The following is a 72,089-nucleotide window of genomic DNA, read 5'->3' as shown; positions in this document are numbered from 1 at the left end:
TGACTGCGGTGGGGTGTCATACGATGAAGAGTAAGGTGACTGCGGTGGAGCTTGTGCTATGAGAGCAAGTGGTCCCCCGAAGTCAGCACAGTCTTTAAGTATAGTGGATTCTTGTGCTTGAAGTTCTCCATAAAGTTTGTAGAGTGATAAAGAGTGAATCTTTCTGTCACCTTGGACTATCATTTTGGCCGTAGTCCAATGTCTTCCTAGACCATTAAGGAACTGGAGATTGGTTTCATGGTTGTTGCGGATGGTACTAGCATTTGATAACTTTGTGACTATTAGGTTGAATCTTTTGAAGGAGTCTTCCAAAGTTTCACCAGCATGAGCTTTGAAGTTGTTGAAGTCGTTGAGTGCGGTCATGAGATTCTTATCTTGTGCTTGTTCTGAGCCTTCCAACAAGTTTTTGAGTACATCCCAGATCTCTTTGGCTGAATTGCAGTTTATGATAATATCAAAGTTGTCAGGAGCAACACCACATGAAATTTCATAAAAAGCAACAACATCATTTTCCATTTTATCGATATCATCTTTGGTAGGATGGCTCACAGTTGGTTGACCTCCTCCTAGTCTGGTTGCAGCACCGTTAGTTTGGATTGGTGTGAGAACTGGAACATGTGGTCCTTCTTCCACGGATCTCCATACATCTCTACCCAATCTTCTTAAGTACCTCTCCATTATTTGTGACCAGTGATGATATTCATTTGCTACTAGTATTGGGGCTCGGTTAGAACCACCAACACTATTAGAGACATTCAGAGATAACGATTGTGCCATTTTTGTTTTTTTTTTTTGAGAAATGAGCTTTAGTGGTATAGAAAGCTTAATGAGAAAATCAGAGTTCCGATATCCAAGAAGCAACCACTTTGTCTCTGATACCAATTGTTGAGAGAAAAACTTGGAGACACACTTGAACAAACGTTAGAACAAGCTAATTGCAGAATAGTTAATCACTAAGGATCATAAAGCTCAACAATAATAAAGTTAGATAGTTAGATAGTTAGATAGTTTGTTGCGGAAAGTAAAGAAAGATTAATGACAAAAGTTATATCTAGAATACACTTAAACTGATTCATAACAAGGAATGCAGTCACTCCAAGTTAGTAAGCGAGATCAAGTTTAGTGATTAAGTCTAGAAGACTTGCTTCGAAGAGAGGTTATGTTCCGGTAGCAGTTTGAGTGTGATAAAGATAAGAGAGATAGCTGATGAAGATAAGAAAGATGAGAAATCTTGTGTATTAAGAAGTTAAGAGTTTTCACACTCACATATATCACAAGTACACAAGTATCACACGTACATAATACATAAGAAAGAGTCTCTATTTATAGATTTTGAAAAGAACAACTCTATGAGCAGTCGTGCAAGACATGCTGGACAATAGAGCGAATTACATAGTAAAAGAAATAATTAAGACTATGGATAAATAAGACTTGAATACTCCGGATGCTGCTGATCTGAATGGTTGCAGTCTCACTTGTTGAATTTGACTCCGGTGCTAAATTGGCTGCGTGTACTGTACCGTTGCAGTAGATAAGTTCAAAAGGGTCACTTTCATGTTTCAACAAAGGAACTTTTTAGTTTTTCACACAAGGTTATCTACGGATCCTAAAATACCCCTATGGTATTTTAATTTCTTGTTTGATTCTTAACTTCTGAGTATGATTATGGGATTAATGTGAGTCTTTTAGGATTCCAAAATACTCCCATAGTATTTTAAACTTTATGTTTGGCTCTAGCATTCCTAGTGGTAAGTTTCAGACCTGTTACAATACCACCATCACTCCCAAGCACACGTTCATTGCATCTCGAATAAATGTAGTTGATCAGGTTACATTTATTCCAACTTACGATTACATAACTGCCCAGGTTTGACGGTAATGTTCAACATCTGAAGACTTTTATTTTTGTTCTTCTTGTGATACTTTTGTTCGGATATTTAGATTCTGGATGTTCTTATACTTTGGTAAAATATGGTTATATTTTAAAGTATACTTCTTGGTCAGAGTGTTTTATCCCAATGCATTTATAGGCTGTATATCTTTTATGAATTGATATACTAAGCTCACTATAAACAATGCTCTGATACCAATCTGTCACACCCCAAAACCGGAATGGCGGAAACGTTCTGGGGTCAATGGCGTCATATCAAGTATCACAACAGATGTAGTATAGTAATCAAAGTACAAAAACCATTGCATTAATAGTAATAGTTTTACATAAGTTACAATTCATAGAGACAACAAAGTAATACAGAAACTAGTATAGATGCAGCTCGGTTCTAGGCTGACTTCGCAAAAGCTCCCGGGTGTACCTGTCTATCACTGATCTGAGAATACAAGTTATTTTGAAAGCGAGTATCATCATTTTTATAAATGCTGGTGAGTTCATAAGTATTTAGTGTCATTTGTGTAAGTAAGCATTTTTTTTTCGAAAATAACTTTATGAAAGGTAGTAGTTTAGAATCTACGGTGTATTAGCGTCCTTTCCAGAAAATCCTATATTTTCTAAATAAAAGCAGTCTTCTACCAAGACCTGACAGACTTCTCTTAGAAGGAGTTATTTTGCCCAAAATACTATCATTATCAGAAAACAGTATTTACTTCAATGGAATAATGAGAAAGTCACAAGTAAAAATACCTGGGGAAAAATAACATATGCTTCAGCAGTAATGCTGCTGACTAAGGCAAAAGAAATTATACACTTCAGGAGAGTATCAAACGAATGATACGCCTGGCTCAGTCTAACAAAAGGAAGCACAGACTCCAGACAGTATCGAATGAATGACACAGCTAGCAAAGTCTAAAACAGGAAAATACAGTGATAAATCTTATTACCTTAAGGCCATGAATTATAAGGTAAACATGAAGATACTCGTAACCATACTTAATGATAGTAGAGAACTTGACGCCCTGCAAGCGTCCGAATGAATATGACATTTGTCTCCCCTTGGCTTGGTCGGTCGAGGACTGTACCTAGCAGTCAGGGTGTGGGAGTGTCAGTCCCGTATAGATCTATACACACAATGCCCGCTCTCCCTACAGGAGACTCTGGTTACCAACTTGACAACGGGGAAATCCGTGTCCAGATGATGCATCTCGTATTCTGAATTCTAATATAAGTACTGGACTAATGATAGAGACTCACGAATGAATTGACTCCTTTGGAATTTTCGTACTAGAAAGAGTAAATAGTACCTCCAAACTATTCCTGTAATAGTTACTAGTGTCTCTGGTTTATGAACGGTGACCGGAAGAATGCCCTTGTTATCCAAGGGAAGTGAATTGGTCGATGGAAGCCATTATGTCTATACGTGTATACATGATATATAACTAATGTTTACACGACCATCGGATGGATAACCGATACCCACCAGACCGCATCCCAACGAGTAAAAGGAAATAGGGCGAACTAGCCTTCCTATGTCTGTCAATTATTATTTATATAACTATACAAATGCAGGCATGCATCTAACAAAAGGTCTATGAATGATGAATGGAAGGATGCCCTTGCTATCTAAGGGAAGTGAATTGGTCGATGAAAACCTTTATGTCTATACGTGTATACATGATATATAACTAATGTTTAAATGACCTTCGGACGGATAACTGATACCCACCAGACCACATCCCAACAAGGAAAAGGAAATAGGGCGAACTAGCCTTCCTAAGTCTTTTAAACATTATTTATACAGCTATACCAATAAAGACATGCAATTTAATGGAATAAAAGCATACAAGAAAACTATGATAAAAACTTTGGAAATACTTTACACATAAGAAATTACAACTTGATGTCAGTTTGTAAAATAAGTTTTGAAAATCTTTGGAATCCTTTGAAAAACCTTTCATACTTTATCAAGAGTTGAAAACATAATTTGGAAACCTTTAAGCTGGATAAACATTTTAATACGCAAAAATCTATTTTGCTATACAGTTATTAATCACATGGGATATATCTAACAACTGTACAGTTCAACTTGTATTCCCCCCTATAAAAGCAGTAAAATCATTTAAAAGGTCAATTTAGAGGTATGAACTCACCTATCGTGGGCGATTCGGATGAATGGGCGGTATAGGATGCTAAGTGTTAAGTGAGGACTTGACCACACACGCGAATCCAATTTAACATGTAATGATACATTTAGGTATCCAATTAGTCATTTAATAACTAATTAAGCAAGTAAAGGTGTCCTCCTTCATGAAAACACTTTGCTACAAGTGCTAGGAGTACCAAGGGTTGCATATAGGGAGTGTACGGACTCACATTGGAGTTTACTCTTCAAATGATGGTCCTTATCGGTGTTTACGGTTTCAAGACCACTTCTCCCATGAGTTCACGGCCGTAAACTCATGGTAGTGGTGTCATGGGATGTTTAAAGGTCTTATCTCACTCATAGAAACATGCTAGAGTCGAATCAAGGGCTAAGGAAGTGATTTGGGGCTCAAAATGGACACAATAGGGAGTTTACGTTCCTTGGACCACTCCATGGGAGTTTACGGCCGTAAACACATGAGTTTATGGTCGTAAATTCATGGTAGTCCATTTCTTTTGTGCTCTGGTGATTCTAGGCTATATAGGCATGGTTCTACTCACTTTTATGAGCATACAAAGGTGTTAAAGGCACTTAAACACCTTGGAAAGGTGTTTACGGTTTTGGGGAACCTTCCCAAACCATAAACTCAAGTGTTGCTCATTTGGGCATGTTTTGGTGCATCACATGAAGGAATACCAGGTTCTAGGCACTCATGAAAGCTTTTGGAGGTGTTTAAGGGGTAATTTAACACTCAAAAAGGTGTTTATGGACCTTGAAGGTGGGTTTACGGTCCAACAATGTTCTTGGGCTGTAAACTCATGTTTACTCCCCAAAAATCGAGATTTTGGTGTTCTAATTCCTTTCATGTAAGCCCCTAAGTGATAACTAAGCATTAGAAGTGGTTTGGAAGGGTTTTAGGGCATCAAAACCCTCTTTTCAAGGTGTTTACAATTTTGGAATATTCACAAACCATAAACTCTTGTTCTTGGTGTTTTTGGATGTTTAAGCCACAAATTTGCAAGTGTGATAAGCTAAACAACAAGCTAGGAAGGTTAGCTTACCGTTTTGAAGCTCGAAGGGGTGATTTGTGACCAAAACCCGACTTTTAGAGGGAGAAAGTAGAGAGAGGAAGTGTCTAAGGTGTGAAAAAGGTTGGGATGCAACCCACTCAACCCTTATATAGGGTTGAGTTTACAGTCTGGGTCGGGGTCCACCCAACACCAACCGCAAACGGGGTTTTTCGCGACTTCCGTTAAACACGACAAATTTTAAATTATACCTCTTTATTTCTGGTTCGCTTGACGAATATTATTTAAAATATTCCAACGGGATTAAATCCCGCCAAAAATATTTTTGGGATAAATTTGGCTAATTTTTGACATGCTTAATTACGTCGCTAAAACTAACAGAAATTTTGGGTGGTCACATCGTATCTGCCAATAACTTCCACCAGCTCAAGACTCCGGTCTTCAATTGTCTGACCGCAAAGACAGTTTTCTGCTTGTCGCTACAGTTGCAACTTTCAAATACCATCTCCATCTCGGAGATCCAGTTCATAATCTCTACTAGCTTTGGGCTTCCGGAAAGACTTGGTGGCTTGGAACCCAAGAAGTTCTTATACATATGTCCATCTCTGTCGATTCCTCTCTCCTGGTCATTCCTTATTGCCACTATGGTTTCAACTTGGCTCACAGTGCGACTGTAATTTCCTTCTTCTGACTGTTCAGCGATCAGCTCAGGTTGCACAGTGAGCACAGTAGGTTCATCCCTATTTTCATGCAACATTTTCCTCATCTCTTCCCTTTTTTCAACCATCATAGCCCGAATCATGGCTTGTACTCCAACCATTGTTATTGGATCAGGTGCAGCTGCTACTACAGGTACTTGCTCAATCATTTGGGGTTGAGGCAACTGATTGCCATTTGCATTGGCATTTCCGACTCCACTTCGGGTTCTTGCCATTTCGATCTATACACAAAATTAGGGGAATTTAGATCTTTATTTACGAAAGACGTTTTAAATCCTCCTTATCACTCCTAAATGTTACATGCTAGTTCAAATATTGTAGTCGAATGTTTGGAATCCTGAACACATTAGATTTCCAGATCCGGCCGGCAATAGGCCATGATTCCGGAAAAATAATAGCATTTTAAGTTTAAGTGTCTAAATCCTAAAAATTCCTAGTTCACTTAAACTAATGCCCTGATACCAACTATAACATACCCAATTTCTCAGCCAGAAAAGACCGATTTGTTTATGCTTTATTTGAAAATCAGAGTACATTTTTAAAGAAATATATTGCAAAATTTGTTCCCAAAAATATGATAAATAATTTTCAAAGCATTTCCGTAGAAATGTATTATATTAAAAACCTCGGGATATCATTGTTAATACAAATCAAAAGCATAAACATAAACAACATAAGCCTTATAATATTTGTTTATTCTAGTGGCCTATAATCCATTGATCTCCATCAGAACATCACTCCTGTGCTCTCTTGCCACTACCTGTATACGAGAAAACCGAGTGGGTCGGGATTGGGAGCCTGGTGAGCACATAGGGCTTTCAACTTACAATAATTAAATTCATTAATTTATCAAACCCATCAACCCGATTACTCGTTCCCGTTATCCTCACTTTACGTCCCTAAAGCATCTATTATAAGCGACATAGACTAAGGACTTTCATCGGGGTGGACAACACTGCTCAGGGGATTCCATAGAAATTTATGTCAAATAAGGCAACCATGAAGGGGATGGAGTACACCTGGTGAACACGTAGTTCAAATAAACACCTACAGTGTAACATGCTAAAATTCAATTTTTTTTGTTTAATTTAAACCACTTAGTAACTTTGCACAAACCATTGAAAATCATTCTAAATAAAACAATTACTAAAGTTTAATCCCCAGATACCACATACCATACATATTAATTGATTGATACATACCATACATACCCATGAGCCATACATATATCATAACCAAATAAGGTGCTATGTGCCGCACATAGTCTTGCCATTATGCCAAGGGCCGCCACGTGGTCTTTCTTGCCACGTCGAGGGCCATCCCCTAGGTCTTACAGACAAGTACCAAGAGCCACCTCCTTGTCTTCCAAGCAAGCATCACAAAGACAACTAGCATACATATTACTCTACTTGGCTAATCAACATACAATGTGCTAGGAGCCACCTCCTGGTCTTTCATACAAAATAGCATAGAGCATGTCAGGAGCCACCTCCTAGTCTTTCCAACATATTGCCTAGGGCTAAGCCCTAGGTCTTCCTATCATACGTAATAGCATATTGTGTGCCAGGATCCACCTCAAGGTCTTTCATACATAATGCCTAGGGCTAACCCCTGGGTCTTCCTATCATTCATAAACTAAATGGGTCGGCATTGTGGTCGTAGACCCACACACGCGCTGAGGAGACTCACCTCACACTCCTGAAGTCCTACTGATACTCCTCTGGCTTCTTGTCACACCTCCAAACCGAAATAGCGGAAACGTTCGGGGGGTGGAGGACGGCATGTAAGTATGACAACACATGCATTATTGTAATCAAAGTACAGACAACCATTGCATTAATAAGTATAAGTTTTACATACGTATTTTAAACATTTTAAATTCATACATCAAAGTAGACACAAAAGACGACAGGAGATGTAGTACGGTACTAGGTAGTCTTCTCGAAAGCTTCGGGGGGTGTACATATCTACTAGAACCCTGAGAATATAAGTAAGTTTTGAAAGAGCATCACCATAAAACTGGTGAGTTCATAAGCATTTTGTTTTGGAAAGACGGTTCTCAGTTCATTTGAAAATTTTGATATCTTTCTCCAGAAAACCTTATATTATCTGGTGTATAAATGTATAAACCTTAAGTAAAAATGATTCTTATCAATTCCTTAGATACTTACAAAGTTAACTGTATTGATCCTTTGATATCTGTAGAGTCTATTTGTGTATCATCATGGTCTTTTTGTATTATATCCGGATTGGGCCTGTCCATCCGTGATTATTTTTAGGGTTATATGTGACAACCCGAAGTTTGTTTCCAAAATTGCAACCCTTTCCATTAATAAATTCGTCGTTTTCAAATTCATTTCCGTTTACGCTATTAAATTAAGTCATTTAATTTGAGGATTGCTATTATGACTTAATGGGTGTCCAAACACATTTAGAACTCATATTAACACCCCATATTAGTAATCAGAAAATTTTTAGAATCGACCATATCGAATTACGACAACTTAATCGGGTACGACCAAAAGCCACGTCTAATGTCGGTATTGGGTAAATTTCTGTTAGGTCCAGTATTGTGTTGCGTCTATTGGGCTCGTTAGCTAGTCCATGTTTTGTCTCCAGTATGGGCCTGTCCATCCGTGAGTTTAGTAGGGTTTATTTTAAATAGATGCTTGCATGCATCCTAGAACAATATGATCAGAAACGGTTAGATAAGTATTTTCAAGCATATTCATCGTTCTTGTTTTGTAACCCTAGAATCCTCTACAGCGGAAGTTCTTAGTCGAGCTTTGCTGAGGATTGAGTAATCGAATCATTCGAATCGTTGAGATCTATACTTGTGTTTTATTTCATTGTTTTTACATTCTTTATTTACCTATTACAAAGATCTAATCGATCAAAGAGATTTTATAACTCATCAAATTCCACCATGTCCCAAACTTGAATCCTATTTAAAGCTCAAAAGACTTCAATTTGAAGCTTTTGCTCTCTCTCACTTAAGCTCAATCAAAACTTAAGGTCCAAAATCATCAAATTAAGGCTCCAATTCATCAAGGTAACCTCCCTAACTCATAGATTAGCATCCTTAGCCTTCAAATTCATGTTTAATCTATGGAAAAGGAGTAGGTTCGTGTGTTTACGGCCCTGTAACATGCTTGGGCCGTAAACACACATAAAAGGGGTTTTTGAGCCTTAAAACCCTTCTAATCCACCTTTGGAGCTTAGATATGGCTAAATGACTTAATGATTCAGACTTAGAACACCTTGAATCCAAATTTTGAGGAGTAAACATGAGTTTACTACCCAAGAACATGCTTGGGCCGTAAACTCATATTCATGGGGAGTAAACTTAAATTCAAGTGTTTAAATGCCACTTAAACACACCAACAACCTTGGATTAAATTCTAGAACCAACCACAATCGATTTAGGGGCCTTAAACATGATGAAAACCATCCCTTTGATAGTTCACGGCTGTAAACCCCCCATGAATGGGTTCCTGGGCCGTAAACTCACATACACAAGTCAAATGATGCTCTAAATTCATTCTAAGGCTTGTAAAATTGGTTTGAATCACATATGATTGATCTAGGGCTATAAAAATCCATAGGAGCTTATGGCCATAAACTCCTAGTTTATAGCTGAAAACTTCATTTGGTAATGTTCTTGATGATTAGATCCATTCCTAAGCCTTAGATTAAATCATAGCAACTTTTCCCAACTGTTATTTGACCATTTGGAACCATAAAACCCTTCATCCATGAGTTCACGGCCATGAACTAATGTGGAGTTGGTCTTAGAGCCGTAAACTCCTTAAGGAGTTTACTCTTGAAGAGCAAACACATGATCCAAGCCCTATACGTCCGCAGATGCCACCCGGGTCACTCCAAACACTTGATGTGAAGTGTTTTCTTGTATTGGAGTGTATAATCATATCTATTTAGTGATTTAAAGCCTAATTAGATACATTTGTATACCATTTCATATTACATAGGAACCTCGTGCGTTATCAAGCCCCGGACCGATGCTTAGCATTCAAACTGTCACGTTTTCTCGCTTGGTGAGTTCATACCCCTACCTTTTTCAATGTTTTTCACGGTTTTTCAGGGGGGGATACAAACAAAGTACAACGAATAAATGTAATCAAAAACTTGTTTTACATGTGTTGTGTTTCATATTTCATATGCTTTTAACGTTGACAATCATAACAGATAACCGATTGAACTTGCAAAACACATTACCGTATTATTTGTGAAAAACGTTATAAAATGTTGTATTTTATATATTCACAAATGGTTTTCCACATTTTCTCAGTTAAAAGCATAATGTTTGATCTTTGAACATGAAACTTAGTACACTGTTTCTTCCTCGGTAACACTCCACATAGATACGCGAGTGGAGGATCATTGTTTGTAACAGTAACTATATGTATTATTACTAGTAAATTTGTTATTCCTATAAATTGGAGACACGTCCTCGGAGAACACTCCATAGAAATACGCGAGTGAAGGACCGCACCCGTAACCAGAATCTCTTAGATAGGGAGCGTGACTTGAGTGTATAGATCTATACGAGGCTGACTACCCCACACCTGGCTGCTAGCTATAGCCGAACCAAAAGGTTCAAGGGTGACGAAAGTCATAAGGTGATGTGGACTACTTCCATATCTAGTCTATCGTATGGTTATGGAACTTGCAATTTGGATAACAGAGATTTACTTGATAGTAATAATGAATAAAGTAACTAGTTTACTTGAACATATTAGTTTTATATACGTGTTAAAACTAATACATTTCACAAGGACACTCAGTTATTCGGTATACATCTTTCACATTACAGATTGGTAACCAACTTTCAGGAAAATATGGGATTTTCCTGGTATAACATTTATACATAACCAGATTCGAATAACAAACCAAATATCTAAACCGTAAAATTCACAAAAGTAACCATGTTTTTCAGTGTACATATTTTACATTACATTTCGGATTAGTAACCAACTTTTAAGAAAATATGGGATTTTCTTGGTGCGTAACTTTTTCAGAAACCGAAACGGAACTTGTACATTTTCAGAAAACAAAACTGCTTATGAACTCACCAGCTTTATGCTGATTTTCAAACTGCTTGTATTCTCAGGTCCGCATTAGACAGGTACCCGATGATCCTTTTGACGAAGACGGAGTGTGTTGAAGACACGTCTTACTTTTGTCTATATATTTACATATGTATCACACTTATAATACTTTTTACTTTAAAACAAATGTAAAATCTTTATATTTAATGTAATGGTTGTTTACTTTGCTTACTATGTACATTGGATTTGATACTCAACGTGGAGTCCGCCCCGGAAACGTTTCCGCCTTGGGTTTTCGGGGTGTGATAGATTGGTATCATAGCCCTTGTTTATAGTGAACTAAGTATACCAAACCTTACATAGTATATGACTATAAAAACTAAGGGGCCTAAGTGCTCTGAACTAAAAGTATACTCTAAAATATAAGTATTTTAAAAAAGTATATAAATATGCCCAACCATCGAAATCTGTAACTACAAGTAGAACAAAACATAAGTAAATGGGTGTTGTACGCTGTGGTTACACCTGAGCAGTTATGTAGTCGTGTCTAGGATCAATATAGCCTGGGCAACTATATTCATTCGAGACACGGCCAACATGTGCTTGGGAGTGACTATAGTGTTCGGCATGCCTAAAACTTACCCAATACCCAAACAATGAGCCGTCGTCATAGCGAATCGTGAAATACTATGGGAGTATTTCTCGAGCCAATCCTTAGTAGAAATCCTCATTCCAACGTTGCTCCTCGATCATTCCTTTAGCGATAATTTATCTGCTTTGATAACTCATTCCTACTTTATCGCTTATTAGAATTCAATATCTGTGATATCTCTTGATTCAGTTCAGAGGACTTACCATCCTCTCATTCCTGATCTTTATAGATCATGATGCCTCCAAGAAAGAGACCCAGTTCAAAGAACAACAATCCTCCTCCTCCGCCACCACCTCCTCCTCAATTTTACCCTGTGATGTTCCAGGCAGCTGTTACTGCCGCGGTGGCAGCTGCTGTCAGACCCCAAAACCAGAACGGCGGAAACATTTTGGGGTGGATGACGTCATGTCAAGTATCACAACATGTGTAGTATAGTAATCAAATTACAACAACTATTGAATTAATAGTAATAGTTTTACATAGTTTACATTACATAGAAACACCAAAGTAATACAAGTAATAAGGTAGGTGCAGCTTGGTACTAGACTATCTTCACCAAAATCTCATGGGTTGTACCTGTCTATTGTTGACTTGAGAATACAAGTTATTTGAAAGCGAGTATCAGCATCTTTATAAATGCTGGTGAGTTCATAAGTATTTAGTGTCATTTTATTCAAATAAATTTATAAAAAGTAGTAGTTTAGAATCAACGATGTATTAGAGTCCTTTCCAGAAAATCCTATATTTTCTAAATAAAAGCAGTCTTCTACCAAGACCCGATAGTGTTATGTTTTAAAGAGAATTTTCCCTGAAATATTATCATTACCAAAATACGGTATTTGATTTTAAAGGAAGTAGAAGGATATCACAAGTAGAAGCAGTAGGGAAATAACATATGCCTCAGCAGCAAATACTGTTGACTAAGGAAAAAGATATCATAGACTCCAAGAGAGTATCGAGTGAACGACACGCCTGGATCAGTCTAACAAAAGAAGACATAGACCCAAGACGGTATCAAATGAAAGATACAGCTAGCAAGGTCTAAAACATTGAGCACAGACCTTAGACAGTATCAAAAGAATGATACATCTAGCAAGGTCTAAAAACAGTGAACATAGAACCCAGACAATATCAAATGAATGATACATCAAGAAATGTCTAAAACAGTGGACACAGACCCCAGACAATATCAAATGAATGAAATGTCTAGCAAGGTCTAAAAACAGTGAACACGGACCCCAGACAATATCAATTGAATGATACGTCTAGCAAGGTCTAAAACAAAGAGTGATATTAAGAGTGTTGTTTCAGAAATACAATGTTAATTCCCGTTACCCTAAGGCCATGAATTATAAGGTCACCCCGAGATACTCGTAACCATACTGATAGACACTAGAGAACTTGACGCCCTGCAAGCGTTGGAAAGAATGTGACATTTGTCACCCCTTGGCTTGGTAGGTTGTGGACTGTAGCTTGTAGTCAGGGTGTGGGGGTGTCAATCCCATATAAATCTATACACACAATGCCCACTCTCCCTACAGGAGATTCTGGTTACCAACTTGACAACGGAGAAGGCCGTGTCCTGAAGATGCATCTCGTGTAGTGAGTTCTGATGTAAATACTGGGCTAATGATAGAGACTCAGAAATAAACTGACCGATGTAAACCTTCATGTCCATACATGTATACATGATATATAATTAATGATTAAACGACCTTCGGACGGATATCCGATCCCACCAGACCACATCCAAACGAGGAAAAGGAAATAGGGCGAACTAGCGTTCCTAAGTCCTTCAAACATTATTTATATAACTATACAAGTACAGACATACGTTTTACTAAGTAGAAACATTTAACGAAGTTGAAGTGTTTAACGAAGTAGAAGCGTTTCACATGTAGAAGCGTATTACGAAGTAAAAGCGTATCACGAAGTAAAAGCGTTAACAAGTAGGAGCGTATCACTAAGTAGAAGCGTTAACAAAGTAGTAGCATCTAACTAAGTGGGAGCATTATCTAAGTAGAATTATAACGAAGCAGTAGTATCTAACGAAGTAGGAGTATAAAAACATGGGAGAAAACTTTGATGAAAACTTTAGAAAACCTTTACACTTAAGAAAATCATGACATGGTATTCTTTTGTAAAATAAGTTTGAAAACCTTAACAAATTCTTTGAAAACCTTTTACAAACAAGTTTTGAATGAAACTTTGATAAAACATTGCAGGTAAAGAAATCCTTTGTTTAAAATACTGCTGTAACTGAATCTGAAGTAAAACATACAGCGTGAGAGACAATTTGAGAAAAGCTTTGAACAAGTAAAGACGTTTTGGAAAAACAATTACAGTATCATACTTTGTAAAACAGTTGACATTGTAATAAATCCTTGTGCATGCGGGTTATCAATCACATGTGATTGATATGATAACTGGCATGTCTTAACTTGTATTGCCCCCCCCCCCTCATAAAAACATGTAAAAACATTTAAAAGGTTAACTCAGGGGTATGAACTCACCTGTTGTAAGCTGATCGAACAAAACTGCTGGTTGGGTGCTCGGTGTCAAGTAAAGACTTAAACACACTTAGTGACCTATTAACATATGATGAAATATGTTTACATACAATTGATAAATATGATACTAATTAAACACATATACGAATCCTAAAATGTGGAAAACACTTTGGTCAAGTTAGGGACTGTCCCGGGTAACATCTAAGGGTGTGTATGGCCTAGTTACAGAGTTTACTCTTCAAGAGTACACTCTTTATAGATTTTACGGCCCTAAGACCTTGTCCCCATGAGTTTACGGCCGTAAACTCATGGATGGTGTGTTCTTTGATGCATTAAGGTCTTATAACACTTGTGGAATTAGTCTAGGTTCAATTCTAGGGCTTATGAAGGGTTTAAGGCTTCAAAATGGACCATTTAAGGAGTTTACGACCTATGACTACTCCTTGAGGAGTTTACGACCGTAAATACATGATTTTACGGTAGGAAACTCATGTTGGTCCATTTCTTTTGTTGTTTGGTGGTTCTAACTCATGCATGTAAGGTTCTAGTCACTTTTCGGAGCATAGGAAGGTGTTTAGGGCACTTAAACACCTTGGGAAGGTGTTTACGGTATAAGGAGATGTTGTTGGGGAGTTTACTACCTTAAACACATGAGTTTATGGTAGTAAACTCATTTTTTCCATGAATCCTATGTTTTGGTGGTTATAGGTTAAGCATACGAAGTTCTAGGTCCAATTCCAAGCCATACAAAGTGTTAAGGGCACTTTAGCACCCTTTGGGGGTATTTATGGTCTAAGAATAGGTTTTTACGGTCCAAGAACCTTCTTGGGCCATAAACTCAAGTGTGACACATATTTGTATGCTTTGGTGCATATAACGAAGGAAAATAAGGTTCTATGCACTCAAGAAAGTTCATGGAAGCCCTTGGAGGTGTTTGAGGAGTAGTTTAACACTTAAACAAGTGTTTATGGTCCATGAAGATGGGTTTATGGTCTAAGGATGTTCCTAGACCGTAAACTAATGTTTACTCCCCATTTGGTCCGATTTTGGTTTTCTAAGTCCTTTCGGGTAAGCCTCTAAGCCATTGCTAAGCATGAGAAGTGTTTGGGAGGGTTTTCGGGCATCAAACCCACTTCCAAAGGGGTTTACAGTTTTAGGAGGCTCCCAAGACCGTAAACCCATGTCCTTGGGGTTCTTGGATGATTAAGTCACGAATTTGCAAGCTAGATAAGTTAGATAACAAGCTAGGAAGGTTTACATACCGATTTGAGGCTCGGAGGGGTGATTTTTGACCAAAACCCGTTTGTAGAGAGAGAAACTAGAGAGAGAGAGAGTCTAAGGTGGGAAAAGGCTTCTAAGGAGTGTCCACCCACCCTTATATAGGGCTTGGGTGTTGTACCCGGTATACGACTACCCGATACTCATGTTTAACGAGGTTTAAAATTTTACTCGGTTAAATGGCCGAAAATAAAAATAAACTTTTTCCAAATAAATGGAAAGATAATTTACGTGTTTTTATTTTCGCTTGATGTATATTAATTAAAATATTCCAACGGGTTTAAATCCGTTCAAAAATATTTTCGGGATAAATTTGGCTAATTTTTGACGTAATTAATTTCGACGTTAAAACTAACGGAAATTTTTGGGTTGTCACATCATCCCCCTATTAGACGGAATTTCGTCCTGAAATTCAGGTTTAGGCAACGAAGTAGGTATGAATGACCGAGTAATGAAATGAGGGTAATTTCCTATTTGGTTGGTCCATGCACTCCCAAGTGAACTCCCGTCTTCGCTTGGCATTCTAACAAAACTTCACTTACGGGATGCGGATTTCGTCTCGTGCCGATAGCGATTCCTATAGGTTCGTCTAGGAAGTTAGGATTCCGAATGGTTTCTATCAAGATGAGTGGGATACAAAGAGTGACTTGGGGCAACACTTATCAATGTCTAAGAAGTGGATTGATCTGTGGTGAAACTTGTGGAATTTTCGAAAGTAGTGGTGCTCTGACGAGGGTTGGACCAATCTTCGTAAAGAATCTCGGATGGTCCTATGCTCTTGGAAGGGTAGAGCTTTTCAGTGCCTAGAGCATAGAGTACTTCTATGGCGAGATCATCACTGGCGTGATCGCCATTCCGAAGTTCCAACTGTTCTCTCATACTGGAAGTGTAGTCCTTCGGGTTGGTTCTTAAAAGTTAGAGTTTTCCTTGGATTTGTGTTCCTGTTTATTGGCTCACCGAGGTTTTCTAGATCATCGGATGGATTGTGTGTCTATGGGTATCTCTTTGCTACAGAGTGTCTATCTCAATCTTGTGCAAAATGAAGCTGCACATCTGATTCTTGAGATATTTCTAATGGAAACCCTCAAGGTCGGGGAGATAGGGTTTAACCAGACGAGTGTTGGACTATCTCGGGAGGTGGTTCTACTATTTCTGTGCGAGATAGTATTCGTGGAACACCTAGTAGTCCAATGAATCTCTAAGACATGTCCTATTCTCCAATGCATTGGTTTATTTTAGTGCGGAAAGCGCATGCTCTTGTATAACCCATCGACTAACAGTTAGATTATTGTCAAGTCTATAATCTCTTCGGGATCTAGGTTATAAGGATTAATGCAACCTACTATCGCACTTTATTCAAGTATTCATGGCTGCGGAGGTTATCCTGCGGTTCTTGGTATTCTAGTGTTCGCTTCGGAGAATGCTGTCTATCGTCTACAGAGTGACGGTGACTTCTTCCACGCGAGGGGGAGGCGGAGTGTCCTAGGCACTACTTGTCGGTAATGGGGTGGACAAAGTGCCTGAGTAGTGTGAACATCTTCTGCAACTACTCTTCCGATGGTTCTGAGTTTTCTCGATCTGGGTCAAATCTAGTGAGTATAGGGTTCCATCACTCGGAACTTTAATCTCCTCATCCACTCTTCTTAAAGTTTAATTTATCGCAGCTTCTGGATTTCCGGGATATCCGCTGAGATGCTTCATTCGTGGGATTAAGCGTGAGTGGATGGTCGTAGTCAATGTCCTTGACTCTTATGACTTAGATTTTCTTACCAACCGAGGGTGTTAGCTACTATGTTGGCTTAACCGGGATGACAACAAATTTCGGATTTGTGGTCATTATAGTAGCTCAACCCACCGTGCTTCTCCTGACTCTAGCTCCTATTCTATGGAATATGATGAAGGGTTTTACTATGAGGTTCGTGGTAGAGCTCATACTTGGCTTAACCACTAATACTTGGAGTATGCAAGCCGTATATAATTGAGGTCGGCAGGATGTTTAGTTGTGTGACTCCACCCCAGACCCACAACCCAACGAGGAATAGGGAGTAGGGAGGAAGCACACATATTAAATCTTTTTGATCTCAATTATATACCACTCTTATGCATATACTCAGTTATAGTAGTCAGTCCCATGAGTTCTATCCTCTCGGTTCACGGACCTGATTTGTGAGGTGCAAAGGGTCTTTCTGGGTTTCTAAGGTGTCTGTTTCGGGTGGTTATCGTCTTCTGGAATGCCTGCAGTGCCTTTCGCTTCGGTTCCAATCTGTCTAAGAGGGGTTGGTTAACAGCGCGTGGTACCCTCTCCTGGGTACTTCATAAGGTTTGAAATAAGAGTGACGACTGACGGATCGGATTAGGTTTTATTATTCTTATTTTGTTTAGGTTCGGACGAACCGTTATCTGCCGAGATGGCTACGGTGAAAGTTCTTTTTACACAGCACTAAGGATTTACACATGGTTGCATGAAGTCAAACCATGATTGATAGAGGCATCGAAGTTGGCATACTTCGACATGATACAGAATGAGGGTCGATAGAGTCATGTGCTGAACGGGCACACAAGTTCTAGGCATCTCGGGTTTCGTCCCGTGTATCACTGTCGCGGATAATTGGACCGATGGAGTCGACGCGGAACTATAGAGGGTCCTGAGTGTTTCTGAGTAGAGTACCTTTCATGAATGGATTCTCACGAGGCATTTCTATAATCACCTAACATATACTAGTCATGTATAATTAAGGTGGGGAGGACTGTTGACTGAGCGACTCCACCCTAAATCCACAACCAAACGAGAAACAGGAAATGAGACGACATTCGCTCACTCTAGGTCTATCCATCTCAATTATACATGGTCGTAACGTACATATCTAGCCATTATAGTTTTACCTGATGAAATTTTAAATTCTATAACAGTGTTGCGACTTTCTCCTTACTGGGGAAATATTTACATTTTGAATTAGCCTTTTAATGTTTTCAGTTAGTTATCCGAGATTGAGAGACGTACCAAAAATCTACCGGGTTCCTTGATGCTTCTCTCCAAGCATTAGAGTTAGACTCCTCCTGTGTCCTTGTCTTTTCTTTCCGTTGGGCAATCTCGCATAGGTGGCTTACTTGATTGATCGTCACATTGGTGGTTGATGTAATAAACTCAACCGGGGTTTTGCAGACACGAACAGTATGCCCCTTCATGTTGCACCTAGCACAATAGAGTTCCCGGCATATACCATGATGATGGTAGCTACATTTTTTGCAGTGGGGAAGGTTTCCTAGGTATGGTCTTCTTGAAGTCGGGATGGAGGGGCTGGCAGGGGTATTAACCGTCTCAGCTTGTTGCCCTTCGGAAGGTACTTGAGCCGAGGTACTTCCCTCCTCGATCTTGATCTTTCTCTTCAGTGGATTTAGTTGAGGTTCTTGGGTGGCTGGGTATACAGAGGTTGGCTGCTGTTGTCCATTACTTGGATCGGAATTCCCGATAGGGCTCTTGCTAACACTGGCGTTGTTAGCATTCAGTTGACCCATGACAGCTGCAACGGCTGCCGAGACTGCAGCCTGGAAAGTAGCTTCGTCGAATAGGGGAGTCGGTTTCTTGCCAGCGGATGGGTTACGCTTCCTCAGAGGCATGGTTTTCCCTACACGGAAAGGAACACAAGCTGATGAAAGACGATGGCTAACCCTGGACGTGTCAGTCTTTACTATATTAGGCATAAATTTTTCCCGTGTTTCGGATACTGGTTGTTTGAGTGTCGACCTACATCCCTATGATGTAGTCCTGGTATTCAAGGTAAGAGTATGAGTATCGGAAAAATCCATAAGATGGGAGTCGTTCCTACTAAGTTACCTTTATACTGGGAAAGGTTTCACTCTCCGGCTTGGAAAGATTTGAGAACAGTTCGAAACGAAGATCGTGGGAAGAAAGGCTCATGAAGACTTATGGCTAAACACTCTCAATAGAGGTGTGGGGATCCGCTCTAATTGTATTACTTGCAACGGGAAAAAGGCAATTTGCCAATCACATAGTGTGAGAAGTGCAATCACTAACTCACTAAATTGTATTATTTTATGGCGGAATTAGCGCGACGAATCACGAGGAAAAGACACTTCTCGGGTTCCCTGTACTGGCTCCCTCTGTCTACCTCGTATCTTTGACCGGGACCGGCGTTGGTTTCCCTCAGTTAGTTACCTAGGGTTCTCTTCTCGTATAGACATATTGAATTTCTACTCTGCCTTACTTCCGAATCCAACTTTGGGTGTCATCACTTCATGATGGATGACTGGAAATCTCGGAAGTTTAGGCGAATTTCTCACCGATGTCCCTAAAAAGATATAGGCACTTGGTGATTTCAATAGTCTCTACCTAGTTCATTTATTGCCGAACTGGAAATCTTCTCATTGAACCACTTCGGGGTCTGAATCAGCTCTTCTGCCGAGTACTGAAGTGGATAGGGTTTTCTACAGGGTTCGTGCGTGAATGGAAATGTCTAAAGAATCCTCAGAGATTATTAACATTTCACTGAGTGATCCATATCGAGTCCTGCTACGATTACATAGGGTATACAAATCATATATAGCTTACATCCGATAGGCATTCGAATATGTGATACTACTCTATATCCACATCCCAACGAGGAAAAGGAAGTAGAGTGAAACCACACATTCTTAGCCTATAGGATCCTTATTATATATAACCTTGGAAGTATACCCTCTGTAATTGTTGGTATATCAATAAGGATCTTTTTAGTTCTTCACACAAGGTTATCTATGGATCCTAAAGTACCCCTATCGTATTTTAATTTCTTGTTTGTTTCTTAACTTATGAATATGATTATGGGATTAATGTGACACTTTTAGTATTCCAAAATACTCCCATAGTATTTTAAACCTTATGTTTGGCTCTAGCATTCCTAGTTGGTAAGTTTCAGACTCGTTGCAACACCACTATCACTCCTAAGCACACGTTCATCGCATCTCGAATAAATGTAGTTGATCAGGTTACATTTATTCGAACTTACGATTAAATAACTGCCCAGGTTTGAAGGTAATGCTCAACATTCGAAGACTTTTATTCTTGTTTGTCACACCCCAAAACCACGAACGGCGGAACCGTTCAGGGGTGGAGGACGTCATGTACAGTATTACAACAGTGTAATATAATAAACAAGCAACAACATCATCCATTGCATTATAAGTAGAGTTTTAATACATGTGTGTTCTTTCATAATGTACAACAATAAAATGAATAATCAAAATAAGGCGAGTCTTGTTTGTGCTCCATCTTCTCGAAAACCTGGCCATCACACCTGTCTAACTAATGACCTGAGAATACAAGTTATTTTGAAAGAGAGTATCAGCTTTAAAGCTGGTGAATTCATAAGTAATTAAGTGTCGTTGTCTTGCTTATGAAAATCTATTATGAAGGCCATGTAAACCTTTAAATGAAAATGTTGATGTAAGTATCAAAAACCCTAGAAAATCCCTTATTTTCTATTAGTTTGAGATGTAGTCTTCTACCAAGACCCGAATGTTTTGTTATGGTAATGTAGTCTTTTACCAACGCCCGAATGTTTTGTAAGTAAAATGGTAGCTTTTCATTCAATTGTTTAGTACTAAAGTACATAGTCTAACTCATCGTTTATGTGAAAGTATCACAAAATAAAGTAAACAGGAAAATGTACTACTATAAGTGTTGTCACTGGGTACTAGGACTAACACAACATCACATCTAGCGAAATATGTAATGTAATGAACATCCGAAGATTGTCCAGAACAAGTATTAATGTAAGTGTCATCGCTGGGTACTAGGAGTAACACAAAATCTCAATAAGCGAAAGGTATAACCTAATGAACATTCGAAGATTGTCCAGAACAAGTATTAATGTAAGTGTCATCGCTAGGTACTAGGAGTAACACAACATCGCAAGAAGCGAAAGGTATGACCTAATGAAAAATCGAAGATTATCCACTTGTCCTCTGTAGCAGCAGCATGTGGGTGGAGGGGTTAGCCCCGATTATTGATCTACCTAGTATAAGTAGTAACCTTAGACCTCCGTAGATGGTCATCGACCACTGGTGCTAATCAGTGGGCTTCGAAATGGTACGTCCCACCGAGATATCCCATTGAACCGGGATAAGAAAGATAATTTACACATAAAGTACTAATAAATCATCCTCGTAGTTCTAAGTACAAGTGTTCAGGTAAGTGAATACAGGATAATGCACCTATGTAAAAGTGTTCCTGTATGGTATTCATGTAAGTGTGTTCATGTAATAGGTAGGTATATGTAAACATATTCATGTATCATGTAATCCTAAGTAAGTGTACTCATGTATCATGTAAGGTATTGGTATAGACTCATGAATGAACTGACTCTTGTGAGATTCTTTGTAATAGCAATAAATGTTTGTTTCTTCTAACTATCCCTATGATAATTAACTGGAAAGTAATTGGTTGTTCAAGTAGATTTATGCACCCTCGATACACCAGGGTGTGGGAAACTAAACGCAGGATGGAAACTATAACATCAATACATATATAATAACATATGCGTATAAGTGTAGTTTTATTCAAGAAGGGAAAATAATGGTTTTGCAAGTTATCTAGGAGTTTTGAAACAATAATTAAGAGTGACTTGATGTCATTTTAATAAACATTTCAAAACTAATACTTTTGTTATCAAGGTATTTTAAGATAGAAAACCATTTCATGTGACACCTTTTGAAATATGTGAAATCTACTGAGTGAAAACACAGTTATAAAATACATAAGATTGATTTAATAACATACTGTTTTCTACTTGTATTCCCCCCCCCCCCCCATTAAAACGTTTAAAATCATTTAAAACATTGGTTAAGGGGTATTAACTCACCTATAGTTGGTGGTTCGGATGAACTGGACGGTGTAGGATTGCTAGGTGTCAAGTGAGGCCTTGTACACACACTACGATCCTAATGAACATATAATCACACATAGGTGTACTCAATTAGTCTCAAATTACTAATTGATAATGTTAAGACATCCTAGACATAATAAACACTTTATATAAGTGTTTTAAGCCCTAAGGATTGCATCTAAGCTATTGTGGGACAAGGCACCTGTGTTTAGGGTTCCAAAGGACCCCATATATGAGTTTACTCTTCATATACCATCACATATGGAGCTTACGGTTGTAAACTATTGAGTTTATGGCCGTAAACTCCCAACCATGGGTGTATCGTGTGTTTTGAAGTTCTAAATGATTCCTAGAATTATTCCAACTTGGTGGTTAAATTCTTGGAGGGGTTTAAGGCATAGAAACACTCCATTTAGGAGTTTACGTCCCTAAGGCCATTTGCCTTAGAGTTTGCGGCCGTAAACTCTTAAGTATGGGTGTTTTTGATGCTTTCAAGTCTCTTGCACATGTGGTATAGGTTCTAGACTTTTATTCCAAGTATATGAAGGCATTAGGCACACTTTGGTGCCCTTCTTTCATGTTTACGGCCCAAGAACCATGTCTTGGCTGTAAACTCACTTTGGAAGGTGATTTTGATGTGTTTTGGTCCTTGATTTAAGTGGGAACAATTCCTAGTACATGTCCAGTGCTTTACGTACCTTAAAAGCACCCCTTTTGTGCTTGATTTTGGAGTTCACGGTCCAAGATCCTCTTGGGCTGTGAACTCCCATACATATGTGTTTCTTTGGTGTTTTCATGTCCCATGTACATTTATAAGCAAGCATAAGGCAGTAGTATATCGCGGGGGAAAGGCTAGGCATTGTTTTCGGGTGTTTACCGCCCAAGAACACCTTGGGGAGTAAACTCCTAAATCTAGTGATTTAGCTATGTAATCTATGTTATGAACACATTTAAAGCTATATAACACTACTAGAGAGGGGTACTCACGATTTGTGAAAAAAACCCGAAGATCCGTGAGAGAGAAAATGACTTTTCTCTAGTTGGAAATGCGAATAATGAATGAATTTGGTTCAGAATTCTATTTATAGTCCTGAGATATTTTTGGCAGAAAATATTTTTATTCCTGAAATGATTTCTAATATTACAGAGTGTTGGAATAACAGTGTTGCACAAAACCCTAGTGCAACCACTCTCCTGATATCTCCTTAAGTGTAAATCCTGAAAAACTGCCAAACTGATACCCGAAGTCTAGAATTTCAATGAAACTGTTCTAAGATCTATTGTCTTGATATGGTTTGTTCAGAATGGAAATTTCGGGTTGTCACATCATACCCCTGTTAAAGGGAATTTCGTCCCGAAACTAGAATTTAGATAAGGAAGTAGGTATAAAGGATCGAGTCGTTAGGTGAAAACTTCTTAATCGATTTGCTCTCGCGCTTCCAAGTGAAATCGGGTTCTCAGTTGGTATTCCAACGAACCTTAGCTAATGGGTGACGGCGTTGCTTCGTCCGCTTGGCCACTCGGTCGAGGGTCACTACGGTGCTAATACGAAAGCAAGGATCTCGTAAATCTCGATCTCGTCCAGAGGGATTTCGAAAGTCCTAATGGAAGGATACTGTTTCAAGTTCGAGACGTGAAGGGGAAAATGTACGTTACTGAGTTCGCGGAGTAGGTCTAGTTTGTGAAATGCAGGACCGATTCTGGTAAGAACCTCGGAGGTCCTAACTATATTGGATTTTAGCTTTCCACGATTTACGAAGCGTATTAAGCCATTCCTAGAGTGAGGTTTCCTAAAGAATTTGGTCTCTCACTTGGAATTCCAAATGTTCTTTCTCTCGCTTACATCCCAGTCAAGGGCCATCCCTTGCTGGGTCAAAGTCGAAAGGGTTCCTGAAGTTTAGGGGGAGTTCCGAATGGACTGTGATAGTAGGTCTGTAAGACCTAGAATTTGGCGAATTTTCCGTCAGTGACTATGGTGCCGACAAATTCCCAACGGTTTTGGATAATTTGAAAAAGTACTCAAGAATTTCCACAACACTAAAAGTGTGTCTCATGAAATTTGACTCTAAATTCCAAAACTCTTGTTCAGAGAACTTTGAGGAAAGTATCTCTGAGGGTAATGTTTCTATGGGTTCTTTCTTACTACGAGAGTAGATAAGTAGTCATTATATGGAGAAATGACGAACTGATCCCAGTAAGAAAGGTGTACTCTACTTATTCAGCTCATGAATACTATCGGCGTATTGGTCCTATCCGAGGGGTATCACTACGGACTCGAAGTGTCTGTATCGAGTTCGGAGGGTAGTATTTAGGACATCCTTCCCTAACACTCAATCTGGTGATATTCGGATCTCAGGTCCATTTCTGAAAGTAATACTTTCCATGTGGTTGTTCAATCAGTTCGTTTATGCGAGGTAGAGACAACGATTTCTAAAGGAAATCTTAATGAAGTCTCTGGTCGTCGAGGTACATAGAACGCACTCCATCGTCTCCGATCGTCGAGGTACATAAAATGCACTCCGTCGACCTCTGGTAAGAATAAGACCGGAGCTCTCAAGGGTGAGAAGCCTGATCTTCTAATCCTATTGTTGAGTAGTTCGTTGTGTTGTCTGGGCTGTTCTTGTATCTTCCGTAGGTGTTTAGACTGTAAGGCGATCTGGTTATAAGAGTCATACTGGGTTCTAAGTTTGTTCCTATACCAATGCAATTTCTCGTACTCCTGGACAGTCTCCGTCCTGAAGTTCATATTAGAATTCATACGTGATTCAATGATCATAATTTCGTGTATATGAGTTGTATATAATTAAGACTGAAAAGGTAGTCGAATAACTGATTCTTCCTTAATCTCACATCCCATCAAGGGAAAAGAAGTTAAAGTGGAATTATCAATTCTAAACCTGTAGAACATTGATTATATATCACTCTCATGTATACATTCCTCGGTGATAGATCAACCGTATGAATCTTGGAATTGAACTTGACGTACTGCACGAGTAATACTGTAGGAATTCCTTCGGAAAGGGAAAGAACTATAAGGTACTCCTTCTATGAGGATTTCGGTGTTCTGATATAACGGCTTTGCTAAAAGACGATTTCTGAGAAAGAGATGTACTTATGAAGCTGGTATATCGAGGATCAAATTTACTCAAGTCGTATGATAATGTCGGAAACATATGGAAACTAAAGACATTAGATTTGAACATAAGGCGTTACAAACAAAACACAACAGTGCAACCATTAACAGAGTTACTGTACTTAGGATTTACTACAAGACTATTGCTGCGAACTAGGTATACTACAAAAGACAAGTATATGCAGCACGAGCATCCCTAAACAGACGGGATCCCGCAAAAGATATGACTCTGGTTGCACTAGTCTTGGGGATGGTTCATAAGTCTGTTACAACGAAACGCCTAAATTACATTAACGTGGGTCCGGAGTAGACTCTCCTGCGGCGGTGGTTGGTAGCATACTGTCGTGTGTGCCAGCATTTGCTGCCTCTGGGCAGTTCCTTTTGTAATGACCTACCTTGCCACAACCGTAGCAAGTTTAGTGCACACTAGTGTTTGGCACTTGGGCAGGCTGAGCTGTTGGAGTCTTGCAGTAACGGGCTGTATGCCCCTTCCTGTTGCAGTGTGAGCACTGAATCTCCCTACAAGGTCCATGGTGGTGAAAACTGCATTTAATGCATTTTGGGAGATTTCCAGCATAAAGCTTGGCTGGTTTAGGGACTATTGGGATGCCCGAAGGGATGGTAGTTGGAGGTGCTGATGTCGTGGCTGTGAAGGTTGTTACTGGTTGTTGTTTCTTGTTCGCCCTTCGAAGCGACTTGTCCTTAGGTTTATTCCAAGACTTCCGTTTGTTACTCTTGGTCTCGGCACTCGGGGTATCGTTGTAGTTTGTTGCTTGTTGCGGTACTGGATTGTTACTTGGATGGGGATAGTTGTTAACAATCCCGCTAATACTTGCGATGTTAGCGTTCAGATGGTTCAGAATGGCTGAAATGGCAGCCGAGACTGCAGCTTCAAAGGTAGCTGCATCAATCTGAAGAGTTGGTGTTGGGTTGATGGGCTGATCGTTTTCATGGGTGACATGATTCTTTTACACCGAAAGAAAATGAATTTGTGAGCGATAATGGTTGAACCTAGATGTAGTTCGATCGCTCATGAAAAGAATAGAAGTATGTTCTCTAAAGTTCGACCTACATCCCTATGATGCAGTCCTAGTATGGAATGGAAGTATGTTCAGGAAAGTTCGACCTACATCCCTATGATGCAGTCCTAGTAAAGATCGGAAGTAAGTTCTTAAAATGGTCTGAAGATGTTCGTTGTTCGAGCCGAGGTATTGTTGGTTGGTGAATAACATGATCTAACCATTACCAAAGACTTGGAGATGTCGTCGGAGTGAAATTTCTATAGTCTAATGACGTGAATAGAGCATGTTTCAAATAGACTCTAAAGAAAGAATGATAAGAGTATTCGAATAAAGAACGACACAGAAGTTAGCCGACTGTCAATATCTTTGATATTCATGACATACAAGTTCTGGAAAATGACCTTGTAAAAAGGTCTTACACCATAACCAGAGAAGATAGTTCTTGATAGTAAAAAGACCTAACCAAAGTACTTACAGTACAAGATAGTTTCGTAGAAAATACCACATCAGGCATAGACAGGAACACGATTCCTTTCTAACAAGGAATACTAAAGTAAAGTATCTACTACTAGCGACGGTCATCCCTCTGGTGAAATCTCAGTTCAGCCAGTTGGCATTCCACATCAAGTAAGTGTATTTCATATACTCTCTGGCGTACTTGAAGTTCCATGACTTTGGCTCGTGATTCAGCCAGTGCGTGCAGCAGGGTTTCATTCCTCCATTTGTATCGACTTATGCGATACGTTGCAGAGCTGTCCTGCCCTAAATTTCGTTTCGGGCAACTCTCCGGATCAGAATTGGCATGATTTTGTCTGCTGAGTCCCCATTGCTCAGGTCATAGAAGCTTCGGTCACCATTAAATGGCATTGGTTGATCTTGTCCTTGGCTCCATGTTTCCAAACATTCCACCCACTCAGGCGTCGGGCCATGAAAAGTCGGACGAGGGTTAGGAATTGGAAAGGGAGCTTCCTGGGGTAGGATCTCAACCTCGGGTTCGGAGATGGCATCGTATGAAAGGTCTTCAGCATGGTGATCATTCAGAGGGAGTGGATGATCATTAACTGGTTCTTCTCTAAACCATCCAGCAATAAACACGTTCGGAAGGAACAGGTTGTCGTGGGGATGGAATCCAGCCATTTTATCTACGCGAGAATTTGGGGTAAGAAAATAATTATTAGACGAACTATCTAGATAATTATTTAGGAAATCTTCATTAGTTCCATCGCTATTTGTAAAGTGCATACCAGTTATATGTAATCAACATGGGATAGGCCTTCGAATAAGTGACCTCAACTCCAAATTCACAAGGAATAAGGGTAAAGCAAAAATTTCACTGATTCTAAGTCTATAACATCCTAGTTACATATAACTTTAGCGTATCCACTTAGCAATTATCAACTTAGGAATGAAGATTCCATTTTAGTTCTCAAGTATAAAGTACTTATAGTAACACAAAACACCCATATGTTATTTTAGACTTAGGTTCTGCTATAATGTTCTCATTGTGGTAATGTTGGTAAGTTTTTAGATTTGTTGCCATATCACAACCATTATTGGGCATGTGCTAATCACTCCTCGGAACAGCATAGTTGATCAGGCTATGCCACTCCCAAGACTGACCATACATCCCCGAGCTTACCTGTGATATTCAACAATCGTAATACTTTTGTTCTTGTCATTGTGACACTGATTTTAGTATGACTGCAGGCACGTATACTTTGTTAAATATTTTATTATTTAAAGGTATAAAATCTTAGACAAAGTGTTTTAATCCCATGTATTTATAGTTAGTATATCTTTTATGGGTTGATATACTTAATTCACTATAAACAATGCTCTGATACCAATCTGTCACACCCCAAAACCACGAACGGCGGAAACGTTCAGGGTGTAGGACGTCATGTACAGTATCACAACAGTGTAATATAATAAACAAGCAACAACATCATCGATTTCATTATAAGTAGAGTTTTAATACATGTGTGTTCTTTCATAATGTACAACAATAAAATGAATAATCAAAATAAGGCGAGTCTTGTCTGTGCTCCATCTTCTCAAAAACCTGGCCATCACACCTGTCTAACTGATGACCTGAGAATACAAGTTATTTTGAAAGAGAGTATCAACTTTAAAGCTGGTGAATTCATAAGTAAGTAAGTGTCGTTGTCTTGCTTATGAAAATCTATTATGAAGGCCATGTAAACCTTTAAATGAAAATGTTGATGTAAGTATGAAAAACCCTAGAAAATCCCTTATTTTCCTTGAATTGTTTAGTACTAAAATACTTAGTCTAACTCATCGTTTATGTGAATGTATCACAAAATAAAGTAAACAAGAAAATGTACTGCTGTAAGTGTTGTCACTGGGTACTAGGACTAACACAACATCGCATCTAGCGAAATATGTAACCTAATGAAGATCCTAAGATTGTCCAGAACAAGTATTAATGTAACTGTCATCGCTGGGTAGTAGGAGTAACAAAACATCACAATAAGCGAAAGGTATAACCTAATGAACATTCGAAGATTGTCCAGAACAAGTATTAATGTAAGTGTCATCGCTGGGTACTAGGAGTAACACAACATCGCAATAAGAGAAAGGTATAACCTAATGAACAATCGAAGATTATCCACTTGTCCTCTGTAGCAGCAGCAGGTGGGTGGAGGGGTTAGCCCCAGTTATTGATCTACCTAGTATAACTAGTAACCTTAGACCTCCGTAGATGATCATCGACCACTGGTGCTAATCAGTGGGCTTCGAAATAGTATGTCCCACCGAGATATCCCATTGAACCGGGATAGGAAAGATAATTTACACAGAAAGTACTAATAAATCATCCTCGTAGCTCTAAGTACAAGTGTCCAGGTAAGTGAATACAGGATAATGCACCTATGTAAAAGTGTTCCTGTATGGTATTCATGTAAGTGTGTTCATGTAACAGGTAGGTATATGTAAACATATTCATGTATCATGTAATCCTAAGTAAGTGTACTCATGTATCATGTAAGGTATTGGTATAGACTCATGAATGAATTGACTCTTGTGAGATTCTTTGTAATAGCAATAAATGTTTGTTTCTTCTAACTATCCCTATGATAATTAACTGGAAAGTAATTGGTTGTTCAAGTAGATTTATGCACCCTCGATACACCAGGGTGTGGGAAACTGAACGAAGGATGGAAACTATAACATCAATACATATATAAGAACATATGCGTATAAGTGTAGTTTTATTCAAGAAGGTAAAATAATGGTTTTGCAAGTTATCTAGGAGTTTTGAAACAATAATTAAGAGTGACTTGATGTCATTTTAATAAACATTTCAAAAACAATAATTAAGAGTGACACCTTTTGAAATATGTGAAATCTACTGAGTGAAAACACAGTTATAAAATACATAAGATTGATTTAATAACATACTGTTTTCTACTTGTATTCCCCCCCCCCCCCCATTAAAATGTTTAAAATCATTTAAAACATTGATTAAGGGGTATGAACTCACCTGTAGTTGGTGGTTCGGATGAACAGGACGGTGTAGGATTGCTAGGTGTCAAGTGAGGACTTGTACACACACTAAGATCCTAATGAACATATAATCACACATAGGTGCACTCAATTAGTCTCAAATTACTAATTGATAATGTTAAGACATCTAAGACATAATAAACACTTTATATAAGTGTTTTAAGCCCTAAGGATTGCATCTAAGCTATTGTGGGACAAGGCACTTGTGTTTAGGGTTCCAAAGGACCCCATATATGAGTTTACTCCTCATATACCATCACACATGGAGCTTACAGTTGTAAACTCTTGAGTTTACGGCCGTAAACTCCCAACCATGGGTGTATCGTGTGTCTTGAAGTTCTAAATGATTCCTAGAATTATTCCAACTTGGTGGTTAAATTCTTGGAAGGGTTTAAGGCATAGAAACACTCCGTTTATGAGTTTACGGCCCTAAGGCCATTTGCCTTTGAGTTTGCGGCCGTAAACCCTTAAGTATGGGTGTTTTTGATGCTTTCAAGTCTCTTGCACATGTGGTATAGGTTCTAGACTTTTATTCCATGTATATGAAGGCATTAGGCACACTTTGGTGCCCTTCTTTCATGTTTATGGCCCAAGAACCATGTATCGGCCGTAAACTCACTTTGAAAGGTGATTTTGATGTGTTTTGTTCCTTGATTTAAGTGGGAACAATTCCTAGTACATGTCCAGTGCTTTAGGTGCCTTAAAAGCACCCTTTTTGTGCTTGATTTTGGAGTTCATGGTCCAAGATCCTCTTGGGCCGTGAACTCCAATACATATGTGTTTCTTTGGTGTTTTCATGTCCCATACACACTTATAAACAAGCCTAAATCTAGTTATTTAGCTATGTAGTCTATGTTATGAACACATTTAAAGCTATATAACACTACTAGAGAGGGGTACTCACGATTTGAGAAAAAAACCCGACGATCCGTGCGAGAGGAAATGGCTTTTCTCTAGTTGGAAATGTGAATAATGAATGAATTTGGTTGAGAATTCTATTTATAGTCCTGAGATATTTTTGGCAGAAAATATTTTTATTCCTGAAATGATTTCTAATATTATAGAGTGTTGGAATAACAATGTTGCACAAAACCCTAGTGCAACCACTCTCCTGATATCTCCTTAAGTGTAAATCCTGAAAAACTGCCAAACTTATACCCGAAGTCTAGAATTTCACTGAAATTGTTCTAAGCTCTATTGTGTCGATATAGATTGTTCAGAATGTAAATTTCGGGTTGTCACATTGTTCTTCTTGTGATACTTGTGTTCAAGTGTTTAGATTCTAGATGTTCTTATACTTTGGTAAAATATGGTTATATTTTAAAGTATAATTCTTGGTCAGAGTGTTTTATCCCTAAGTATTTATAGGTTGTATATCTTTTATGAATTGGTATACTTAGCTCACTATAAACAATGCTCTGATACCAATCTATCACACCCCAAAACCGGAACGGCGGAAACATTCTAGGGTGGATGACGTCATGTCAAGTATCACAACATATGCAGTATAGTAATCAAAGTACAACAACCACTGCATTAATAGTAATAGTTTTACATAGTTTACGTTACATAGAAACATCAAAGTAATACAAGTAATAATATAGGTGCAGCTTGGTAGTAGACTGTCTTCACCAAAAGCTCCTGCGCTGTACCTGTCTATTGCTGACCTGAGAATACAAGTTATTTGAAAGTGAGTATCAGCATTTTTATAAATGCTGGTGAGTTCATAAGTATTTAGTATCATTTTATTCAAATAACTTTATAAAAACTAGTAGTTTAGAATCAACGGTGTATTAGAGTCCTGTCCAGAAAACCCTATATTTTCAAAATAAAAGGAGTCTTCTACCAAGACCCGATAGTGTTATGTTTTAAAGAGAATTTTCCCTCAAATATTATCATTACCAAAATACGGTATTTGATTTTAAAGGAAGTAGAAGGATATCACAAGTAGAAACATTAGGGAAAATAACATATGCCTCAGTAGGAAATACTGCTGACTTAGGCAAAAGATATCATAGACACCAGGAGAGTATCGAGTGAACGATACGCCTGGCTCAGTCTAACCAAAGAAGACATAGACCCCAGACGGTATCAAATGAAAGATACAACTAGCAAGGTCTAATACAGTGAGCACAGACCCCATACAGTATCAAATGAATGATACGTCTAGCAAGGTCTAAAACAGTGAACACAGACCCCAGACAGTATCAAATGAATGATATGTCAAACAAGGTCAAAAACAGTGAACACAGACCCCAGACAGTATCAAATGAATGATACGTCAAACAAGGTCTAAAACAGTGGACACTGACCCCAGACAATATCAAATGAATGATACATCTAGTAAGGTCAAAAAACAGTGAACACAGACCCCAGACAGTATCAATTGAATGATACGTCTAGCAAGGTCTAAAACAAATAGTGATCTTAAGAGTGTTGTTTTAGAAATACAGTGTTAATTCCCATTACCTTAACACCATGAATTATAAGGTAACCCCGAGATACTCGTAACCATACTGATAGACACTAGAGAACTTGACGCCCTACATGTGTCGGAAAGAATGTGACATTTGTCACCCCTTGGCTTGGTAGGCCATGGACTGTACCTAGCAGTTAGGGTGTGGGGGTGTCAATCCCGTATAGATCTATACATACAGAGCCCGCTCTCCCTACAGGAGACTCTGGTTACAAACTTGACAACGGAGAAGGTCGTCTCCTGAAGATGCATCTCGTGTAGTGAGTTCTGATATAAATATTGGGCTAATGATAGAGACTCACAAATTAACTGACCGATGTAAACCTTCATGTCCATACATGTATACATCATATGTACTTAATGATTAAACGACCTTCGTACGGATATCCCATCCGACCAGACCACATCCAAACAAGGAAAAGGAAATAGGGCGAACTAGCCTTCCTAAGTCCTTCAAACATTATTTATATAACTATACAAGTACAGGCATACGTTTAACTAAGTAGAAACATCTAACGAAGTTGAAGTGTTTAACGAAGTAGAAGCGTTTCACAAGTAGAAGCGTATCACCAAATAAAAGCATATCACGAAGTAAAAGCGTATCACGAAGTAAAAGCGTTAACAAGTAGGAGTGTATCACTAAGTAGAAGCGTTAACAAAGTAGAAGCATGTAACTAAGTGGGAGCATTATCTAAGTAGAAGTATAATGAAGCAGTAGTATCTAACAAAGTAGGAGTATAAAAACATGGGAGAAAACTTTGGTGAAAACTTTAGAAAACCTTTACACTTAAGAAACTCATGACTTGGTATTCTTTTGTAAAATAAGTTTGAAAACCTTTAGAAATTCTTTGAAAACCTTTTACAAACAAGTTTTGAATGAAACTTTGATAAAACATTATAGGTAAAGAAATCCTTTGTTTAAAATACTGTTGTAACTGAATCTGAAGTAAAACATACAGCATGAGAGACAATTTGAGAAAAGCTTTGAACAAGTAAAGACGTTTTGGAAAAAAACATTTACTGTATCATACTTCGTAAAACAGTTGCTAGTGTAATAAATCGTTGTGCATCCGGGTTATCAATCACATGTGATTGATATGATAACTGGCATGTCTTAACTTGTATTCCCCCCATAAAAACATATAAAAGCATTTAAAAGGTTAACTTAGGGGTATGAACTCACCTGTTGTAAGCGGATCGAACGAAAGTGTCGGTTGGGTGCTCGGTGTCAAGTAAAGACTTGAACGCACTTAGTGACCTATTAACATATGTTTACATACAATTAGTAAATATGATACTAATTAAACACATATACGCATCCTAAAATGCGGAAAACACTTTGGTCAAGTGTTAGGAGTGTCCCGAGTAATATCTAAGGGTGTGTATGGCCTAGTTAGGGAGTATACTCTTCAAGAGTAAACTCTTTATAGAGTTTACGGCCCTAAGACCTTGTCCCCATGAGTTTATGGACGTAAACTCATGGATGGTGTGTTCTTTTATGCATTAAGGTCTTATAACACTTGTGGAATTAGGCTAGGTTTAATTCTAGGGCTTATGAAGGGTTTAAGGCTTCAAAATGGACCATTTAAGGAGTTTACGGCCTATGACTACTCCTTGAGGAGTTTACGACCGTAAACACATGAGTTTACGGTAGTAAACTCATGTTGGTCCATTTCTTTTGTTGTTTGGTGGTTCTAACTCATGCATGTAAGGTTCTAGTCACTTTTAGGAGCATAGGATGGTGTTTAGGGAACATAAACACCTTGGTAAGGTGTTTACGGTCTAAGGAGATGTTCTTGGGGAGTTTACTACCTTAAACACATGAGTTTACGGTAGTAAACTCATTTTTTCCATGAATCCTATGTTTTGGTGGTTGTAGGTTAAACATACGAAGTTCAAGGTCCAATTCTAAGCCATACAAAATGTTAAGGCCACTTTAATACCCTTTGGGGGTGTTTATGGTCTAAGAATAGGTGTTTACGGTCCAAAAACCTTCTTGGGCCGTAAACTCAAGTGTGACACATATTTGTATGCTTTGGTGCATATAATGAAGGAAAATAAGGTTCTATGCACTCAAGGAAGTTGATGGAAGCCCTTGGAGGTGTTTGAGGGGTAGTTTAACACTTAAACAAGTGTTTATGGTCCATGAAGATGGTTTTAAAGTCTAAGGATGTTCCTAGACCGTAAAATCATGTTTACTCCCCATTTGGTCCGATTTTGGTGTTATAAGTCCTTTCGGGTAAGCCTCTAAGCCATTGCTAAGCATGTGAAGTGTTTGGGAGGGTTTTTGGGCATCAAACCCACTTCCAAAGGGGTTTACGGTTTTGGGAGGCTCCCAATACCATAAGATCATGTTCTTAGGGTTCTTGGATGATTAATTCACGAATTTGCAAACTAGATAAGTTAGATAACAAGCTAGGAAGGTTTACTTACCGATCTGAGGCTCGGAGGGGCGATTTTTGACCAACACCGGTTTGTAGAGAGAGAAAGTAGAGAGAGAGAGAGAGAGAGAGTCTAAGGTGGGAAAAGGCTTCTAAGGAGTGTCCACCCACCCTTATATAGGGCTTGGGTGTTGTACCCGGTATACGACTACCTGATACTCATGTTTAACGAGGTTTAAAATTTTACCCGATTAAATGGCCACAAATAAAAATAAACGTTTTCCAAATAAATGGAAAGATAATTTACATGTTTTTATTTTCGCTTTACGAATATTAATTAAAATATTCCAACAGGTTTAAATCCGGTCAAAAATATTTTCGGGATAAATTTGGCTAATTTTTGACGTAATTAATTTCGACGTTAAAACTAACGGAAATTTTTGGGTTGTCACAGCTGCTATGTCGCAAATGAACCCCGGTGGTTCAGGAGGTGGTCTCCAGCCTCAAAACCAAGATGATAGCCAGGGACACCGAAAAGAGGGTTCCTATAAAGATTTCGTGAACGCAAAACCCACGTCCTTTGATGGCACTGGAGGTGTCATTTCCCTTTCTCGATGGTTCGAGAAAATCGAATCTATCTTTGAAATTTGTGCCTGTTCAGAATCTGACAAAGTAAAGTTTGTCGCCTGCACCTTTATCTATAAAGCGCTGACTTGGTGGAACAGCCGAGTCAAATCCCTAACTCTACCTGTAGCCAATGCTATGGGTTGGGAAGCCATGAAAGAACTCCTTCTAGCTGAGTACTTCCCTCGGGGCGAAGTACACAAGTTAGAGCATGAGTTCTGGAACCTGAAGATGAAGGGTTCCGATATTGCCGCATACACTTCTAGATTCAGTGATCTAGCATTACTCTATCCGGGATTGGTTACCCCGAAGAGTAAGAAGATAAAGAGGTTCATCTGGGGACTGACCCAGCCAAGCAAAGGAAATGTTTTATCTGCAAGGCCGGATACATATGACAGTGCCAAAAGCTTAGCCCAAACTCTGATTGACCACAGTGATGACCACGAGGAAGCAACCACTACTACTGAACCGACCAAGAGGAGTGGTGAGAAAAGGAAGTTTTGGAAGAAGAAGAAGGGTCAACCTTCTCAAGGATCCTCAAAGAAACAGCAGACTGTAGCAGTCCATGCTGCTACTACCCTTGTTGTAGCTGCTTCTGCTGTGGGATCCATAACTCAAACACCCACTAGTAGGTATGCTGGTAACCTTCCCCAATGTGACAAGTGCAAATACCACCACAACCCCGACCCCTGCCGTGAACTTTCATGCACCAACTGTGATAAAAAGGGGCATACGGTTCGATTCTGCAAAGCACCAGCCCAATAAGCCAAACAATCTTCGGGAGCAGGTGTTGGTCAGGCCTGCTACAATTGTGGAGAAGCCGGGCATTTCAAGAGGAACTGCCCCAAGAAGACGACAACTGATAACACCGGAAGAGTCTTAGCCATGGGATGGGAGGAGGCAGTCCCCGATCCCACCGTTGTTTCGGGTACGTTCCTTCTCGACAACCCTTATGCTAGTATTCTTTTCGATTCGAGTGTTGAAAGAAGCTTTGTTAGTCATTCGTTCAAACATAATCTTATACCTAATCCCCAACTGTTAACCGAAACGTTTGCCGTCGAGATGGCTAACGGTGAGAAAGAATGCGCTAGCGATGTGTTCATAGGTTGTACCCTTACCCTGAGCGACCATTCCTTTCCTATGGATCTTATGCCAGTTTCCATAAAGAGCTTTGATGTCATCATTGGCATGGATTGGTTGAGTCCCAATCATGCTGATATCCTTTGTTACGAAAAAGCCATTCGTCTCAACATCCCCTCTGGTCAGACTCTCATGATGTATGTGATGGGTTTTGGTCAAAAGAACATCCTATGTGCTCATACAAACCCTAATGCTTGGATCTAGGTTTCTCTATTGTACATGCAAATTAGCCAAGACTATAAACCCTAATTCTAGCATACAAGCAATCATATTAATATAAGAATGGGTTTAAGTTATTACCTTGATTGTTATATAGCTATAACAATCCCAAATCCTTCTTGTATTGACTTTAGAAAGCTTAGAGTCACAAATGTCACTCCTCTAATGGCTCACAAACACCAAGAGCAAGAGGATGAGGAGGAGAGAGGATGGAGGCTGCCCTAAAATGTGTGAAACCGTAGAAGAAGTCTTAGCCACGTTTTTGGGCCATAAGGGATGTATATATAGTTAGGCTATTAGGGTTATCTAAAAAGGAAACCCTAATTTGGATGCTTAAGCCCTAAGCAACCCATGGACTCCTTTCCTTAAGGCCTTGGACGATTTCCTTATGGGTTTCCCCATAGAATTCGTCCACTCCTTATTATAAGGCAATCCATGGCCCAAATTTCAATTATCTTATAATTACAATTCCAGTCCCTTAAGTTTAATTAATCTGTTTTAGTCTTAAAACTAATTACCAATTAATTATTGACTAATATTAATTAAACAATATGATTTCTCCTTTAATATATTATTCCCATAATATATTAATAAATCATATTTAAACCATGCACCATCGGGTCAAGTACATACCAAAATAGTTATGGACTTAGACACTAATCCAACAGTCTCCCACTTTGATAAGTCTAATAACTATTATGCATATGACTTCAGATCCTGATCTGCAATCGTAGCTTTCCAAAGCCGCTGTCAACTCTGATCCTATCAGATACGCGTGTCCTTTAGATAAGGGATCATATATTCCTCCATTCTGGATATCGTATAAGACATGATTTCAAATCATTCTCTTTGTATTATTTCTCGAATTCCGATTTATGACGACTGACTAACTGAACAAATCAAATTAGCCCTAGCCCGGCCGAGCATTTACGTTTGTCATCAGTAAATCATCGAGGGGCCCAAAGATATCGCTTTTATCCTACTTCGGATAAAAGGAACGGATAAACTTTGATTCAATGCTTGCTTGCACTCACTCACCGAATCACACACAACAATATGTTTTATAACACCAAGTTACTAGTGTGTTTACATATTATCAATGTGCAACCGATTCGCAAGATACAACTCATACATCTCGGTTTCAAGAATATAAGATGTTATCGTCTCACCAATCACTCGTGATAACAATCCATGAAGTGACCCAAGTGAGCGTGGGTTTAATCCAATGCTCAAATCATATTCATAAGCACTCATGAATGTTGCAGCAAACATTTGCTTATGTCTAATACCTTTTAGACAATCCACACACCAATTCACGACAGTCTTCATTCATATCTACTTCCAACATATTAACGACTGTGGCCCGTTCGAATAATTTGACTGTTCTTAACCAATTAAATTATTCAGGAAGTCAAAACATGCAGAGTGAAACACGAGAATAATACTAATCCCATATGGCATCAAACCTTTGAGCATAAATAAAACACCTTTTATTTATCACCATATCGATTACTCATTATTTGTTGTTTCGGGTAATCAACTTCTTACTTGAATTATTACACTTGTCTTATCCTCTTAGCATGCACACAATGTTTACCTATGGTTCTTACTTTGTGAAATAGATTAAATTGAAAACATTTCCAATCATTCTTCATTTCACAACTCCTAATCCCTTTCCATAAGTAAAGGAATATCAAATTCTTGCCACTTATAGAATATATTAGATTCTAACATTTTATGCAATGATCATTTTCGTAATGTCACTGTACCAAAGTCACACAGACTATTGCCAATGATATTACAAAATCCTCTATCGGAAACTGTTACAATACAATTCCTTAGATATGATGTCTCTCACTCAAAGTACATTCATCCTTTTTCATAAAAGTTTCTAATCTAGTCATGGATTTTCAATATTCAATTCCCAATATGGAAACGTTTCCATAATTTTCCATATGACAACTCATTCTTAATAGAATCTTGTCTATTCATAATAATGTCGATATGGTCCATCCAACATGGAAACATTTCCATATTTTTTTTCAATACTATACTTCCAGCTACTCACAAGCGACCAATCCTCGGCGAACTTTGGATTGTCCTTTGATAGTTGTTTAATTATCTTAGTCATAACTGATTCTTGTCCTTTTTCCCTCTAAATGCGCTAGACATTAGGAAAATTTTAGAATGGTCAAATATTATAGCATTTGGAATCGATCCAATACCCAAAGCGTATGGGACACAATGCATAATGTCTTACATAGAGAATTGATAGTTTATCAATCTTCCGCCATAATATTTCATTTGCTATGTTCTCAAAATTCGAATTGTGAAGAGGAATGCCGTAGTCATAATCGAAATTTTAATAACACACTATATACCTTTGACTAAATTTATTAACATTCCACAACCTAAGCCTTTAGATTTGAAATGAAGCATAATATTCTCTCCCTTAATTATAGCAAAACAACTATTCCATCCTTACAAGTTTGCAAAGAATGACTATTGTTTTCTATAATTAATATTGCCAACTTGCAATACTTTCTTTAATAATCATACAATCATAACATTTATGCTCCCACTATCAAGATGATTATTATAAACATAACACTTATGCTCCCACTAGCTTTGACATGTGTTCAGAAACCAGCTTAACTTCTACAAAATCAATACTTATTGAATTTTTTAAGTTCATGCTTCTAATACTTGGTGCTTTGATAATCTTTTATCAAGGCTTCTAGAACTTATACACCTTTTCCTTAGATAGTTCATATGTGTGTCTAATCAATTGCCAAACCTCACAATTCAAATTATGGAAAGGGATACCGTAACCATAATCAAATTCGAGAATGCAATTTTACAATCACTATCTTATTAAAATCTTTCTTAGTGAAAGTATTTCCTCACAATAATTTTCATAAAGGAGGAAATCTTATGACACTTAGATTTAAACGGTGTATTTGTTCCTATCCATGTGAATTTGTCAAAATCAAAGTTTACGACAAATTCAAACTCATATGGATCGAACTTTCTTAATCTCGATTTCTTGCCTTATGGTGGCACAACTGTCCACCACGTCTTCCAAGTAGTTAAGCAGCTCACCCTTTCCTATCAATGTACCTTTCATTGATTAAGGTGCCTTGCCTTTTATGCGTTCAAAATGAGAACTCATAGAACTCACATGCATAATTAACTCAATTGGAACAGCACAGAAACAAAATAATGTCAACACGATAGGTTGTAAACCTCAACTCGTGTGCTAGTAATGATCGATAAGGTCTATTTTGATTTGTTCTTGAAACCTTTCAAGACCATTAAGACTCCCACTGACTCCTTGACATATAAAATTCTCTTGTCAATAACCATTTCTTGACAAACAGATATTAAAAAGTTAGTGTAGCTTTTATCAAAACACTTCATAAATTGGTCCTAGTTGGTCTTTGTCTTATCCAAGACATCACAACTTTCCACATTTGATGAATGTTATAAACCTTCTTATTCACTACTAGAAAAACAGCCTTTTACGACGCTCATTGCGCGTCATAAAAGGCTCAGACGATGCGCAAATGCGCGTCAAGGAAGGCCATGTCATAAAGAGAGACGACGCGCTTTTGCGTGTCGTCTATAGACGACGCGCATTTACGACGCTCATATACGACGTGCAATTACGACGCGCGTTTACGACACACAATGGGTATCAAGGAAGGCCCTGTCATAAAAGAAGATGACATGCATTCGCGCGTCGTAACCTTACGACACGCGTGTTAATGACACGCAATGCGTATCAAGGAAGCCCCTGTCAAGAATGGCCATGTCATAAATGACGATGACACACATTTTTGCGTATCGTAATTTTAAATGTTAAAAAAAATATTATATATAGATTTACTAATTTTCAAATTAAATTTGATTTAATGTCTCATAACAAAAAATAAAATACTATATACAAAAAATACAATCCATTTCATAAAATTTAATATCATACAAATAATCGATCCATGGAAAGATAAAACAAATCAATAGAAGTCGGTTATATTCATACATATGATTACATTATTCGTTAAGAAAAACATATACCTAAGGTAGACTTGGAAGATCCATAATTGAATACGATTTCCAATGTAACTTCGATCCAAATGAGAAGTAAATACCTTACTGAGGACATTACACTTCGACATTCTTCAAACTTTGTGTAGATTGTGTATGCAATGTCCAAAACTGACATGTCATCTGGTCCAGGGAGGTATCTACAAATGTACAAAAGCATTTAATTAACACATATAATAATTGCAGAATAGGATTCAAGATTAACAAGTACATAACATAATATGAAACTACTCATAAAAACAAGAATGCTCAACAGTTTAAGTTTAAAACCACAAATAGACAACAAAAAATGACTCATTTAAACTTGGTAGTTTACCTTGCTGAACTTGTTAGGTGTAGACAAGTTCTTTTATAATTTGTGTTGTCCACATTTAAAGAAGAAGCTAAAATCATTGTCATATTTCTGATAGCCTCGTCCACCACCTCTCAAAACCTAAAAATCAAAGTACAAAAATGCAAATCACTATAGATTTTTGTACATCATTTTTGCAAAATATAACTATAATGACTTGAAGACGTACAAATTATGATAGCTGAGGACTACCAAATGCAACAAAAAATAGTTTAATCTGAAAACCTTCACATACAAAAACAAGGAACATGAAAATATCTGTAAAATTCTAACCTGGGAAACTTCAACTTCTTCATTAAGAATAAACAAATCAATAAGAAATTCACATATTTCAAACCTGTGAAATTATATTAATGAACATTAGCATATTTTGCACCCACCAAATAAAAAAACAAAATAAATTTACTTTAAATCCGAAGTAAAAAATTGATGAAAGATGTTTACTGAAATATTGAATTAGCTCAACTGCCACCTTTCACACTCCCGTCAGAAGTTTGTTAATCAAATATGATCACTCTTGGACACGGGCATTAAACTTAATAAAGAATAAAATTTTGCTTTCCATTTGCTTTTCTTATTAGGACATTATAGTTTAAAAATTCTTTTACATATCCTTTCTATTTGGATAAAATATGCTATAAATGATATATATTTTTCAAAGAAAGCACATTGCTATCTCTTGCATTCATTTTTTTTATCTCGAGAAATGTCTCGATTTTCATTAATTGGTAAACAAATTTAAGTTTTGTACTTGGCTAAGCGCTCTCCACGAGAAGGAGAACCTGCTTTGATTTGACAAGACGCAAGACCAACCACCAGGTCAGCAATGAAAGAATCATCTATTTCCCCACTTCTCTATGATATCACCACCATAACTTGGAACCATCATAACCGGTCAGCAAATTCATACACATTTGAGAGGTTAAAACATCTTAGAAAACTTCCTCAGGGCATTATGGTCACATAAATACTATACATCATCTTCCTCAAGCAGTTTCACTGCTGTGTAAATACCTGCACCAGCTAGTGCGCCAAGGATGGGAGCTGTAAGGTAGATCCATATGCCTTTGTAGTTATTTGCAGCCATTGCTGGTCCTAAGGTTCTTGCTGAGTTCATTGATGCTCCTGTCAGTGGCCTATATCATTTCAACAGAGGGAAAAATGTGAACAAAGCGGTTACCCATTTTTTTTTTAAAAAATAAACTTCTATCAACATACCCATTTATCAGAATATTAAGAAGGTTCAAGTTATACGTACCCAGCTATAAGAATATTAAGCATGATAGTTGCCCGCACAGCTATTCCCGCTAGCTCGCCAACCTGTGGTGAAATAAAAATCAGGTTGCAGTTATTTGAATAATTGCAAAATTTGTCTATGTTCATGTATATGTAAAATTTCCATAGCCAATTTGATATTAATACTATAAAATAATAAATATATATATATATATATATATATATATATATATATATATATATATATATATATATATATATATTACCCGTGAAGACCAGGAGTAGATGGGTGATATACACTTGTTAAGCCTAATTGTCTGGCAGCTGAAGTAGTGGTTTCGCTAATGCATGCAACAAAACCCTCCCATGTTTGTGGTTCAGGTACAAAATCCACCAAAGCACTGTTGCATGATAAATATTAACAGATTAGAGGACATTTTTTTGGATTTATTTTCCAGGTTTTATGTTTTTTTGGTTGCATAAAGCAATAAAAATAGCAATGAAAGAAATGGTGTCTTCTTGAAGTCAAAGTCCATGAAAGCATGAGGAAGATATTATAACAAAAAAGTTCAAGAACTTTATATCTAAGAATACAAATTATTGGAGTGTAATGGAGACTGAAAACCTCTAAATAAATAATCAGATAAGCTTCAGTTTGGTTAAGCTTTTTAAATTAGGTCATAAAACAAAGCATTGAACTAACCCCAAAATTTATGTTCTAAAATAACAAAAAAAAATTTGTTATCAAATTAAGGAGACCCTGAATTAAGAATAGAAAAAAAGTTGTAGACTTATTTTTGAAGTATAGGGAAACTACAAAGTAAATTCTAAAGTAGAGGGAAAAAAGAAAAGTGGCTTTAATGATGCTATTAGTTTCTTGAATGACATTGGATCCACAAGGACTCAATCAAAGATGATAAACAAAATGATCTTCAATACTTGTTGTAAGTAAAAAGTAAACTGTTAAATTTGTAAACTGACTCTAATACAGAATCCGCCCTTTGTTAAGGAGCTGATAATGTTATTTTTGAGAGATTAGCAAGTGGAAATGATGAATTAAAGAAACTTTCACGTTAACATTTGGAGCAATATGGAGAAGCTGGATTGCGAACTCTTTGTTTGGCATATAAGGATTTAAGTCTAGACATGTATGAAACTTGGAATGAGAAATTTATTCAGTCAAAATCTGCTTTACGATATCATGAAAGAAAATTGGATGAGGTAATAAATGAGATTCCATTTCCTTCAAAATTTACAGTCAAAACAATATTTATATTTATATTTAAAAACATGTGAAACTCCAAAAAAATAGGTGGCATAATTAATAGAAAATGATCTTACTTTAATTGGATGCACGACTATTGAAGACAAACTTCAAGAAGGGTAAGAAAGAAGCTGCAGCAAGACCTTGACCCCTGTTGCAGCAACATTTCCATTAACCCAAGGACAAAATATATAAATAAAATAAAAAAGATTAAATGTTCAATCATTTTTAACAGAAAAAAAGGACTCTAACCTAGCCGATTTGCAGGAGGCTCACATGGTTATATATTCATGATCTTTATGTTACATTTTCATAATCTCAGGTTCGTGAAATGGCAATGGTTTCTGCTGTTCAGGAAGCCCAGAAAGATAATCTCAAAAACTTTGCTGACTACATGATGACAGTGTTAGAGGTTAGTTGCTACACAAAGTCAAAGTTACACTTCAATTTTGTATTCTGATATCTACTAAATTACCCTTTTACCGTTTGTTTAATACTAAATTACCTATTTTTTTTCTATCTGTCAGGATGACTTGCAAAAGGAAAAAAGTGACTTTCTTCATAGCCTGAGCCGCATATCCAATTTAGCAAGGACCAATGTAACTGATTCAAGCATTGGGGCTAACCGATCAGGGCCAATATTATCTCTAACTTGTAGTCCTCACATTTCATATGGTCCTTCTAACATGGAGCTTTTGGCAATAGCTGATAAAAAGGCTGCAACATATGTCGAGGTTGTGAGAAAACTCAATGATGCAGTACAACATAGTTTAGAATATAAAGTAAGTCCATCAACTTATCATACTTTTGTTACACAATTTATTTATTAATGTGTATTTTGTTCCATTTTTCAGTCACCTACTGCTTTTAAGAATGCATATGACAATCTTGGCCTGGATTCTTCTGGTGGTAACTTAGTTACCATGAACAAGATCTGGCATCTAATTCAGGCACACATGCCTACTATGTAATCTTGTTCATATGAGTTGTAATTGCAATAATCTTTTTTACAGAGAACGTAATGCAATCATCATCTTATTCACAGACTTTGACTGGTGAGAATTCAAGTGTCCAAAGAAATCTTTCAAAGAAAATGTCACTAATAATTGGTGCAAGGCGCCACCTGGAGTGGGGGCATGATAAATATATCATGTAAATGATACACAGTCATCCAGCGCAGGTAATAAAACATAGTTCTTATGTTCGTTTTTTTTCTTGCTGTCATCCACTATGCAGTTATGTTCCTTGCACAAAGTTTGATTTTATGGTTTTCTGTTTATCTTATTGTAGGCTGTTCTTGGTGGAGTGGTTGGAAATTTGCCAAAGATCCATGCTTTTCTTAGGGTTTGTGATCACTTCATACTTTAAATTACCATATTATCCTCTCATGTTTGCACCTTACCAACTTATTTCTTTCTTCTTCTAGATCCGGTTGAGAGACTACGGGGTTCTTGATTTCGATGCAGGTGATGCTCGTAGACAGCCTCTTGTTGATACCACGTGGCAGCAGTTAACACCAAACCAGCAGGACCACAAGATCTAACAACATATACATGAGCACTTCCATTGTCCTAATAAAAAAAAATGTAAAATTAAGGACATGATTGTTTATGTGAGAACATGGGACAGACAGTCAATAACATTCTTACATTGAAAGCACAAGTAGCCAACAAATTGATGAGAAATGTAGGTTACCATGTCATATTGTGGAATTCCTTATGTAATGCAAACAATCAAATCCAGTTCAGCCTGTAATGCTTCCAAGATTGCTATTGCAACAAATGGTAGAGCCATACGTTTTGACTCTCCCATCTCTTAGATCTCTTAGGTAAATGGGGCAGCTTCGTCTCCAATGCACTTTCTCTTGGCAATAAAAGCAAATTGACTCTTTTGGAACATGACATGGAACTACTTCAAACATTGCCTTTTTCTTATGATCAAACTTTTCGATCATAGCATGTCTTTCGTTGCCATTGTCTATATCCATAGAGGTCTTGAAGGCAGATTCACCAATCAACTTTGCTTTTCTATTGCGCCAAACCATTGTTGATTCAGCAACAATAAGCATATAGTTGAGATCTATAAGGGTCATGCCGCGGTTCATCATATAGTATTCTCTTACGAACTCACTATATGAGTTAGGAAGTGACTGAAGAACCCAATCAACAGCCATTTCCTCACAGATAACGGTTCCCAACATTCTTAACCTATCAATGTGTGACTTCATCCCTAGGATGTGTGCACACACCGGCTTTCCTTCTTTATGCTTACTTGCCAAAAGGGCTTGAGTGATCTTGGACTTTTCAAGCCTTTGAACTTGTGGGTTAGGGAGAATAATTGGAGGAGGTGGAGGAAGTGAAGCATGATTTCTTGTTCCTCGATCGAGTCGTGGAATACCATCTTCATGTGGAAAGCTTGTTCCACGGGATTTGGGAAGACCATAGTTGTCAAACTTTGACATCTACAAAATGGGAGAAAACGAATTCAAGTTAGTTGATTGATTGAATCCTTAGTAAATCACCCAAATGAGATACTAAGGCTAGGACCCAACACAATATTCTACAACTCGGGAGAGGGGTGCCGTAACCCAAATTGCAGAACATTTGAAGGTAAGTGAATGACGATTCACTAATTTCCACCATGAAAAAAGAAATGTCAGTTTTAATTCTATGAAAACTCTTAGATTCTTTGAGATTCATTGAACATTTCAATGGCATGTTTAAATCTCGATATGCCCTTCTTGTTTGTGACTGGGATGCCGAGGATCACAAAGCGGGTGTGAATAACCATGCAAACTTACATGGTGCCCTCACATGTTACAGTCACCTATTCGATGTGCCGGTAAACCACACACGCTCCACCGAACTATGACAAAGATTGAGTCACCCTTTTCTACCTTTGCTTAGAACCATTTAGTGTGCCGGTAAACCGCACACGCTCCACTAACGTCTTCGCAAGGGCACACAGTGTAATTTCATGGAATTGCATCAATTCACTTTTGCCTAAGTAACTAAGATTGGGAATTTGAAAAACATTTAGTTACTTTAGTAATTTATTATACTTATAATGGAAGGTTTCGTCCTATCCTACCCGTTCGGCTAACGACCCTCCACTAGTCAAGAGTGCGGTGGGTAAGAGTGGATACCCATTCAATCGCCATTTTATAGGCAATTTCCTTAAACACCCCTTATAGACCAGCTTCGTGAATGAGGCCTACTAACGGTAAGACGGACTTTACTCATACAGATATATAATGTTAGACTTTTAATGTTATATATATAGTATAGGGTGTATTTTATACTTTTAAAATACTAGGTGGTCTAATTTAATAATTATACTTTTAATTTAATTAAATTGTACACCAAGACTTTATGGATTTACTAAATCTCTTTTAATTATACACCTTATTTAATTAATAAAACCATAAGGGTGAGATTTGAACTTTTCAAAACAATACTAGGGTTTTAGAATTTAACATTCCTAATCAAACTTTTAATCAACTTTTAAATTCCAAAACTTGAGGGCAAGTTTTCAAACATTTCAAAACATTAGGGTTTAGAATTTAAATATACATCAAAATTAAACAATTAATCAAAATTTAAATTCCAAAACTTAAGGGCAAGTTTTGAAACCTTTTTCAAAACATTAGGGTTTGAACTATTTAAATTTCAAAACAACAAAAACTTTTAAGGTCAAATTTAAACTATCAAACCTAAAGGGGAAAATATATGAAACATTTCATAACACAAGGATCAAATAACAAATAATCTTAATTAACAATTAATCACATAATTATCTATATTTGATTTATTTAACGATTTCTTGCAAAACAATTTACCAATTTAATCAAAATAATTAATCAATTATCACATAAGGAAACAAATATTTTATTAATTGATAAATATCTTCAATTAGATCAAGAATATAGTCATACATATCAAAAAATCGGATTTATATTGATCTAATATGAGAAGGCAAGTATCCTCAAGCAAAAACAGCAAGAAATCACAGTTTTCCCTCATTTTGACCAGCCGACTCGTCGACTCAGGTATGGACTCGTCGAGTCCAGCCCCCAGAAACACAAAAAACAAATTTTTCCAACATACAAAGCATAAATACAATTGAAACCAATCTAGGCTCTAATACCACTGATGGGTTTTGTTCAAAAGAACATCCTATGTGCTCATACAAACCCTAATGCTTGGATCTAGGTTTCTCTATTTTACATGCAAATTATCCAAGACTATAAACCCTAATTCTAGCATACAAGCAATCTTATTAACATAAGAATGGGTTTAAGTTATTACCTTGATTGTTATATAGCAATAACAATACCAAATCCTTCTTGTATTGACTTTAGAAAGCTTAGAGTCACAAATTTCACTCCTCTAATGGTTCACAAACACCAAGAGCAAGAGGATGAGGAGGAGAGAGGATGGAGGCTGCCCTAAAACGTGTGAAACCCTATAAGAAGTCTTAGCCACGTTTTTGGGTCATAAGGGATGTATATATAGTTAGGCTATTAGGGTTATCTAATAAGGAAACCCTAATTTGGATGCTTAAGCCTTAAGCAACCCATGGACTCCTTTCCTTAAGGCCTTGGACGATTTCCCTATGGGTTTCCCCATAGAATTCGTCCACTCCTTATTATAAGGCCATCCATGGCCCAAATTGCAATTATCTTATAATTACAATTCCAGTCCCTTAAGTTTAATTAATCTCTTTTAGTCACAAAACTAATTACCAATTAATTATTGACTAATATTAATTAAACAATATGATTTCTCCTTTAATATATTATTCCCATAATATATTAATAAATCATATTTAATCCTTTCTCTCCATAATTTATCCTATCAATTTGCTTTGGTGAAGGCAACCCAAAAGGACCATGCACCATCGGGTCAAGTACATACCAAAATAGTTATGGACCTAGACACTAATCCAACAGTATGGCGATAAGCTCAGCTCTAATCGTCTCATCATTTCCTGCATCAAAGGTCAGAAACACTTGCGAAAGGAATGCCAAGCATTCCTAGCCCATGTAATCAACGAGAAACAAGAAGTTAAAGACCTCGCGAGCATCCCCGAAGTCTGCAATTTTCCTGACGTCTTTCCCGAAGAGCTTCCGGGAATTCCTCCTGAACGTCAAGTTGAATTTTGCATCGACCTAATTTCTGGAGCTACCCCTGTAGCTAAATCTCCGTATCGCTTAGCTCCAACAGAAATGCAGGAGTTATCCGGCCAACTCAACGAGTTGCTCAGTAAAGGGTTCATCTGACCGAGTTCCTCACCCTAGAGAGCTCCGGTATTGTTTGCAAAGAAGAAAGATGGATCCTTCCGAATGTGTATCGACTACCATGATTTGAACAAGTTGACTGTCAAAAACCGATATCCCCTTCCGCGAATAGATGACCTCTTCAACTCCAGGGAGCCAGCTACTTCTCAAAGATAGACCTTCGGTCAGGGTACCATCAGTTACGAGTTCATGAGAGTGATGTTTCCAAAACAACTTTCAAGGCTCGGTATGGACACTACGATTTTGTAGTGATTCCCTTCGGTCTAACCAACGCACCAGCAGTGTTCATGGACTTGATGAACCGGGTGTGTCGCCATTTTCTGGAGAAGTTCGTCATCATGTTCATTGACAACATACTTGTCTACTCCAGAAGTGAACAAGATCACAAGCAACACTTGAGGTCAGTGATGGAAACCCTTTGATCCGAAAAGTTGTACGCGAAAGTTTCCAAGTGTGAATTCTGGATTCGGAAGGTAACTTTCATCGGTCACGTGGTAAGCGAGGAGGGTATTCATGTGGATCCTTCCAAGATTAAGTCGATAGAGAATTGGTCGGCACCGAAGACACCCACATAAATTCGTCAATTCTTGGGTCTCGCCGGCTATTATCGGAGATTTATCCAGAATTTCTCAAGAATCGCCCCAAAACCGATAACGTCGGAAAACGTTCTGGGGCGGAGGACGTCATGTACAATATCACAACAAAGAAAAGTAGAAAACAAGCAACAACATCATCCATTGCATTAATAATATAATTATTATACAAGTGTCTTCTGTCAAATTTTGATAAACACTAAAGCATAATCAAAATGAAAGATGAGTCTTGAACGAGCTCCATCTTCCCTAATCCTTGCATCTGTACCTGTCTATGATGACCTGAGGATACAAGTAATTTTGAAAGCGAGTATTAGCTTTGAAGCTGGTGAGATCATAAGTATTTTAGTGTCTTAATTTGTATGTAAGTATTTGTATGTATATGAATTGTAAGTATTGAGAATGTATATGAACTGTAAGTATAAAAATGTTTTGTATGATCCTAGGAAGCCCTATGTGTCCTACTAATCGTATCCTTCTATGAAACAACCCAAAAATACCACCTAAAAATTTCGATTTTTATTATAACAAAACCCACGAGACTGAGTATCACATAATAAAACCATATACTACGTGTATCAAAAACCATAATAAAACACTGTATCCAAACATATCCAGAAAACTAAATCAACTCCCAGGACAAAACAGAAGTTGTGGTGTGTGCGATGCCATCAACTCGAGCTCTTCCCTTTGCTTGCGGAAGTACCTGAAACCAAAACTGAAACTGTAAGCACGAAGCTTAGTGAGCTCCCCCAAACTACCACATACCACATAATAACATATAAGCACATACTGGGCCTTGCCCACTACATCGGACCGGAGTCCGGGCTAACTGCGGCCTTGCCCCCTACATCGGACCGAAGTCCGAAGCTGACTGGGACCTCTGTCCCCTACATCAGACCGAAGTCCGAAGCTGACTGGGACCTTCGTCCCCTACATCAGACCGGAGTCTAAAGCTGACTGGGATCTCCGTCCCCTACATCGGACCGAAGTCCGAAGCTGACTAGGACTTCCGTCCCCTACATCGAACCGAAGTCCGAAGCTGACTGGGACCTCTGTCGCCTACATCGGACCGTATTCCGAAGCTGACTGAACCTAACATAAACATATCAACTAGCATAAGCACATAAATCCTGTGTGAGCCACAGAGGCGTCAAACATACCAGCTACTGCATTAGACCGAAGTCCAGAAACTACGACTAACTGAACAGGCCGGCATTGTGGCCTTAGACCCGTTCCTACTGAAGGGAAACACACCTCGTCAACTGGCTGCTGTGTGAATGGCTCTTGAAGCTATATGCTGCTGCTCCGGTATCTCCCCGGCTACAAGTCCATAGACACACTCAATCAAAAGCTAAACACTGCACTGGGGTAAAATGACTCTTTTACCCTTGGTCAAAGTCAACTCTCTCGGTCAATGTCAACCCACAGTTGACCTGACTCGCCGAGTTGGGCCGCCAACTCGCCGAGTCTCTAATCTCACTTCTCAACCCTACTCGTGGCTACTCGTCGAGTATGGCATCGACTCGACGAGTACCCTCTCGAACCAAGAACTCAGACAATCTTCATCCGACTCGCCTAGTCAAATGAACAACTCGCTGAGTTGTTCTTCGATCTAAGAAGATTGCCTTGGACTCGCCGAGTTGTATGAACAACTCGTCGAGTCCCACCATTACTGAGTCCACCCTCCGACTCACTGAGTCCATCCTACTGCTCACTGACCTCCACTCGGAATTACTCAAAGGGGGGTAAAGATCGGGGACTCGCGACCGGACTCGCTGAGTCACATGCATGCAGATCCTAAAAACTCGATTCCGCTCAACACCACCGCATACAAATTATAGATCTAAGTTCCTAAGGCTGATTTACCACGTAAAGTTTCCAACTTTACGTATACATCCACATGAAAAAGGAGATAAAGGCTAAAAAGGCACTTAGAAGAGTAGATCTAGGGTTATCATGCAAAATGGCTCCATAAAGGTGATAGATCTACGATTTTGGAACTGAAACATGGCTAGATCCGAAGGCTAATCAATCTAATATGATCCCTCTACCAAAAACAAGCTAAGAAATGGCTAAAAGAGGCTAAATATGCTTGCTAAAGGGAAATCAATCATAGAAACAGAAGGAATCCGAGAAATACCTCAATGAACTCTAATTTTGCCCTTGGATCTTTGCTCTACACCTCTTCTGCTTACTCCTTTCTTCTTCTTCTTCTTCAAGCCTTCAAAATCCACACAAAAGCACTTGAAATAATTAAGGGATGGATTAGGGTTTTCTCACAGCTCTCTGAGGGTGAAGGAGGCAAGTTTGGGGCACATAGCATTGCTTAAATAGTGAGCAACCCGGGGATTTAGGGTTTCTTCCAGGCAGGCAGACTCGCCGAGTCCCGAATATGGACTCGCCGAGTCGCCAACTAACACGTGCGCGAAAACTCGACCCTACTCGATGAGTCAGGCCATAGACTCGCCGAGTCCCTCAATAAAACTTCTAAATAACTGCCACGGAAGCAACATACCAAAAATGGGGCATTACAATTCTCCCCCACTTGTCTCAGACTTCGTCCTCGAAGTCTGCTACGGCTGAATCTACAAATAACTCCGGGTAATGCTCTCTCGGTTGTTCCTCAGCCTCCTACGTCCACTCAGACCCCTTCCGGTGCTGCCACTGTACCTTCACTAACTGAATTGCCTTGTTCCTCGAGGTCTTTGTCTTCCGGTCCAGAATCGCGACCGGCCTCTCAATCTATTTCAGGCTGCTATCAACCTGAATATCCTCTAGGGGAACAACTGCTGACTCATCCACCAAACACTTCCTCAACTGAGATACATGGAAAGTGTTGTGGATATGGCTAAGCTCTACAGGAAGATCCAACCGATAAGCAACCCGACCCACTAGGGGCAAAACCCTGAAAGGACCAATAAACCTGGGGCCCAGCTTGGCCCTCTTCCGAAACCTGATGACACCCTTCCAGGGTGAGACCTTCAGGAGGACCATATCGCCTACCCGGAACTCCACATCTGAACGCCTCCTATCGACGTAACTCTTCTGCCAACTCTGCGCAGTCTGCAGTCTACTACGGACCTGCTGAATCAACTCGGTCGTCTTGAGTACCACCTCTGTGCTCCCAACGACACGCTGGCCAACCTCGCCCCAACAAATTGGGGTCGTACACTTCCTCCCATAAAGCATCTCAAAGGGAGGTCGATCAATGCTCACATGATAGCTGTTGTTATATGAAAATTCCGCTAACGGAAGATACGTATCCCAACTGTCACCGAAGTCTAGAACACATGCCCTGAGCATGTCCTCGAGAGTCTGAATCGTCCTCTCGCTCTGCCCGTCCGTCTGAGGGTGGAAAGCGGTGCTGAAATGAAGACGAGTACCCATCTCGTCGTGAAACCGCTTCCAGAATCTAGATGTGAAACGGACATCTCGGTCTAACATTACCGATACCGGCACTCCTTGACGTGCCACGATCTCACGCACATAGACATCGGCTAACTTTTCTTCCGATATACTCTCCTGGATCGGAATAAAATGAGCACTCTTCGTCAACCGATCCACTACTACCCATATCGAATCTACTCCTCGTGCGGTCCTGGGAAGCTTGGTGACAAAATCCATGGTGATGTCTTCCCATTTTCACATGGGAATGTCTAACAGCTGCATCTTGCCGTGAGGCCTCTGGTGCTCCGCCTTGACCTTCCTGCAGGTCAGGCACCTCTCAACATACCAAGGGACATGCCGCTTCATGCAGGGCCACCAATAATCGGGTCGAAGGTCTCTATACATCTTCGTCGCCCCTAGATGGATAGAAAATCGAGAGTTATGAGCCTCGTCCATCAACACCTACCGTACCCCACCCCAGTATGGTACCCACACTCTCCCATGAAGTGTCAGCAATCCCCGACTGTCATAATCAAACGAAGATACTCGGCCCACTATCCTCTCACACTTTTGCCTCTCCTCCTTGAGGCCCTCAACCTGAGCCTCCCTGATCCGTTCCAACAACGGAGTAATCACTGTCATCCTCAAACACAAATCTCTGATAGGGGCTGCCGACACTTTGCGGCTTAAGGCGTCGGCCACCACGTTGGCCTTCCCTAGATGGTAAAGGATCTCACAATCAAAATCCTTAAGCACATCCAACCACCTCCTCTGCCGCATGTTCAGACTTGGTTGATCTATAAGGTACCTCAAACTCTTGTGATTCGTGTAGATAGTACAACGGACCCCATAAAGATAATGCCTCCAAATCTTGAGGGCAAACACAACCGCCCCCAGCTCTAAATCATGGGTAGGATAGTTAGCCTCGTGAGGCTTCAACTGTCTTGAAGCGTAAGCTATCACATGGCTTCGCTGTATCAACACTGCTCCCATACCTGTGATTGAGGCATCACAGTAGACTATGAAGTCCTCTACTCCTTCAGGCAAGGTAAGGATCGAAGCCTCGCACAATCTCTGCCTGAGGGTCTCGAACGCTGCCTGCTGCTCGGGCCCCCAACGAAATACCACCGACTTCTTGGTCAGTCGGGTGAGCGGCACTGCTATCTTGGAGAAATCCTGAATGAATCTCCAGTAATACCCTGCCAACCCTAGGAAGCTCCGAATCTCAGATGGAGACTTCAGGACCTCCCACTGCATCACGGCCTCTATCTTGGCCGGATCCACCAAAATACCCTTCTGGTTGACGAGGTGACCAAGGAACTGCACCTCGTGCAACCAGAACTCACACTTGGAGAACTTTGCGAAAAGTCTCTCCCTCCTCAAAACTTCCAGCACCTCCCTCAGGTGCTCCTCGTGCTGCTCCTGCGTCTTGGAATATACCAAGATATCATCTATGAATACTATCACTGACCGATCCAGCATCGGCCTACACACGCGATTCATGAGATCCATGAACGCAGCTGGGGCATTGGTGAGCCCACATGGCATCACCACAAACTCGTAATGACCATACCTGGTCCTGAAAGCAGTCTTCTGCACATCTTCATCCCTAACCCGCATCTGATGATACCCGGAGCGTAGATCGATCTTGGAGAACCAAGACGCTCCCTGAAGCTGGTCAAACAAATCATCTATCCTCGGAAGTGGGTAACAGTTCTTCACCGTTACCTTATTCAACTCCCGATAATCTATACACATACGATGCGACCCATCCTTCTTCCTCACAAACAGGATCGGCGCTCCCCAAGGCGAACTGCTCGGCCGAATGAAACCCTTGTCTAGCAGCTCCTGCAGCTGTGTAGATAACTCCTGCATCTCAGGGGGAGCTAGGTGATATGGTGTCTTGGCTATCGGAGCCGCACCAGGAATCAGGTCGATCCTAAACTCGACCTGCCTCTCAGGAGGTATCCCCGGTAAATCCTCGGGAAATACATCCGGGAAGTCTCGCACTATCGGAACATCATCAACTGCCGCCTTGCCCTTCTCCCGGGCATCCAAGACATAAGCTACATAACCAGCGCAACCCTGCTGAAAATAGCGCCTCGCCCTTGCCGCAGAACAAAAGGTCGGTCCGCACTGTGGCCTCTCGCCCTGAATCACTAACTCTCCCCCACCGGGAGTGCAAACCCTCACTAGCTGAAGCTCACAATCAATCACCACCCCATTGAGGCTTAGCCAATCCATGCCTACAATAACCTTATTTCCTCGCAGGGGAATAGGAACCAGGTCCACCAAAAACTGCTCGCCAAACAACTGAAGAGAACACCCTCTATGCACTCTGGCGACCCTCACGGTTCTTTCATCTGCTTTCTCAACCTCTAGTGGACAATCCAGCTCCCCTGGAGCTCTGCTAAATCTCTTGCTAAGCACAAGCGATACAAATGATCGGGTAGCCCCCGAATCGAATAATACCATAGTAGAAATGTCGTTCACAGAGAACGACCCTATATAAAACATACAATCATAAGCAATAATCAATCAATAATAATAAACATATGAGAGGAAGATACATACCCGTCACCACATCAGGAGTCGCTCGCGCCTCCTTTGTTGTCATCAGAAACGCCCTACTCTTCGCCACTGGCGCCTCGGCTCGGCCCTGCCGGCCATCTGTAATCCTCAATGTTGCAGGGGCAGGTGCAACCACCTTCCCTACTACAGCTAAACTCGGACACTGGGACTTTTTATGTCCCCTCTGATTGCACTGAAAGCAAATCAGATCTGATGCTGCAACGGCAGTAGCAGGGGCCGTACAATCCCTGCTCAAATGCCCAGTCCGACCGCACTTGAAGCAACCAGAACTCCCTGCCTTGCACACCCCATCGTGCATCTTCCCACACCTGCCACATCAGCTGTGGCTCGGCTGAAACCTAGATCTATGATCTGAAACCTTGGGCTTTTTTCCCGAACTGCCTGTACCTGAAACCGACCCCGGTTTCCTCTTCTTCTCCATCTCGAGATCAATCTCCCTCTCTCGAGCCCTAGCAATCATGTCATCCAGCGTTTTACAGCTGGACTGGCTCACAAACTGACGTATATCGCTTCATAACATCTCATGATAACGGGCCTTCTTCATCTCCTCATCGGCCGCATACTGAGGAACAAGAAGGGCTCTCTCCCTAAACTTGGCGGTGATCTCCTCCACGGTCTCTGTAGTCTGGGTGAGGTCCTGAGACTCTCTGGCTAACTGTTGCACCTCAATAACTGGTGCAAACTCCGCCCTGAACCTGGTAGAGAAATCAGCCTAGGTCATGGCATCCAACGCTGCATCATCTCCAATGGTCTGTCCGACCTCCTCCCACCAATCCCGTGCCCTGTCCTTCAGAAGACAGGACGCCAATCTGACCTTGTCCCCCTCGGGACACCTGCTAGTGCGGAACGCGTTGGCCACATCCTTCAACCATCTAGTACTCGCTATGGGGTCCCGCGCCCCGTGATAGTCTGGAGCTCCACATGCCCTGAACTCCCTGAATGTAAGTGTATGCGACCCCATCATGGCCGCCACCTCGGCACGGAAGGTGCCCAATCTCTCATCCATCAGCTCTAGGATACCCTCCTTGATCGAACCGAAGATCACAGGAGTCTGCTCTAAAATGATACGAGTAATCTCTAAAGAAAGAAACTCTCTGGTCTGCTCATCCATGCGCTCGTCCCCCGAGCCTGATCCTGATCCCTCCCCGGCACCTCCACTGTCGGCTGATGTCCTCGGACGCAAAACCACCATTCTGAAACACATCATAGCAACATCAGAAAACTGAAATATCTCAAGGGATCATTGATACTACTACTAGCTCCCTGGTCTTGTCTCGGCCTTCCTTGATTCGAGTACGGATCCTCTGCTTTCAGTAGTACGGGCCCATACTACCTTCCACATCTATCCATACTTTCCTCAAGAACTGCCTTAACTCCACCTAGTCACTTCTACTACTACTGATCTCTGCTACTCTCATCCTAGGCATGCCCTAGGGAAATCTCTGACTCCACTCAAACCAGTCCTCAGCTGCTGAAGGCCTCCTTGTAATGCTAATTAGCCACCACCTGAATACCATCACATGCAATGAGGCTCGGATAATCCTTCGAGTAAAAGACTCGTCCCTACAACGGTTGGACTTAGAAAAGAGCTGCGCAATAAGGCCAGGTCCAGCACTCTGAGATTATCCAACCCTGCTCACATGTGACGTGACGTATTCACCTAATGGCTAACTCCCACCACTCAGAGTCCCACAAAGCACAAAACAAGCAGCATTCAGATAAAGGAAACATGCTCAGGCAAAACTATCCTCATAACGAGAAACTACACTAGCATACAATGCTAAGCTCGCGCTACCAGGCATAACCTAAACAGGCTATCCTACTGCTGTCTACTCAATACTAGCATGCAATTCTCATAAAGCTGTAACACATATAGCAGGCACATAAGGCATCCTCCTAGATCCTTAGTGCTATACTAGCATGTTGTTCTACTGAAACTGGAACAATTAATCATAATAAAACTTGTATTGGTAATTTGGGAGTACTTACTTGAGCTCGGCTGATCGCATGCACCACACCCTTATCTTGTTTTAAATTTATTTTCTTTCTAAGTGCTTTTCAAAATCTCATTCAAAAACATTTTTCTTTTTGAAAATCTTTTTATCTTTCCCTTAGTTTGAGTTCAGATGCACCCGGAGGTGTATCCGAATCCCTCAAACCAGGGCTCTGATACCAACTTGAAACAACCCAAAAATACCACCCAAAAATTTCGATTTTTATTATAACAAAACCCACGAGACTGAGTATCACATAATAAAACCGTATACTGCGTGTATCAAAAACCATAATAAAACACTGTATCCAAACATATCCAGAAAACTAAATGAACTCCCAGGACAAAACTGAAGTTGTGGTGTGTGCGATGCCATCAACCCGAGCTCTTCCCTTTGCTTGCGGAAGTACCTGAAACCAAAACTGAAACGGTACGCACGAAGCTTAGTGAGCTCCCCCAAACTACCACATACCACATAATAACATATAAGCACATACTGGGCCTTGCCCACTGCATCGGACCGGAGTCTGGGCTAACTGGGGCCTTGCCCCCTACATCCGACCGAAGTCCGAAGCTGACTGGGACCTCTGTCCCCTACATCAGACCGAAGTCCGAAGTGACTGGGACCTTCGTCCCCTACATCAGACCGGAGTCTGAAGCTGACTAGGATCTCCGTCCCCTACATCGGACCGAAGTCCGAAGCTAACTAGGACTTCCGTCCCCTACATCGGACCGAAGTCCGAAGCTGACTGGGACCTCTGTCCCCTACGTCGGACCGTATTCCGAAGCTGACTGAACCTAGCATTAACATATCAACTAGCATAATCACATAAATCCTGTCTGAGCCACAGAGGCGTCAAACATACCAGCTACTGCATTTAGACTGAAGTCCAGAAACTACGACTAACTGAACGGGCCGGCATTGTGGCCGTAGACCCGTTCCTACTGAAGGGAAACTCACCTCGTGAACTGGCTACTGTGTGAATGGCTCTGGAAGCTAACTGCTTCTGCTCCGGTATCTCCCCGGCTACAAGTCCATAAACACACTCAATCAAAAGCTAAACACTGCACTGGGTTAAAATGACTCTTTTACCCTTGGTCAAAGTCAACTCTCTCGGTCAAAGTCAACCCACAGTTAACCTGACTCGCCGAGTTGGGCCGCCAACTCTCCGAGTCTCTAATCTCACTTCTCAACCCTACTCGTGGCTACTCGTCGAGTATGGCATCGACTCGACGAGTACCCTCTCGATCCAAGAACTCAGACAATCTTCATCCGACTCGCCGAGTTGTTCTTTGATCTAAGAAGATTGCCTTGGACTCGCCGAGTTGTATGAACAACTCGTCGAGTCCCACCATTACTGAGTCCACCCTCCGACTCATTGAGTCCATCCTACTGCTCACTGACCTCCACTCGGAATCACTCAAAGTGGGGTAAAGATCGGGGACTCACGACCGGACTCGCCGAGTCCGAAGAACGACTCGCCGAGTCACATGCATGCAGATCCTAAAAACTCGATTCTGATCAACACCACCGCATACAAATTATAGATCTGAGTTCCTAAGGCTGATTTACCACGTAAAGTTTCCAACTTTACGTATACATCCACATGAAAAAGGAGATAAAGGCTAAAAAGGCACTTAGAAGAGTAGATCTAGGGTTATCATGCAAAATGGCTCCATAAAGGTGATAGATCTACGATTTTGGAACTGAAACATGGCTAGATCCGAAGGCTAATCAATCTAATGTGATCCCTCTACCAAAAACAAGCTAAGAAATGGCTAAAAGAGGCTAAATATGCTTGCTAAAGAGAAATCAATCATAGAAACACAAGGAATTCCTGAAATACCTCAATGAACTCTGATTTTGCCCTTGGATCTTTACTCTACACCTCTTCTCCTTGCTCTTTTCTTCTTCTTCTTCTCCAAGCCTTCAAAATCCACACAAAAGCACTTGAAACAATTAAGATATGGATTAGGGTTTCTGAGGGTGAAGGAGGTGAGTTTGGGGCACATAGCATTGCTTAAATAGTGAGCAACCCAGGGATTTAGGGTTTCTTCCAGGCAGGCAGACTCGCCGAGTCCCGAATATGGACTCACCAAGTCGCCAACAAACACGTGCACGAAAACTCGACCCTACTTGACGAGTCAGGCCATAGACTCACCGAGTCCCTCAATAAAACTTCTAAATAATTGCCACGGAAGCAACATACCAGAAACGGGGCGTTACATTCTACCAAGGCATCTAGTGTCTGTGTGTATGGCTCACGTAAGAGAGTGTATTTTCCCAAATCTGACTATCATTAATCAAAATATAGTTTCTACATTACCGTGCGTCGTGTGAAAATTCACTAAGTGATTGTAATGGGAAAAGAAATAGTATTATGGTGTAGTGTCGAACTACAACCGTACCTATTAACTTAAATCTAGGGTAATACTTCCAAGTACTGTAGTATTTGTAATAAATAACTACATCGGTACTCAACTGCCTTATTTGAGGGATAAGGTATAATGTGATTTCTAGATCCCAGACTATACGCTCCCCTATCAAAGGGATTTTGGGACCTACCCACGACCCCTGCATGTATGCAAGCCATGAGCATCCACATTACTATGATCATGTATACTCGATATAACTATCACAATTACATTGTGATTTATCAGTATAGTTAGATCCTGAACTGGTTCCGTGTTATAGCACCTAGTGACGTATGTCCTATGTATATGTAAGTGTGATCATGTAAGTGATCATGTAGTTTTTCTCATGTAAGTGTGATCATGTAAACATATATATGTAATAGTATAATAATGTACTGTAATGTTCCACGTGTGCTAGTTGTAATGTGTGTTCTCTCTCTATCTAGCATGTATAGTAATGTATGTAATGTTCTAGCTGTAATGTTTGATCTCTCTATCTAGCAAGTATAGTAATGTACTGTAATGTTATAGCTATAATGTACGTGCTCTCTACCTAGCAAGTATAGTAATGTACAGTAATGATCTCGAAAATGCTGACTCATTGTATGCTATTGCGTTCTAGTAATAGTTCTAGTATCTTCCTAAACTACCCATATGGTAGTTTACTAGTAATCTAACTTGTACCTATGGACATGGATGTATACCCTTGCTACCCAAGGGCATAGGATGAACTGGAAGGGCCTTTATGACTATATATGTACATATGTTATATAACTAATATTTAAACGACCTTCGGACGAGTACCCAATATTCTATCAGCCCACAACCAAATCGAGAAAAAGGACACAACATGGATAGTCGTCCTAAGTCTTTTAAACGTTACTTATATAACCATACATATAGAGGCATAAAATTTATAATATAAAAGCATAAAATAAGTTTTGTAAAACCTTTGAACATAATTATTATCTATGAAAAGATCGACTTGATGTCAATCTATAAGTTAGTTTAAGGGCATGGGTTTGATAAAACAATTTAGTATAAAGAAACATTTGTTTGAAACACAATTGTAAATAAGTTTGAAATGTAATATACAGAGTAAAAAGTACAGTGTAATAAGGAGTTTTTAAACACATAAAGTGTTTATGAAAAAAATTTGAAGGAAAGTGTTTATGAAAAAAATTTGAAGGAAAGTGTTTGGTAAACCGCCTACTTGTATCACACCATAAAACATTTAAAAACAGTTTAAAACATTGATTAAGGGGTATGAACTCACCTGCAGTAAGTGACTAGAATTTAACGGACTATTATCGTAAGGAAGGATCGGACAAGTGCTTGGTGTCAAGTGAAGACTTTAGACACACACAATGATACTAATTACATATGAAGACATATGTATATAAATAATTAGTGATTAAAACACTAATTATACAAGTATAAACATTTTAATGCGCGGAAAACACTTTTGGTCAAGTGCTAGGAGGCTAATGGGTTGCAACAAAGGAGTGCAAGACCTCTAATGGGAGTTCATAGTCAAATGACCATATGTTTTGGAGTTTACGGCCCAGGGGAGTAAACTCATGGCCGTAAAACTCTCAACAAGGTCTCTAATTGAAGCCTATCATTTATACAAGTAGTTTGGTGAATTGTTTCAAGGCTAAATCAAGTGTTTGGGTGACATTTGCCCCCTTTATAAGCGTTTACGGCCCTGGGACCATATCCCATAGAGATTACGGCCGTAATCTCCTTTGGGGGAAGGTTTATGGTGCTTTGAAACCTCTAATTTAACAAGGAATGCATCAAGGAAATTGGTCAACGCTTTAGGGGGATTTATGGCGCCATTTGGCACCATTTAATGGAGTTCACGGCCCTGGAACATCTTGGGCCGTGAACACCTTTTTCCTTGGTGTTTTAATGGTGTTTGTTTGCTCCAAACACACTAGGGTACTTGTCCTAATTCAAGCCTAAGCCTTAGGAAGTGTTTCAAGGCATTTTGACACCTAAACATGGAGTTCACGGCCCAAGAACCTCCTTGGCTGTGAACTCACTTTCATCATTGATTTTAATTGCTTTTGGTGTCCTAAACATGCAATGGTGGGTTCTAGTTCGAGTTCTAAAGCTTTGAGGGTCATTGGGACACTTTTGGCCCTTAAAATGGAGTTTACTCCCCAAGTGTTCTTGGGCGGTAAACTCCCAAATCTTGGTGTGTTGTTCCGATTTTGATGTTTTCTAGTCATATACACATTAGCATACAAGTCTAAGGTAGTTACAAATCACGGGGAAAGGACTAGGTAGGATTTAAGCCACATATTGGAGTTTACTCTCCAAGAACGTTCTTGGGCGGTAAACTCCCGAATCTAGTTGTTTTGTTATGAAATTGATGTTTCTAAACACAATCTAAGCTATATAACATAACTAGATCGAAGTACTCACAATTTGGGATAAAAACCCGAAGATCTGTGAGAGAGAATTTTGGCTTTTCTCTAATTGGAAATGTAACTAATGAACTATTTGGTTCAGTTTTCTATATATAGTCTTAGGATATTTTTGGCAGAAAATATTTTTATTCCCGAAATGAATTCTACTATCCTATAGTTTTGGAATAACAGTGTTGCACAAAACCCTAGTGCATCCACTCTCCTAATATCTCCTTAAGTGTAAATCCTGAAAAACTGCCAAACTTATACTCGAAGTCTGGAATTTCACTATAACTGTTCTAACTTCTATTGGATTGGTATGGTTTGTTCAGAAAGGAAATTTCGGGTTGTCACAGACTATGAGTGTCAAATCCGCTACTATCCCGGCAAGGCCAATGTGGTAGCAGATGCCCTTAACCAAAAGGATAGTTCAAGCCGAAAAGTGAAGACCCTGACAATGACTATCCATTCCCATCTATCCATGCAAATTCGAGAAGCCCAATTAGAAGCCCTCAAACCCGAGAACGTGTCAAGCAAAGCCTTGAGAGGAATGGATAAGAAACTTGAGATCAGAGGTGACGGAGTCTACTGTTTCATGGACCGAATTTGGATTCCAAAGTCTGGAGGATTCAGGGAGATTGTCATGGAGGAAGCACACAAGACTAGATACTCTATTCACCCAGGTTCGGACAAGATGTACTTGGATCTCAAGAAACAATAATGGTGGCCAAACATGAAAGACGAGATCGCTACATTCGTGGGCAAGTGTCTGACTTGCGCCAAAGTGAAAGTCGAGTACCAGAAACCCTCGGGTCTGCTCCAGCAACCTGAGATACCAGAGTGGAAATGGGAGATGATCACCATGGACTTTATCACCAAGTTACCCAAGTGTCCAAGTGGGTACGACACTATTTGAGTAATTGTCGATCGTTTGACAAAATCCGCTCACTTCATTCCGATCAAAGAGTCACTCAAGATGGAAAGACTCACGCGAATCTACATCCAGGAGGTAGTCCGACTGCACGGTGTGCCTGCGTCCATTATCTTTGACCGAGATAGCAGGTTTACCTCAAGGTTTTGGCAGTCCCATCAGAAAGCTCTTGGAACTAGGCTAGACATGAGTTCGGCCTATCATCCTCAAACCGATGGACAGAGTGAGAGAACTATCCAAACCCTAGAAGACATTCTTAGAGAATGTGTCATCGATTTTGGCAAGTCGTGGGACACACATTTACCTGTGATCAAGTTCTTGTACAACAATAGTTACCACACCAGTATCAAGGCTGCTCTGTTTGAAGCCCTCTACGGTTGCATGTGCATATCCCCTCTGTGCTGGGCCGAGGTAGGAGACATGCAGCTAGCCAAGAGTCGATTCCATGATAGTGCTCTCACTGGTCCTGAAAACATTCGCGAAACCATCGAAAAGAACATCCAAATCCGGGAACGATTGAAAGCTTCACGAGATCGCCAAAAGAGTTATGCTGATAACTGATGGAAACCTCTGGAGTTCCAGGTTGGAGACCGTGTCCTGTTGAAGGTCTCGCCCTGGAAAGGTATGGTACACTTCAGAAAGCATGGGAAACTTAATCTAAGGTACATTGGACCCTTCGAGATCCTCGCCAGGATCGGTCCGGTAGCTTATAAACTTCGATTACCCCATGAACTTAGTAACATCCATCCGGTATTCCATGTCTCAAATCTCAAGAAGTGCTTATCCGATGAAACCCCAGTGATTCCCTTAGACGAGATTGAGATCAACAAAAACTTGAACTTCGTGGAGGAACCAATCGAAATCATGGATCGAGAGATCAAACACACGAAACAAAGTCGCATCCCGATAGTGAAGGTTCGCTGGAATGCCAAGCGGGGACCGGAATTCACTTGGGAGCATGAAGACTCGACGAAACAAAACTATCCGCATCTCTTCCCAGGTCCATGATTTGTATCTAAATTCTGAATTTCGGGGCCAAATTCCCTCTAACGGGGGGATAATGTGACAACCCGAAGTTCGTTTCCAAAATTGTAACCCTTTTCATTAATAAATTCGTCGTTTTCAAATTCATTTCCGTTTACGCTATTAAATTAAGTCATTTAATTTGAGGATTGCTATTATGAATTAATGGGTGTCCAAACGCATTTATAACTCATATTAACACCTCATATTAGTAATCGGAAAATTTTTAGAATCGACCATATCGGATTACGACAACTTAATCGGGTACGACCAAAAGCCACCTCTAACGTCGGTATCGGGTAAAATTCCACCATGTCCCGAACTTGAATCCTATTTAAAGCTCAAAAGACTTCAATTTAAAGCTTTTTCTCTCTCTAACAACTCACTCTCTAACCTCTCTCCTTAATCCAAACTTAAGGTCCAAAATCATCAAATTAAGGCTCCAATTCATCAAGGTAACCTCCCTAACTCATAGATTAGCATCCTTAGCCTTCAAATTCATGTTTAATCTATGGAAAAGGACCATGTTCATGTGTTTACAGCCCTGGAACATGCTTGGGCTGTAAACACACATGAAAGGGGTTTTTGAGCCTTAAAACCCCTCCAATCCACCTTTGGAGCTTAGATATGGCTAAATGGCTTAATGATTCGGACTTAGAACACCTTGAATCTAACTTTTGAGGAGTAAACATGAGTTTATTGCCCAAGAACATGCTTGGTCCGTAAACTCATATTCATGGGGCGTAAACTCAAATTCAAGTGTTTAAATGCCAGTTAAACACACCAATAGCCTTGGATTAAATTCTAGAACCAACCACAATCGATTTAGGTGCCTTAAACATGATGAAACCATCCCTTTGAGAGTTCACGGCTGTAAACCCCCCAAGAATGGGTTCCTGGGTTGTAAACTCACACACACAAGTCAAATGATGCCCTAAATTCATTCTAAGGCTTGTAAAATTGGTTTGAATCACATGTGATTGATCTAGGGCTACAAAATCATGTAAGGAATGGTCACATAGGAGCTTACGTCCATAAACTCCTAGTTTTATAGCCGAAAACTCCATTTGGTAATGTTCTTGATGATTAGATCCATTCCTAAGCCTTAGATTAAATCATAGCAACTTTTCCCAAGTGTTATTTGACCATTTGGCACCATAAAACCCTTCATCCATGAGTTCACGGCCGTGAACTCATGTGGAGTTGGTCTTAGGGCCGTAAACTCCCTAAGGAGTTTACTCTTGAATATCAAACACATTATCTGAGCCCTATACGTCCGTAGATGCCACTCGGGTCACTCCAAACACTTGATTTGAAGTGTTTTCTTGTATTGGAGTGTATAATCATATCTAATTAGTGATTTAAAGCCTAATTAAATACATTTGTATACCATTTCATATTACATAGGAACCTCGCGCGTTATCAAGCCCCGAACCGACGCTTAGCATTCAAATTGTCATGTTTTCTCGCCTGGTGAGTTCATACCCCTACCATTTTCAATGTTTTTCACTGTTTTTTCAGGGGGGAATACAAACAAAGTACAAGGAATAATTGTACTCAAAAACTTGTTTTACATGTGTTGTGTTTCATATTTCATATGATTTTAACGTTGACAATCATAACAGATAACCGATTGAACTTGCAAAACACATTACCGTATTATTTGTGAAAAAAGTTATAAAATGTTGTATTTTATATATTAACAAATGGTTTTCAACATTTTATCAGTTAAAAGCATAACATTTGATCTTTGGACATGAAACTTAGTACACTCTTTTGTCCTCGGTAACACTCCACAAAGATACGCGAGTGGAGGATCATTGTTTGTAACAGTAACATTCTGTATTATTACTAGTAAATTTGTTATTCCTATAAATTGGAGACACGTCCTTGGAGAACACTCCACAGAGATACGCGAGTGGAGGACCACACCCGTAACTAGAATCTCTTAGATAGGGAGCGTAATTTGAGTGTATAGATCTATACGAGGCTGACTACCCCACACCTGGCTGCTAGCTACAGCCGAACCAAAAGGTTTAAGGGTGATGAAAGTCATAAGGTGATGTGGACTACTTATTGCCATATCTAGTCTATCGTATGGTTATGGAACTCGCAATTTGGATAACAGAGATTTACTTGATAGTAATAATGAATAAAGTAACTAGTTTACTTGTACATATTAGTTTTATATACGTGTTAAAACTAATACATTTCACAAGGACACTCAGGTTTTCGGTATACATCTTTCACATTACAGATTAGTAACCAACTTTCAGGAAAATATGGGATTTTCCAGGGATAACATTTGTACATAACCATATTCGAATAACAAACCAGATAACTAAACCGTACAATTCACAAGAGTAACCATGTTTTTCAGTGTACATCTTTTACATTACATTTCGGATTAGTAACCAACTTTTAAGAAAATATGGGATTTTCTTGGTGCGTAAATTTTTCAAAAACCGATAGGGAACTTGTACATTTTCAGAAAACAAAACCGCTTATGAACTCACCAGCTTTATGATGATTTTCAAACTGCTTGTATTCTCAGGTCCGCATTAGACAGGTACCAAATGATCCTTTTGACGAAGACGAAGTGTGTTGAAGGCACGTCTTACTTTTGTCTATATATTTACATATGTATCACACTTGTAATACTTTTTACCTTAAAACAAATGTAAAATCTTTATATGTAATGTAATGGTTGTCTACTTTGCTTACTATGTACGTTGGATTTGATACTCAACGTGGATTCCGCCCTGGAAACGTCTCCGCCTTGGGTTTTCGGGGTGTGACATTATACTGTATATATGCGTGCATGTATGCATTATATCTTGACGACTTTTATTACGTTTAATCTTTATAAACCTAAATGCCTCTACAGTCGAAGTTCTTAGTCGAGCTCTTCTGAGGCGTTGAAGTATTAATCATACGACATATTCAAAGCCATAGAATCACACGATCCTGATAGAACTAAGTTCTAATAATTGGTAACAGAGCAGGAGACTGTGTAATCAATACACATTCCTTATGTAATCAAAATTCTTTTAGGGTTTCCGATTTTATCGTATAAATAGAAGCCACCTTCCTCATATTAACGGCAACTCTATTATAGATAAAACCCTAATCTCAAGTTTACAAGTTTGATTCTAGGATCTCACCATGTCTCACGAGGATTCTCAAGCAAATCCCATCAACATCTCAAACAGCATTGGATCTACATCCAGAATACCCATTCTTTGCTCTCAAGACTATGAAGTTTAGGCACATCACTTTGAAGACTACATGGTTGGATCAGAAGAGAATGGCTATCTCATATGGGAGTCTATCACACTTGCTCCATTTGTTCATTCAGGAACAAAAACAACTGTTAAGACGCAAAAGGAATACAACAAGCTAGTGGCGGATGAAAACAAGATGGCACAGGACGAAAAACACAAGTTGTTGTGTAATGTGAAGGCCATTCGAATGATCAGATTCGCCTTACAATCCGACACTTTTCGGTTGGTCAGTTCATGCACGACTGCCAATGAAATCTGGGATAGGTTGAAGGAACTTTATTCGACTGATGAAGATCTAGAACACTCCATTCAAACCTTGTTGCTGTCAGAATTTAGAGTTTTTGAACAGAAACCGGAGAAGAAACTCATACAAACTTTCAATCGGTTCAATCATCTCCTAAGTAAGATGATCAAACATGGAATTGAAAGACAGTTGATCGAGCAAAAGGTAACCTTTATGAATGGTTTGAGACCGGAATGGATGGCTGTGGTTTCAACCGTAAAAGACCATGAACATTTTAAGTCTTACTCATTAGCAAAACTTGTGGAAATACTTAAGTCCCATGAGAGCGTTGTAACCAAAGAAGAAAAGGTAGTTTCTGGTATGGGATCGCTGACTCTTATCTCAAACAATGAAAAAGCATTGCAGAAGAAGTAGAAGAGTCCGACATGTCGGAATGTGATCTCACAAGTGAAGAGTACGCTATGATGGTCACGAATCCTGTCACACCCCAAAACCATGAACGGAAGAAACGTTTTGGGGCAGAGGACGTCATGTACAATATCACAACAATGAGTAGTAGTAAAAAAGCAACAACATCATTCATTGCATTAATAATATAATTTTAATACAAGTGTTCTGATATGTCTAATAGACACTAAAGTATAAATCAAAACGAAAGATGAGTCTTGAACGAGCACCATCTTCTCTAAACCTTGCATCGGTACTTATCTACTGGTGACCTGAGGATACAAGTTATTCTGAAAGAGAGTATCAGCTTTAAAGTTGGTGAGATCATAAGTATTTTAGTGTCTTAATTTGTATGTAAGTATTTGTATGTATATGAACTGTAAGTATGAAAACGTTTTGAACATCCTAGAAAACCATATGTTTCCTACTAAAAGTATCCTTCTACCAAGGCATCTAGTATCTGTGTGTGTGTCTCTTGTAGGAGTGTGTATTTTCCCAAATCCGACTATCATTATCCAAAATATAGCTTCTACATTTACCGTGCATCGTGTGAATGTTCACGAAGTGAATGTAATGGGAAAATGAAATAGTACTATGGTGTAGTATCAAATAACTACAATCGTACTAACTACCTTAAATCTATTGTAATCTCGTAAGTACTATAGTATTTGTAATAAGTGACTACTTTTGTACTAATTTTGCCTTATTTGAGGGATAAGGCATAATGTGATGGCTAGATCTCAGGCTAGACGCTCCCCTGTCAAAGAGATTTTGGGACCCATACACGACCCCAGCATGTTTGCAAGCCACGAACATCTACATTACTATGATCTTGTACACCCAATATAACTATCACAATGCATTGTGATTTATTGGTATAGTTAGATCCTAAAATCGTTCCATGTTATAGCACCTAGTGATGTTTGTCCTATTATCGTATATGTAAACTCACTCATGTAAACGTATCTATGTAAACGTACTCATGTAAGCATAATCATGTAAACGTAATCATGTAAACGTATCTATGTAATAGCATAGTAATGTACTATAGTGTTCTGCGTGTACTAGCTTGTGACAACCCGAAATTTCCATTATGTACAAACCATATAAAGTCAATAGAAGTTAGAACAGTTACAGTGAATTTCCAAAACTTTTGGGTATAAGTTTGAGTATTTCAGGATTTACACTTAAGGAGATATCAGGAGAGTGGATGTACTAGGGTTTTGTGCAACATTGTTATTCCAAAACTCTATGATATTAGAGTTCATTAGATGAATAAAAATATTTTCTGCCAAAAATCCTAGGACTATATATAGGATTCTGAACCATATTTATTCATTAGTTACATTTGCAACTAGAGAAAAGCCGAATTCTCTCTCAAGGATCTTCGGACTTTCATTCTGGAAAGTGAGTACTTCTATCTAGTGTTGTTTTAAAGCTTCTTATATGCTTAATACACTAGAAATAATAGGAAAACACTAAGATCCGAGAGTTTACCGCCCAAGAACACCTTGGGGAGTAAACTCTTTTATAATGGTCAAAAGATGCACCAGTCCCTTCCTTGAATAATGAAACTAGTTTAGACATGTACCCTAATGTGTTTAGGACTAGCAAACACCATAAGAACACAAAGAGTAAGGTGTTCACGACCCAAGAAGTTCCATGGCCGTGAACTCCAAACAATAGGGCCAAATGGTGCTATAAACTCTTCTAAAGCCTTGTACACTAGCCTAGTTTAGTTCCTAGTTAAATTAATGACTTGAAAACACCAAAAACACCCTCCCAAGGGAGATTATGGCCGTAATCTCCAAGGGATTTGGTCCCAGGGCCGTAAACTCCTAAAAGGAGTTATATAATGCCCTAAACTCTTCCATAGACCAAGCCATTAAGTAGGAATGCTTCTTAGGGCCTTATAGAGCATCAAATATCAAATGGTCACATAAGTATGAGCTTACGGCTGTAAACTCATGAGTTTACGACCGTAAACTCATTTGGTAGTGCCATTAGGGCTGTGAACTCTCTTTTGGAGTTTTCCTTAAACCCTACACACAATAGCTTTCCCTACAAACACTTAGATGCAATCCTAGAGGCTAATAACACTTGATAAAGGTGTTTACCATGTCCTAGGGTGTCTTGACTTGTTTATATATTGTTTATAGACTAATTTCATACATATATGTGATATTATATGTTAATTAGGATCATAGTGTGTGTTCAAGACTTCACTTGACACCTAGCCATCCTACCTCTTCAATTCATACGTACCACTCACAACAGGTGAGTTCATACCCTTTAATCAATGTTTTAAATGTTTTTAAATGCTTTATGGGGGATAGAAGTAGAATCATGCTAGTTATTATATCAATCACATGTGATTAATAAGCAGAATTCAAATGATTGGCTACTCATTTGCCGTTTTACCAAACAGTTTCCTTCAAATGTTTTTCATAAACACTTTATATGTTTAAAACTCCTTATTAAACTGTACATTTTACCCTGTATGTTTCATTTCAAACTCATTTACAATTTTTTTTCAAACAAACGTTTCCTTATAGTTAAACTGTCTTGTCAAACCATGCTTTCAAACCGTTTTATAGATGGACATCAAGTCGATCTTTTCTTAGATAATAAAATTTATTTTATGCTTTTATTTTATCAATTGCATGCCTATATATGTATAGATATATAAGAAATGTTTAAAAGACTTAGGAAGGCTATTCACCCTATTTCCTTTTCGAGCTTGAGATGTGGTTTGGTAGGACATCGGGTATCCATCCGAACGTTGTTTAAATATTAGTTATATATTATATGTACATATATAGTCATAAAGGTTTTCCCAGTTCATTCAATACCCTTGGGTAACAAGGGTATACTTCCATGTTCATACGTTCAAGTTACATTACTAGTAAGCTATCGTATGGGTAGTTTAGGAAGATACTAGAAGTATTACTAGAACACGATATCATACAATGAGTCAGTTCATTCATGAGTCAATACTTGCTAGATAGAGAGAGAACACATGTCACAGCTAGTACACAGAGTACATTACTATACTATTACATGAGTAAATTTACATGATTACATTTACATAAGTACATTTACATAGATACATTTACATGATTACATTTACATAAGTACATTTACATAGATACATCTAGATGAGTACATTTACATAAGTACATTTACATAGATACATCTACATGAGTACATTTACATGATTACATTTACATGAGTACGCTTACATAGATAACATATGATGAATTAATAGTACATTTTATATGTATATATTCTGTTATATAATCCTCATTCTCATCTTCACTTTGTGATACAATCACATAATCGGCGAGATAGATTGGATTTGATATCCTAGTACCAAAGGATACTTGTGGGATTAACCATACCTAGAATCTCAGTTAGCTACAGAGGTAAAAGCACATCCATGGATGTGAACGGTTGATACCATTATAGGTATACTTTAAGGGACTAACTATTGCTATACCCAGCTGTTAGCAACAAAGGTAAATGTACATCTACGGATGTCTTCAGTTGACAATGTTAGTTATCCTATTACAAAAGGATAACACTTAGGTTATTTATATTATTACCTCTATCTTGTGACTCATTCACATAACCGATGAGGTGAATTATTTGAGTATCCTAGTACCAAAGGATACAATTTCTTATAATAATAATAATAGTAGCACAGTTGGGTCTTGGTAGAAGACTCCCTTATTATAATAGTAGGAATCATAGGGATTTCTAGGGTTTTTCAAATGTTTACAGTTGTTTTACAAACATTTTCATACTT

This window comes from Lactuca serriola, chromosome 5 (assembly GCF_051521515.1).
Source record: "Lactuca serriola cultivar US96UC23 chromosome 5, Lser_US96UC23_V15, whole genome shotgun sequence".
Lineage (NCBI taxonomy): Eukaryota > Viridiplantae > Streptophyta > Magnoliopsida > Asterales > Asteraceae > Lactuca > Lactuca serriola.
The sequence above is the reverse complement of the archived record's forward strand: the minus strand, read 5'-3'. Positions refer to the sequence as shown.